We start from the raw sequence: 72,089 nt of genomic DNA, 5'->3' as shown, positions 1-72,089 counted from the left end.
TTAAAATTAAAGCTTACTAAAAAAAATCGACCATCTGGCATGAAAAATATCTAGTTTAGATATAATGTCATCAAGAAAGAATAAAATAATGATGTATTACATGATAGTCTCTTCTAGTTTTTTAACTTCAGTTTGCATTCATGGTTTGTTCTTGTGATCTGACATCAGGCATTAAAAAAAGTCTAGAACTGGGCCTGATAGATGAGAAAATCAATACTTGATTTGAGTCTTTTCCCCATACGAGATATACATTTCAGCTGTTTCATTTATAACATTAATAAGACAATTTCTGGATGACTACAGGAAAAGGGGATAATTTGCATTTTTATTTACTTGACAAATTACAGTCTTTGTCCTCTCCAAATAGGTTTCCCACTTGAGAATATCAACCCTTAATTAAACATACAGCTAATAGCCAAGATAGAATCACATTCACTAGATGTATGTCTTATTGAAGAGTGAGAAGCTTACCACCACTACCACGACCAGCAACACATACAGAGAAGTAAAAAAGCTTGAGATATAGGGTATGTTTGACAGCTTATTTATTAAAACACTTCACAAAACTTCTATGTAAAAATGTTATTAGAACACCTCAAAAAAATTTTGTTACTTCTTGATCGTCTTATTCAATATCAGTAACTATAAGCAAGTTAACCACTGTACTACTAATGATGCAAGAGCTGAGGCAGATTTAGATATATTAAATGCACATGTTCACCTTTAGAAATTATGTCATATATCTTCATTGCTTTGATAATTTCTTCCAAATATTGCAAAATATTTTTTTCATATATAGCTGTAAAGAAAATATTCTAATCTGACTAAGCTTTAATTCAGAAAGGAATTTTAAAAAAACCCTTAAAAATAAACCAATTAAATGAATATTCATATACTGGGGTCAACTGTGAACTGTAAGATAGTATTTTAAAGTGAGTTAATTAGTAGCTTAAATGGAAAGCTTTTTAATATAAAACCAGCAAAAATTGTCTATGTAAGTACACTGCAGTTTCTCATGTTAATTCTTGAGACAATTATACTTTGATACTTCACTAGTATTCTTTTAAGACACATATTTTTGCTTTTAAATTACTCTGGCCTTTTTTTTTGTTTTTAGGAGTAAATGAACTAGATATTTAGTTAAGGAGTCTGAACAAATACAGACTACTGTGGTATGTGGGTATTTGGAGGCTGTCTTCATTAGGTAGTCTGGATTGTAGTGTATCTCAACTGTAATTGGATTTGACTGCTTTTGTCTTCAGGTCTTAGAACACAAGGATAAACTGTGGTATGTTCCCTCTGTTTTTATCTGGTGAGGCCCCACCTGCAGTATTGCACTGAACTCTGGAGTTCTCAACATAAGAAGAATATGGACATTGTCACAGACATGCTACAGTCCAGAAGCATTTCTGTATCTAAAATCTGGAAAAAAAACCCTTGAATCTCTCTCTGGTCACATAGGTATATAAGTCTTATCCTACACATGTCCTTGAGCATAATCTTTTCCAAAATTAGAAAAAGTCAATGTCCTACCACATAATCCGCCTATAGTTTCTCATCTATAACTGACCATTCGTTTTTTCTTGGACTATGTATTAAATTTCCGCAAGAAGCTAAAAAAACCTTTAAATGTTTTACATAAGCAAAAGTTCTCTTGTCAAAATTGGATATAGATATCTGTACGGATAACTGAATTTTAATGATACCTTTGGAACTGGACTGTTAAAATAGGGCTTAGAGGGGTATTGTTAGATCTGCCATCAAACATTGTATTTTTAAATGTAAATGGGACAATTGTACATAATAACATAATTAGGTATCGAATGTAAAATTACTCATTCTTCTGTCATATGGAGAAAGACTACTTCAGAGTACAATCAGATACCAACTTTCCTGGAAAAAAAAAAGTTGCATTCTTTTTAGAGATAATTAAACAAGTGACTGAAAACTGCGATAAATGATACTTTAAAAATATGGTTAAGCCATATGTTAAGCAAAATATTCCAGAGGAACTTAGGTGCAACATAATTTACATAGTGGTATAAGCCTGGACATGCGTTTTTACAGGAACTTTTTTTCCCCCCCTAAAAATAGTATTTGCCTCTGCTGTTTAAAAACACAGTTCTGCCCCTTCTTGAAATGGAAAAGTAGTGATGGCTGGCTGCAGTCATTACTGTACATTAGCAGAAATTTATGACGCAAGCATTGCTCAAGTCCAGTAACTGCATAAAGAGACACATAAAAAACAATATAGAACTCAGAATAGGGGAAAATCAGACATAGATATTTAGATTTAGAGACAACTGACACTCTTGCCTAGAGCTCAGTAAATCATTCTAGCTAGCTATAAGCTTGAAAGGAGTATGCAAACTTTGGTGTATGTGTAATTTCCAATAGAATCTGGATTTGTTTTGTTTTCTTCATTTTTCCCCAGGGGAATAATTCTTACGAATCTATGGGCAATTATAAACCCCTTCTTTTTATTTTATTCAACTAGTTTTCCCTGGATAAACGTCTTTGTAAACATGTATCTAAGGTTTTTAGGCTTTCAGGCAAGACCGTCTGAAAAATAATTATTGATTTTGAGTATGTGACAAGTAGTGTTACAATAATTTCTCATAATCTGATTTTTTACATCTATTGCAAAAGCTTATGGAATATGAGATGAGAACAGGTCTTGAGCTGAGTCTCTCATGTAGAAGTAAATTTTGTTTGCAGCTGGAAAACAAGAACTTCCTTCACTCTAGTCTGCTTACGTTGATGGATAGTCTTAATACTTTTTACGACCCTTGCAAACATGATGCTTTCTATCTTCACCCAGATACATTCATGACTAACAGCACAAACGAGATCATGCTCTGGATCTTCACTATCTGTCATGCTTCTATAGTTCTATAGATGTATTAAATATGTAAGGAAAATATTATTATGGCACTAAAAACACTAGTTATTCTTTTTCTTAGGAAATAAGACAATGAGTGTCTAAAAGAACAGGAATATACTCATGTAAATGCAAACATAGATAATATATAAAAAATAGTAAAAAAAAAGATGTTAATCAGCTCCAATGTGTATATATGAGAGAAAGAAAGACTAGTGAGCTGTAATAAAATACTTTAAGCTTTGTTTAGCAATAAGGCTTGTTATCACAAACAGTTGGAAAAAAGTGTTTTTCCTGCAATGTACAGATATTTATAAAATGAGTTGGATTTAGTCAATAATCTACACAGATTATTGAAGTGGTGATTGAAAGACATGTTGGTCTTTTGTGGATAGGAGTACCTTAAATATAGTGAAATTCATATTTCAGAATAAATCAATGTCAAAATGTACACCAAAATTTATTTCAAAAATTTAAAGCAGGATATTACGGCAAGCAGTTTTGAATAATCATTTCACTTAAAAAAAGGTATCTAAATTTGTACTTTTTTACCATAAATTTCACATATGGTGCAGCAAAATGATACCTCAAGAAAAGTTGCAGCTACCCCTTTCCTGCCTGTTCAAATCAATATAGAAATGCTTGTTGTAGTTGCTGAATTTCAAGAGGAACCTGGGAAATTAACTGTACTCTTGTTTGCTCATTTAAGGGCAGCAGCACAGATGTGGTCTAGGAATTCAGTGCTGCTGGTTACCACAGCTAACCTCAGCTCTTTCATGCTTAAGTGGAAACTATTGTGCCATGATGCTTCCCTATGATTTGTACTACAGTTATAAGAGGATAGCAGTTTCTCTTCATTGTAGCTAGAAACTGGGAATTTGCTTTGAGTTGGACTAAAATTGAAAGATGATAACCTCTCACACTGTACAAAAACAAACATGTAAAGTTAAAAGGATTAATTAAATTCCATCTTAATTAAGATTAAGTCATGATTTCATCTAAAAATAGTTTCATTTAAACCAATATAGAAAAATTATCTTCTCACTTTCACACAAAAATCAAAAGTGATATAAAAGTGGTCAAGAGAAAAAGGAGAGATATTCTTAATCTATCTCTGTTTTTAGTTTTTAAATTAGGAACACCAAAATAATAGAGGTACAAAGGAAGAGTTGCTGCTTACTTCAGTAAAGGTTTCCACATGTTTCCATAGGTTAATTGAACCTCATGATGATTTCTTAGGCAGGGAAGGTAGGCATGGGAAGTGTCCTGTACTCATCCTCATCAAAAAACCTAGAGGGTTAATCAATATTGTTAAAAAAATTGTAAACATTCTCTCAGACTCTCATAAAGATAGAAATTCACTGTTCAATGAGCTTTCTATATAATGAACAGAAACAACAGAGATCCATTCCTTCCGGGGGAACTAGTGTCTGTCTGCCAATACACATATGACCACTGACGCAGTGTGTATTTTACACAATAGGCAGCAGATAACCTCTTCATTTGTTTCACTTGGACAGTTCCTGTCCATTTTAACAAAACAGTGACTGATCTTTTCAGAGGAAAATGGTTTTCAGTTTAAGATCAAGTGCAAGAGAAGTTGTCAAATCTTTTCATATAGTAAGAATAATGAATACAAAAAAAGAAGAAAATATGATAAAACTGAATATAATCTGCTAAGCAAAGATATCACTGAATTGGAATAATTTAGAATTCTTTTTATTTGGAGTCTTTTTCACCAACAGAATTTCACATTTCTCCCCAAATCTTATCTTCCATCCTTTCATAGAATGTCGGATCATCGATTTTCTGAGTTATATATATTTAACGTTTCCTCAGGGCCATTACTTCTGCAATTTTTTTCCCCTTGCTTTTAGGATCCTTCCTAGGGTATGAAACATTTATGGAAATAAAAAATAAATCATTATAATTAAAATACTGTTGATATTAAATATTCTCTATAATTCACTAAAAAATCTCAATGATAAAATGCAGAGGTTTATATTCTAAAAAATCCTAGCAGAGGGCCACAGGCTATCTAAAGGTATAGCAGTTAATCCTGTTAACTACCCTGAGTTAGACAGGAGAGTTGCCTCTTTTGCAGTCTTGGGTGGGTATCAGAACAGGTATTTACTACTCTGCTTTCTTATAAATGATTACTGTTGAGTGAAAATTCCTTAATGTTTTAAGCACTGCAAAAGGAGTAGGGTAAAGAAGTCCAAGGCCAATCTAATCATTCACCTAACCATATCAAAAAGCAAGACTTGATTGCTGAAAAGAAGTAATGCAGTCTGGTTTCCAAGGCTCAGAAAGCTACCTTTAAGTGTACTGTCTGAGGTATGAAGTAATAAAAAATAAGTGTTAATGTTTCTGGTTTCATCAGGATTTCTTGAGTGAATGTTTTACTTTTTTTAATGGGATTTTTTTTGTTTGGGTTTTTTTCTTCCACAGAAAGGAAAGAATGTCTCATTTTAATCTAAAAATATTATCTAGAGAGTGTAATGTGTTTTCCTGTTGTTCAAATATTCAAGTACTTTTCACATTATGCATAGATGTTTCTGTGCTGTTTTCTGCAGTTATAATTGTGAAATAATAAATGGATACTTTCTGTGTTGAATCTCTTTAAGTAAATTCTTTTTAACATTAAACTATACTGATGTTAAAAACATGATGTGCACTCCCACTTTTCTCACCCATACAGCCAAATTAAAACGTGATTTCAAAGCCTGAGACTTAAACAAATGATAAAGAAATTCACTTGCAAGACAATATACTCATTAATTGAAAAGTAAATGTAATAAATTAACTATTTCTTCAAAGATAATTAAAAAAGGTTAATTGATAGTAAGGTTATTTACTCTGACACAAGGTTCCCTGTTCTGATTCACTTCAAAAATCCAACAACCATTTTGACTTTCATAAGTTGAAAGTGTTTCCATCTTTGTTTCTGCTTTATCTATTTGTGAACAATAACTTTTCTAATTTTAGTTAATATCCTGTCTTCAATCCTTGCAGATTCTTTATTATGATCAATTTCAACCCTCAGTTTACTTCTTAGTCTCCTTCTGTCTCTAAGGTGATCAGTACTGATTTCTCTAAAAAGAAAAATTGACAAAATATAGTATTAAGTCTTTACCCATCAATATCTGAAGACACTTCCTTGTATTCTCACTTTTTTCAGCTGTTATCACACTTGTCTTTTAACATCAATGAAATATTTCTCATTTATGCTTTAAATTTTAAATTTACATCTAATCTTTTGAGAATAGTTTTATTAGTGATTTAGATTAAATATTATGAAATAGCATCTTTTTTTTTTCCAGATAAAGAGCTAAAACAATAGCTTCTTGACATGTTCTATACACCTTTACATCTGTTGAAGCCTGACTCATAAACAGAATAGAAACAGAAACGTAATAACTTTATGTCCTTTTCTCTAAAATGCTCCAAAAGTCTGTTTTGATGTAACATACTCTCTGTTAGCTCCATAATATGATTTGCTGTTTACCATTGCTGGGTAGTTAAAAACATCATTTGACAGTCTCATCATGCCTGTATATATTCTGTGCATTGATATCATTGTTGTAGTGTTTTGGCCCAGCTAGCACAGAAGTACCACAACAGTCTCTTACTTGGTGCCTCCTATCTACCCCCACCCTCGTTAGGATGACAGAGGCCTCACTGAAATGGGAGAAAAAAGACAAGCAAGATTGTTGTGGATTAAGACAAGGGCAGGGAGGACTTGCTGCCAAATACAGTTCCAAGTAAAACAGACTCCACTATTCAACTTAGAGAAGAAAGTACGAAAGTTTATTCTACTACCTACTAAAAACAGAACAGAACAAAAAGCAAAATGGGAGAAGGATGATGAGAAAATTATAACTAGCCCTTTAAGATATCCCTCCCCCATCGCTCTTTTCTTTCTAGGCTCAGCTCACTGTTCCCGATATCTCTACCCCCTCCTCCCTGCAATGGCTTGGGGGATAGGGAATGGAGGATGTGGTCAGTCTTTCACAGACATTGTCTGCTGTTTCTCTCTTCTCAGATGAGAATGACTCCTGGCATTTTTCCCCTGCTCCAATACAGGGTACCTCCCATGGCACACAGCCTCTTCTGGGCATAAGTTTAATGAGCTTCTTTGTTGTGGTTTCTTCCCCACAGTTACAGCTTCTGTGAATATGGAGTCCCTCCCATGGGACACAACCTCCTCCAGCCATAGTTGCTGCCCCTGGCTCATGGCCTTTAATGGAGTCACTGCCCTTGGCATACGGTTTTCTTTACCAAAATGAATCTCTGTTCTTGATGTGGCATCTTTAACAAAATGCAAACAAGTGTTAGCTTTGCCAGTCCTCTCCATAGAATGCTGGGGAGTCTCTGCTCCAGCACATCTCCTCTCTTTCCTTACTGACCTTGGAGTCCACATGGTTGTTTGTCTTACTCTTCCCACTCCTTGCACCATCACCAATTGGAGAAGAAGAAGGGACAGAAAAAGGAAGAAACAGGAAGAACTCTCCTCTACCAGCTTCTTAAAAAGTGATTGTGGAGGTATGTAATTGATTCAGCCGCAGCAGTGTGTCTGGCTCAGAGCTGGGGAGAGTTTCTAGCAATGACTTACAGAAGCCATCTTTACAGCCCCTTCCTCCTTACTAGAAAAGGCTGTCATGTCAAACCATGACAATTATCTGTCCTTTTCCACTTTCTGAAGTACTACAAAGTAATTTCTTCTAAATGTCCCTTTCAATCCCTACCATTCTATGATTCTGTGAAGTCATTCTGTCACTCCCCCTCCTAAACTGAACAGGGGAGAGAGAAATATAATGAGAAGTTTGTGAGTCAAGATAAGGGCAGAGAGACTACTCAGCAATTAACTTCAGAGGAAAAACAGACTCAACTTAGGGAGAAATGGTTTGATTTATTAATGAACAACTAAAAAAAACCAGGGAGAATGAGAAATAAAATCTGAATCTTAAAACATCTTCCTCACTCTTCCTTTTTCAAGGGACTCTCCCTCTTTCCCCTGCAGCAGTGCAGGGGATGGGGACGGGGGTTACAGGCAGTTTATTACAGATGGACTTGCTGCTGCTTCTTCTCAGGGGGAAGCCTCATCATACTTTCCACTGCTACAGTGTGGGGTCCGTCCCATTGGAGATAGTCCTTCATGAACCTCTTCAATGTGAGTCTTTTCCGTGGGCTACAGTTCTTCATGAACTGCTCCAGCATGGGGCCTCTCATGGGGGCAGCTCCTCACATCCTGCCAGGACGTGAGTCATCCATGGGGAGAACAGTCCTTCAGGTACCGACTGCTCCAACATGCATGCCTTACAGGATCACAAGTTCTGACAGAAAAACTGCTCTACTGTGGGCTCCTCTGTCCACAGACTTCCAGATATGACTGGAACTTGCTCCAGTGGGCCTCCCATGGAGTCACAGCCTCCCTTGAGCATCCACCCACTCCAGCATGAGGTCCTTCATGGGCTGCAAGTGGATCTCTGCTCCCCCGTGGACCTGCCTGAACTGCAGGGGTACAGCCTGTCTCACCATTGTCTTCAGTAGAGATCACAGAGGAGTCTTTCTTCCCTTACTTAGGCACCTCCTGCCCCTTCTTCTCCACAGACCTTGGTGTCTGCAGAGATGTTGTTCTCAGATTCTCACTCTTTTCTGCTGCTGCTGCACTTCTTCGCCTTCTCAAATACATTATTCACAGAAGCAGACTTCAGTCATTAATTGTCCAGGCCTTGATCAGTGACAGGTCCATCTTAGAATTGACTGCCTTTGACCCTATCAGCTAAAGGGAAGTTTCTAGCAGCTGTTTATTTAAAGAAGCCACCCCTGTAGATCCTCTGCTACCAAAACCTTGGCAAGGCAAAACCACTAATAGAGTTCTTATGTAGCTATCAGGCTCTGTTACATTTTTAAGCCATAAGCTGCTAAACAGCAAAACATAAAACCAGCTTGAATGTTCCATCAGGAACATGAAGGTTTCTTGAAAGCTCTTGTAATGCTTTTTTTAACCCAATGCACTGAACTATGAATCATTGCACCTGTGACAGAGACCAAGTTCCAGTTTGCACAATCTGTTAAAGACTTGCAACCTCCAGGAAAAGAAGGACTGAATGATTAGTAATACTAAAATCTTGAGTTTCCAGAACCAGAGACAGCCCAGTAATCATCAGACTGTGAGTAATCACCAACCTACAGCTCAGGGTCCAGACTTGTAAGTCTGGGCACAGGCATGAGCTGGAGATGTGCATTTCTGAACTGTAGCTCAGGCAGGGTCTGAAGATGTGAGATGTGAGTTTCAGTGGTAATTCTGAGTTTCAATGGTAATCCTGGGCCCATGTGCTACTGGGTGGAGGTTTCAGATGTGGTCTACCAGTCCTGGCATAACTCAGGGTCCTAGCAAAGCTCATATCTCACAGCAATTAAGTTAGTTGCAAAAACCCCCAAGTTTTATGACATAGTTTGAAATAACAAGACTTAAAACCAAATTTTCTTTTGTGCTTTGATTGCACTTTAATACATTAACAGTAAGCAGTTTTCTAAGTAGCAAAATTGCAATACACTATGCCAATGTTTCTAGGAATCTCTCCTTTCAGTTCTTAGACTTGACTGTAGGACTGTGTCTTTCAGCTAGTGACAGCTTTACTTCTGTAAGTGCAATACAAATAAATACTACATCCAAGGAAAAAAAAATCTGCATTAATGACTAATATAGTTGTACCTTTGAAAACAAAAAAAGATGCAAGCCTTTTTTACAAATAAGTAAACCGTTTTCTTATTTGAGATACCTTGATGCAATTGCAGTGCCATGATGCAATTGGAAAACAACCTCCATCTGTTATAACACAGGTAGTTTATGTCAGAACCCCTGTCTCTGGATACAATAGATCCTAAGAAGTAGGTTTATGTTGCTTTTGTTTCACTTTCCTTTAGGAAGTTCATTTAGTCTTAAAAAATTCAGTGGGTCTGCTGAGTTGAAAAGGTTATGTAATTTATAATCTTAAAACTTCAGAAGTTCCTGAGATGTTATTTTTAACTTCCAAGCCTCTAAGTGTTCTTGTATCTCTTATGAAATCACATAAATACTACTTCACTCTGATTATTTTTTTTCTCATCTTTTTCACTTGTTTCGCATTCATATAAATGGCACTCTTCTGAACCTATCTTGAATGGTTTACAGGCAGATTTATACTCCTCATTTTTTATTTCCATATCACCGCAGATACAAAGTAACTTGCCAGAGGTAAAGAGAGGGGTATATAATACATTGTTCCTAATTATTACAGACAAAAGAAATGTATAAACACAGACTAAATGAAAATGATGAAAGCTGTAGGTGTGGCTAAAGATATATATAATGATTTTTGTACTATCTTTTTCATTATTTCAGCAGAAAGCTGTTGCATTGCAATATCATATTTTTATCTCTCTTTACCTATTAAGGATAATGTGTGGAGTAAAAAAACTCTTATTTATCAGCTTTATAATACTCTGTGGGCTCCTAAACATTTTAGGATTACTCTCCAGCCAAGGACCACTGCAAAATTATATATCACAGGCTATGTGAAATTTTCTAATTGTGCATTACATGCTCTGAACTTTGAATCCAGTTTGCACAATCACAGTGGCAGCATATGCACTATTTTAATGCATTTTAATATTAGAGCTGTCTGGAGAACCAGACATACTCTGTTGATGAAGTCAAGGTGGCAAGGAAAAAAAACTTCCATAGCCTCAATAGTGTCTGTAAAAAAAAGGTGTTAACTGGCTCCTCTGAAACCATATGATCCACGGTGAGATAACAAGTATAATGAAGGAAAAAAAAATTCACACCATCAATCAAACCAATGACCTCCTATTCAGAATCTCTTTCAAATCTCTGCTATGTTGTACATCTCCATAAAGCACAGATAAAAAAAAGAAATGTTGACCATACTTATTAAGATCACTTCAAATGTATGTGTAAGTTTAATGAATATAAAAGAGGCCTTTGCATACAGAATATTCCAGTGATTCAATTACTCATGAAATGTATATCGTATTGGGTTCACATGGCAAAGTTCTGGTAGCAGGTGAGGTTTGCAAGAGTGGAATCTGAAAGAAGTTGCTAGAAGCTTCCCCTATGTCTGATAGTGCCCATGTGAAATGGCTCAAAGTCAGACCTGCCACTGAACAAGGCTGAGCCCATAAGTGACAACAGTAGAAAAGGTATAAGAAAAGAAAAAAACCTGACACAACAGCAACTGTAACAAGAGACAGGAGTGAAAATATGAGAGAGCAACAATTCTGCAGATACCCAGGTCAGTGCAGAAGGAGAGGAGGAGATGATCCCAGCCAAGAGCAGAACAGAGATTCCCCTGCAGCCCATGGTGCAGCCTGTGGTGAGACAGGCCCTTCCCCTACAGTCATGGAGGCCACAGTGGAGCAAAAATCCTGCAGCCTGGGGAGGATCCCACCCTGGCATGAGTGGGTGCCCAAAGGAGGCTGTAATGCTGTCCCTGGGATCTGTTAACTGTTGGACAGAGATGCTAGCGCAGGTTTGGGGGAGGACTTATGACCCCTTGGAGGACCCAAGATAAATCAGTTCATGGAGGACTGTCTTCTGTGAGAGGAACCCCATACTGAAGCAGGGAAGTGTAAGGACTCCTGACCCTGAAAGAAAGCAGAGGCAGAGACTGTATATAATGAACTGACCAAAACCACATTCTCTGTCCCCTTCTGCTGCTAGGCAGGAAGGAGGTAGACAAAGTCAGGAATGAAAGTAACCTGGGAAAAAGGAGGGCAAAGGGAAGGTGTTTTAAGATGTTTTTTGATTGTTTTTATCTTGCTATGATTTGATTGGTAATCAACTAAACTAATTTCCCCAAGTCAAGTCTGTTTGTCTGTGATGTTAGATGGTGAGTGATCTCCCTGTCCCTATCACAACCCCTGATACTTTTGTTGTATTTTCTCTGTGCTGTCCAGAAGATGAGGAGTGATACAACGGCTTTGCTAGACATCTAGCATCCAGAGTGTCAAACCACCACAGTGTGGAATACTCTAGGAACAAAAATAGGTTACACTTATTCCTAATTATCAGGTTTCTTCATCTCATTAAAATAAATATATATTGATTTACTCATGTCTACATTAAATATACTGCATTTTGGCCAGTTATATATGTGAAATAGAATAATAAATATGAAGAATTAAAAGGTTATGTATTTCCATATTCCTTTAAGTTAAAGCTTAATGTTTTTGTATTGACATGGCAGTATGACTACCTATTTTATCTAAGGGCTTATCTGATATATAATGATATTTTCTCCTTTCAGATGAAGAGTGCTACTGAATCTCTGAAGAACCAGGTGTTATGAACTTAAAATAAAACTACTGTTAGAGAAAAGCTGGTATGAAGAGTCTGAAAGTGAAAAGTTCATTGCTTCTCATGACAGAAAGATTTAGCTTGCTTACTTTGTAATTTTATTCTTAATTAGACCAGAGGTTGAAGAGCCCAATAGATCTTTTAACCTTTTAGACATTAAAACATATCTGTAGTAGATTTGAAGACTTAAACTTTTTGTAGAGTAAGTCTTCATTTTTTTTTTCCGGGCTATAAAAAAAGTAGCCCAAGAATAAGTGTTTGCTGTTGAACCATACAGAGCAAACGAAACTTCTCCTCACCTATAAACATACCTCCTAGGCATTTATACACACAGAACAACACCACTTCAAATGTTATACTCTGTTACCTTGACTTTCTGGAGGAATTGTCTTGTGACTTTTGTACTGGGGGAACAGGCTTGTACTTCTTGAAGTGAGGAGTCCCTTCAGAATAAGAAACAGCATTGACTTAGATGTAAGAAGGAGTTTTGGGGAGGAGAGTAAGTCTATACAAATACTTGAACAGCAGAAATCATAATCCTGAATAAAACCAGAATAGCTCAAGATGACTGGCACTGGAGGAGACTTCAGATCTTTTTGTGGGTTAAAATATGTGCCTTGCATGAGAGACTTTGTGGGAGTTTTAGGCAAATATTTAAATACATAAGAGAGACTGTGGGAGTTTCTCAGGCAAATATTTAAAATCCAATCAAAGAAAATAAATTATCTAACTATTACTAGAAAGAGTCATTAACAATATAGTTAAGTTTTTTTGTAAGCAAATTTCATAGCATCTATCTCAGTTTCCACTGTGTGGTGCTTATACTTCTAGAGTTCCTCTGGGCCCTGGAGTGAAAAGTTTCAATCTTCTTCAAGAAAATGTAGGGGTGGTGAAGTGATGATGAATTACCAGGGTCTTTACCAGGAAGAGTGTGAAGTCTGTATGTCTGTCTGTATGTGTGTGTGTGTGTCAACATAGGTAGGTATGTGTGTTTCCAGGTAAAGTCTGAAAGTGGCTCAGTATGGATCCCAAATCTCGCTTACTATAAAGACGTTTTGTTAAGAATTACTTATCAAAGTTTGCCTTATGTAGCATTCAAAAACCCTAAGCTAAACCAAGTTAGGTGATAAAGAATCTTCCTGTAATTGAGTGACACAGAGCCTAAAGCAGCTCAGGCCAAGGCAAGTCTTGAGACTCAGCCTGTATCTTCTGTAATGGTATAAACTTTTAATGTAGTCCAAATAACTTATTTGACTTATTCAAATAACAGTTTCAAATATTTCTATTGACTAAGTGATGGAAGTGTATTGATTCTTTAAAAGACATCAGTTCATCTGGTACTTTGCAATTTAAAGCCCATGTATTTATGATACTGTGATCTTCTATGCAAAGAAGCAATAATTTATTCAAAGGTCTTCAAAACATCAATGGGACAGAACTCAGTATTTTGTTGGGATCTTCCCTTTCCTTCTACTCATCTATGACAATGTAGTAAGGTAGTGCTTGTGTTTTTATTAGGTGTTAACTTCTCTTTCCTGTTAAGAAATAAAAAAGATAAAATAATAGTTAGTTCTAATTTTCAGGTTTTTAGTTACTTTAACCAAGTTTGTTACACATTTTACATCTTACTGTCAGTGCTATTGATACAATAAAATTCAGGAGTATGCGTTTAGTAACATGATAGTTATGCATGAAATTCATAGCACAGTATATATGAAGCTTTTTCTGTGCTACAGAAAAATAAGAAAGCTTTCTGAAAAGAAGTTTCTGAAGAAATCCACTCTGAAGATGGAAAATATGCCTATGCCATTTCATGTCACAAGTGTCAATGAATGTGATATCAAACAATACTGTTTTGGTAGTGGCACAGTTCCAGTCTGGTTAAACACATGTTGGATGCTCTGTGGTGTCTGTACCATCGTTCTGCTCAATAAAATTAGGAAAGCACTAATTTTCTAAAAGGTAAATAATAATGATACTTATTCTGATATGATAATTTTACAAGTAAGGACAAAGTTAAGATTTAGATTTTTTAATAACTTGTGATGTAGTTGTTGTAATTTAGAACCTTTAATGCTGAGAATCATAGAATCGTAGAATGGTAGGGTTCATAGAATCATAGAATCATAGAATGGTAGAGATTGGAAGGGACTTTTAGACATCATCTAGTCCAACCCCGCTCCAGAAGCAAGTCAAGCTAGACCACGTTGCATAGGAACACATCCAGGCGGGTCTTGAAGATTTCCAAGGAAGCAGACTCCACAACCCCTCTGGTCAGCCTGTTCCCCTGCTCCCTCACCCTCACCGTGAAATAGTTTTTTCTTATATTTAAGTGGAACCTTTTGTGTTCTAGCTTCATCCCATTACTAGTTATAAATGTTAATAAGATCTCCCCTCAGTTTCCTCTTCTCCAGACTAAATAGACCCAGTTCCTGCAGTCCTTCCTTGTATGAAAGATGTTCCAGTCCCCTGACCATCTTGGTGGCCCTGAGCTGGACTCTCTCCAGAAGTTCTCTGTCCCTCTTGAGCTGAGGAGCCCAGAACTGGACATATGGAGAATATGGGGAATATGGAAAGCATGGAGCATATGCAGAACACTACATTGGAGTTAAGAGACCTCTGGTTTTTTGTCCTAGATGTGGCAAAGTGAGAAGAAGTGTTCTGCTGTGTTGTGTTGTGTAACAGTTTAGACATAGTTCTTGAATCTCCAGTTTTCAACTGCTGTGGTGAAAGGAGTCTATGAGACTTTGAGTCATCAATGATAAACAGGGTAAGAAAATTTCTTGTCTCTGTGTTATCATCTTGAACAAGGGCTAAGTAACATCAGACTTGAATACTACTTTTGATGTATGACTTAACCTTAATCATACCTCCTTCTGTCCTTAAATAAAAGGATCTCAGAAGATGTGGTAGATATTCTCCTTGTAATCAGCCAAGGCTTTCAGATTAAAAGAATATTTGCTGAGAGTCTTTTTGTACTTCAGAAGCTAAAGTATATATTTTTTTAAGATATGGACGTAAACACTTTCAGGTAGTGCTTATGATTTTGGTATCAGTTTAGCCTGCCATGTTCTCTCTCCAGACATTCAATGTCAAGATGACTCCTGAATGTATAAGTTTTTTCCCTTTTAATAGCACACTTTAGTAACAAAGCTGTATTTCTGCATTAGAGAAGGACACAGGCAATACATTTCATACATTGATCTAGTAGTCCTCTCTAAAAGGTTTCCCACCTGCCTATTTCCTTGTTAATGAAATATGCATTGATCGTTGGGCAAGACAACTACAAAAGCAAGGAAATTGCCCAAATTACTAAGATTTTTTTATCGCGATATTTCTCAAACATTTGGAACACCATTTCTGATATGTTAAAAATGCTGTAAGACAAAACCTGAAGGAAGAATAAAAATCAAATTGATGTATGCTCAAAACAGTTGTTTTATGTAACTTGGGCTTGAACAAAGGAGGTGCAGTTTTCTCATAACTACTTGCAATGTTAAACTAAAATTTATTTCAACCTAGCAGTATGCATCTTGGTGTGAGCAATCTTGTTGCTAAGTTAAGCTTTATATTAGTAGCCTTGGCACATTTAATAAAATCCTTCCATAAATTGAGAACAAAACTGTTGCTCTGGAGATGGCTCCAAATTAGTCCTGCCAGGTTGTAATGCTGCAGTATTAAGGAGACTGATACTTGGCACAAAGAAAGGTGAAATAAGAAATGTTAAGCTAGAGAAAGTTTGTTATATTGATGCAGTATGAGAGGACCATAAAGGAAAATCTTAATTCTTGCTCTATTGATCTTTTAAGGAACTTACAGAATACATTGATTTTTCTAGCATATATTTAGCTTAGTAGTCATAAGCTTCTGGTAACTTCTCACTTGTTCTACACTCATGGAGGAAAAAATGGAAGAAAGAATTCTGATCATCTGTAAAATTAAGTGGGATTCATCAAATCCAGATCAGTATGAAAGTTCAGACTTGTATCCATCATTAAAGATAAATTAAAAAAAAAAAAACCAAAACCACAGAATTCCATAAGTGTGCTCTCTCCCGAAACATTAGCCTTCACTGATCTCCAAAGTGAATATGCAACCCTTGCCATTGCAGATTCATGAGAAGGGCAGAAAGTGTTGCAAAAGGCAATATATGTGCTCACTGTATAGGAAAAGCCATTTTCACAGTGAAACATAAAATCTGCAGAATCCTGCCAATTGGTTTTGGCTTTGCATTTTATGGGAACTGATTTAAGTAGCTCATTTCTCTCCTTACAGTATCTCTTAATTTGCTACTGGAACTTTGCCAGTAAGTTCTTTCATGCTGTTTTAGTCTTACTTTTGCTAACTTTCCTTGTACAGTGATATGGGAGGGACTTTATTTTTCAGCCTTTGCAAAAGTTAAAACTTTGTCAAGTATATTGTACCTCTGCCTCAGGCAGCAAAAAGTCATTGAGGATTTGACTGTTAGGCTTCAGCCCACTGCCCCAGCTTTAACCATCTGGTCTGAGATATCTTTACAATCAACGAAAAGCTGTCAGACATTCATCTGGAGGTTAGTGCCCTAAATAAATGGGATAAATTGCTTTGGTGAGTGTTTGTATCATTTCTCCAGACTTTATGTGGAGTCATACATTTTTTTTTTTTAATTTTGTGGAAAATAGATTTTCAGACAGTGCAGTCCTGAATATATTTCTTTTGTGCAGAGCAAGTAAGAATAGGCAGCATGTTAAATGTAGAACTACATCTTCAAGGGTCTTACAGGATGAGTGCCCTAAATGCAGGATATATAAATGACATCTCTTCTGAGCTGAGACTCCTCTGAGACATACGTAACACAATTCATTAGAAAGAATGTTTACTATCCTGTTCTCTATTGAATCTGAAATTTGTTTTCCCAAAGATCTCATTAATATACGAAGTAGAAAGATCCCCATGGCCACTGGAATGCAATCTGTAGCTTCTAACTTCATAAATGATGCAAGCATAATTGAATTCTGAATTCTGAAAACATGGAAAAAATGGTATAGAAATTGCTTCAAAATACTAACTTTTCCTTTAACTGAATATAGACTAAAGACATATTTGAACACAAAACCAAAAGCAAAATTGCTTGCACAATATTGTTTTAGGTTATTAAATGAAGGTAAATCCTGTAAATATTTGAATATTCTTAATATATGTTTTTATTAAATAAAACTTAACAAATGTTAGAGACACTATGTATCTGGGTGAATGAAAAGGAAAAATATTGATTCTGCAAACTCATAGTACTATGACAAAGGTCAGATGCAGATCTCCTTTTGTTTGCTGCAGGCTAGCTCTTCTTAACTATTATGTTCTATCAGCAACTTTATAAAAATAGACTAAATCGAGTCATAATACTTAACAGAGGGATGCCGCTAATGTTTGCAGGGGCAGGTTCAATCTGCTTAGAGTTGATTTTAAGGCAATATAAAAGTGAAAACGTTCATTTATGTACTAGTATGCATCCCAAGTGTTACTAACCCTGAAATATTGTTTCAGCATTTGGACAAATGTGTTGCTAACCCTCCAACTGGTATTTTTGTGTGCAGTCCTGACTCTAAAGTGGTAGAATGAAAGACTGTTCCTCCTGATGTTGTATGAGGTTGCATCAATACAGACAGTGCCTGGTTTCTACTTCCTTATGACTTGCAGATGGTGTATTCCTTTTGCCAAGGTTTTTCTTAGCAACAGCTGTAGCATATTGAGAGACTGAAGTTCTGCCATTGAGTTGACTATTTCTTATCTGTGCATCATTCTTTAATAGAAGTAGGCTCTTAAATCTTTCTTTTTCACTAGTATTTTTCTTTTTTTTCCCCCCTCCCTCCTGGAAAATATTCTAGAAACCAATTCCATTGCTATGTCTCACTTCTGCAATGGGTTAGAACATCTGGAATACTGACAAAGGAAAAGACCTTTGCATTCCCCAGTTGTTTCTGCTGCATTTTTTGAGACATTACTGCTAGATCAAGATATATGGAACTTACGTCTACAGCTATAGCTGCATAGTGGTGCTGGAGCGTGTTTGGAGACTGGCAATGAAGCTGGTGAAGGATCTAGAGAACAAGTCAGATGAGGAGCAGCGGATGTTTAGCCAAGAAAACAAGAGGTTGAGAGGAGATATGATCACTCTCTACAACTACCAGAAGGGGAGCTGTAGTGAGGTGGGTTTTGATCTTTCCTCTCTCATAATGAATGATAGGATACAAAAAAATGATCTAGAGTTGTGCCAGGGGAGGTTTAGATTGAAGATTAGGAAGAACTTTTTGACTGAGAGGGTTATTAAGCATTGGAACAGGCTGCCTGGGGAAGTGATGGAGTTACCATCCCTAGAGATATTCAAAAGATGCGTAGATGAGTTGCTGAGGGGCCTGGCAGTGTGAGGTGAGTGGTTTGACTCAATGATCTTAAAAGTCTTTTCCAATTGTTATAATTCTATGAACTTAGCCCTGAAATCAATCATTTTGAGCCTTAGACTGAATTCTTGTACCAAGTTATCTGGGTTTTGTTGTTCAGATTCTCCTTCAGTTCCAGTTCATATTGCCTTTTACATCTGTCAGAAGGTAACTTCACCTGGAACTTTTCTGGCTGAAGATGTCTACTCTTGATTCTGTGTGATAAAGGTGTTCTGTTCCTGTTTGACTTAAGTGTTTGTTTTATTAAATATAGGTTTCAACAGTATTCTATGGTAAATCAAGGAATCAGATAACACCAATAATAAAGTTACCAATTATTCTTTGTGAAAGTAAGTTACACATAGGAAACCTTAGTATCAAAAGTTAACTCTGGGGTTGAGATATATTGGCACATTGGCTCTAATTTGCTATGGAAGATGAGGTTCACGTTTGTCCTATTTAAGTTTCCTTTAGCTATGTAACAGTATTTTTTTATGAATAAATGGACTAATAGAATTATAAAATTACAAATGTGACTGGATATAGTGTGCTGACTTCCATGTTCCCATTGACGGATGGTAGATTGGTCAGACTCAGATTTTTCTTCAATGATTTCCTATGAAACTCAGGATAAGAGCAGATTAGAAAATTTTGCTAATCCTTTCTTTTTCAGAGATACTTCTATAACTGCTAACTTTTCCCTGATTTTTGAACTTACATGACTGCACTTTTGTTTTTTGTGTTCATTTTAAAAAATATTTAACATGAGATTCAGTTTCTTTGCTTTAATTTTGAAATTAATAAAATAAATATAAACTCTTGTATAATTATTCTGCTGGTAACTTACTGCTGCGAAGATTTAACACCTGCTTGGTAAGAAAGTGCTAAACAAGAGTGAGAATTTTTCTAGCAATAAGATTTAACACTTTACTGACTCAAACATATAACTTCTTGAGGCAAATGAGACCATCACACATGTGTAATTGATTGTCTGTACATGAATTAGTATGGCTATTTCTTCAATAGAGGGAGGCTCAAGTAAAGGGTTGAAACCACTGCAGCACACATCTTCTGTTGAGATACACTAATTTGTAGCTTCATTAAAGAAATATAATTTGACTGCAGAGATTAAATTTTGATCTTCAATTTAGTAAAAAGTTCACTTTTCTGCAAAGTGTAATGCTAACTAGATTGTCTCAGAAATAATCTGGATTGCTATAAGAGAGAATTTTGTGTCATTTGAAGCAAGAAGGCAGCTATAGGCTTCACTCTTAGTCTAAGCTTTCAAACATGTATGGAAACTAGTGAATTATGCAATAAGTAAAATGATATAGATGCTTTGTTTTTCCTTCCTCTGAGTCTTTAGCTTGCATATGGAACCCAGTATTATCCCATTTATCTCTTTTTTTTCTGTCAAATATGTCAACTCTGTCCTTCAGTTTTAGTGACTGGCAAATATTTTGTGACATCTATAATCAGAGTTCCTCTTTTTCCGGCTTTCAGATTTTTGCATTTTATAGTGCAACTTGAAAGATTAATTTCTTTATATTTTTAGGGAAACGGGAAAAAAAGGTTTGTGGTTAGGTCCAACAAAGATCTTAACTTTAGAATGTAGGACAGAGACATATTTGAAATACTTTAACTGAAAATCACAAAAACCTGTTGCTGCTTATGTCAGTCTTCTAACTAGTTTGTGATCAACTTGTGTTTTCTAACCTTGGTCTGAAAGCTTTGCCCCACCTCCTCTGCCTTTGCACTACAAAGTAGAGAAGAAAAGGAGTTTTTAATTCTGTCTCTCCTACATCTAGATAAAATTGTACTCATGAAATAAGTTCTTCTTTCTGACAGAACTGGACGACTCTGTATAAAGATACAATTTTTCTGTTTGCTTGTTCCGTACACTATGAATGTTTTATGTGACTCCAGCCAAGTATTTAAGACCTGGCAGGTAAGAAAAGATTCAGAAGAATCTTTTATTCCCGGGACATTGTGATCTTTCTCCAGTGGTTTGTGAATAAAAACCAGAAAGTTAATAACATGGGGAGCAGGGACCCTGATATATGCCCTTGAGTATTTTTAATTAGCTAGTTATTTCCCTCTTGGCTGCATAGTAGTCCAGTTCCATGAGAAACTTACTGGCTACAGTTCAATGAGAATCCTATTCTGAAAGTGTAGTATGTAGGTCTGAATGCTTATAGGTTAACACAGACTCTCTGTTGGGTCCCTGGATCCTTGGGAAACAGCTCTGACAAAAGACTATTAAAAAAAGAAACCATTAAAAATTGCTATTTTTTTCTTATTAATGAAACTATCTGTAATTACTGTGGAAGATCAAGCACCTCAACACTTTTCCTGATAGATCTTGCTTTCAGGCTAGTAGAATTGAAGCCTATGGAAAACTATGTGTTTCATTCTTTAAGCTGGGACACATAGGTCCAGGCATTAGTTCCTCTTAGTCTTAGAGCTAGTTGAATATGACTTATAGAGGAATTCAGCTTCTCCTTAAACTTTGTTGCAGGTACTGTTTTAGTGGATTTGTCTCTGTGCAACCTGTACTGTTTTTATATACAGGTTCATTTGCTTTCCTTTTATACTTTGGATGGTAATACATCAGTAGTAGATAAAATCATTCAACCACTGAACTTCTTGGGCTTATGTTATTTCTAAACACTTTCAGAATTCTCTGATAACGCATTCTTACCAGAAAGTTTCTCTTTCCTGTGGAATGCTTACAAAACTAATTCAGTCTTCAGATAATATCACATTCTTCCACATATTAAACATTTAGTTATCTGAACATTTTTTTTCTATCTCTATGTTGAAGGCTTGGTCTCTGTGAAGTCTGTACTTTTCCAGTCATCTACAATTAAGGTTGCAGACGAGACAGATGAAGCATTAAAAATAACACTTAAAACTCTCTATGGAGTCAACCTGTGTAGAGCATAGTGTAGCACTGTTGCGAACCCCTGTTGGGTTGAATAATTTGGCAGAGGTTAAACCTCCTTGTTTTCCAACCAACATCAGATAATTCTGGGTGGCTGAGGGTGGCTGGGCTTAACTCCCAAGTGATGTTTAATTAAACAGGTTATTGAGATGAAGTTTTATACATTCTTCGGAATAGTATTAAGACTCAAAACAGACTCAAGTGCCAAGTCACTTTATTTGGCTGACAAGTATTGAAACAAAAAGAAGGCAGAGAAAGAGAGAAAAGTATGAGAAAGAAGGAGAGAAAGTTGCAATAGCTACTATCATGGATCTGCAGCATCCTCTTAGTCAGATATTTCCTTATGTGCAGTGAGGGAATATTACGTCCCATCCTGTCCTGATGCAGCTAGTCCTGCCTTTTTTTAGCATTACATCATTGCATAGTCAGTAAGTTCTCTGAACTGTTTTGCATACCCACACCTCCCATTTGATGGTGGGGTACATGCCCAGTACTTATTAGGGGGGGTCTTTAAAAGTTCCGGAGGATCTGAGCCTGCTCCTCCCCTCCCCCATGTTCTGTCCTGCAGAACCTTGTACTCAGCCTTCAGTTGACACAGGGCCTGGGCACATGCACAGAGGACTTGGGTCTTGTGCTGTGAGATAACAGGAAAGTTATATGTTCCTGATGAGTAAAACTTCCTGGTTCCTATAGTGGTGAGGCTGTGGTGGTTAAACTGTTCTGCCAGCAATGTTGAGGCATATTTCTAGTCCCTTACAAACATAGATGATCCTGTTTTAATATTCCTAAAGATACCTATTTCTATCAGTATAGATGATACATCTTACATCATTAATTTGATTCTGAAACTCCTTTAAAGTCCATATGAGATAGTTCTATACTGGCTCAAGTAATTCCAAAACTGACAAATCATTAAATATTTTATTATTTCTAGGAAGACTGAGGACACTGTTGTTATTAATACTTCTTTAGAGATAAAATTCCTTGTAACTGATGAAAATTTAAATATTTCTCTTGCAAGAGTAAAATATTAATCTATAAAATCATATTCCAAAATTAATTAAAACCAGAAAGTTAGAAATGAAGAGCAGTCTTATCTGAATATCTCTATCTTTTCTTCAATAGGAAACTGACTTCATTGAGGTCCTAAAGCACGTTGACATAATTGGCATAGTTTTTATAGTGTTGTTGAGCATATGTTTGTAAATGCATATTGCACCTAACTGTAACTCTGAGAATACTATAAGTTACCATACTAGCTTCTGCAGTATGAGTGTCTTTCCATTTGCCTAATGCAGACTATGAAAAGAAATTCAGAGCATGTGACTAATATTTTAATATACTTCAACATCTGTAGTCTTTAATAACTTATATATACATATAAGTAATGTAAGTTCAGATTGGTGTTAGCTCTACAGCCTACTTATGTTATCTTAATCACTTTAAATAATTATATAAACCAATGTTTTCAATTATTTAATAGGACATAATCTGTTATTTTGTAATGAAAGAAATTTTCAAATGTCATTGGAACTTACAATGTGGCTTACAGAAAGGATTTTGTCAAGAGCTCTAGTCAGATAAGTTTGAGAGTTTTAATGGAAAAGTTTTAAAACAATGATATTTTGTCAGAAACAGAGTAATACTGCTGCAATTTGGAAACGAAATGTAAAATTTTGCTAAGCTTGTAATTGTCATTGTTTAAATCCAGATGATAACTAAGCTTCTTGCTCACTAGCCCCTGGTGGAATGGGGGAGAGAATCAGAAAAGCAAAAGTATGAAGACTCATGGGTTGAGATAAAGACAGTTTAATAGGGAAAGCCAAAGCCACTCAGTGAAGCAAAGTGAAACACAAAACCAATACAACTCCCACCTCCTTGCTGGTGGAATGGAGTGAGAAACAGGAAAGACCTTGATGTTGTCTAAGCAATAACAAAAAAAAAACCAAACTTGTGTTGTCAGCAGCTTCATACTAGTTATAATGAAGAAAATTTATTCTAGTCAGAACCATATAGTAATATAGAACAATTTTAGTATGCTAATTTTAATGATGTCAGCTTTACTGCATGGAACAGTAAGAAAAACTATTACCTGTTGACTTATTCCACTTCTGTTGGCTGATATTTCTAAACTGTATCCAAGTGAAAAAGGGAGGGACTGCTGTTTCTAAACTAGTGCATGAGTTCCTGGAATCACTTTTGTGAAATGTTCTTCACAGCTTGTTTAATTAATCACCAAGGCCAGATTTTGTTACTGTTAATTATATCACTACTGCTCATGAAACATACCTGTAAATAATTTCATCATAGTTTCAAGTACTAGCAGTCTCCTTGAAGATCAATATTCTGTTTATATATCTGATTTCTTTTTGCTGCTGGCTATGCATGATTAATTAACCTTTGTATCACGTAATTTAATTTAATAAATTTAAAACATCACAATTTTGGGTCATGGGGAATAGACAGCAGTTTCATGGTTCAAAGAATGCCATTAATCGAATTCAATTAATACATTAAAATTTGTAAGTAATACTGAAGTCTGCCCTGGTTAAGAAACTTGCCTGCTCTTAACGGTTGAAACATGAGGCTCCTGAAAATGCTAAATGATCATTTCAAGATAACCTCAAACCTGCATCTCTGTGTGTATACACAATAAGGGCTACAGGATATCAAACAGACCTGAGGGATTTTGCCTCCTACCTCAACAGTTAGAAGCAACACTGCATCTACAGGTGACCAAGCTGGCTTTTATTTGAATGAGTATCTTTACATTAAAACAATTCTGCTAAGTGAGCAAGTACTAGTATTGGTTTTAGTGTTTGGGGGTTTTTTTTCATGTTTTAACATTTGAGAAATTATTATGCTTCCACAGCAAAGGTGTTGGAGAGGTTCTTTGCTATAAATACAACTGGATATGACTTCCGGTAAGTTTACTGTTGTGACTGCTTAGCTGTATAGCAGTTGCTTTGTGGTTAATTAATGCCTGACACTGCAGCCATCTAGAAGCATTTGTATGTTTCAGGTGAATGTGCTTCAAGAAATTTCTGACAGTTTAAAGTGGTAATCTGGAAGAGTCAAAGTAAATTCAGCTGCTTAAAATTCTACTTGGATGAGAATGGGAGGGATCCCAATTCCACAAGGGAAGCATCTCAAAAGAAGAATAGTTCTATGCATCCATGAAAACATTGCGTCTTGTGAAGACATAAATTTGTACAAGGATGAAGGTATATAAAAGAGAAACTTTTTTTTTTTCTGGAAAAAGAATTTCTTCTGTTATTGTACTTGTATTGAAACTTTCTTAGTCACAGCTATAGCTAAATATTTAGATATTCTGTATTATCTCCATACAGATTTGTTAAAAGGTATTTTTTCAAAAGCCTAAATACAGAAACAATTCAGGGCTAATCTGTTTTACAGGTTCTGATTGATCAGACAGTTGGTGTCATTTGCTGTTCTGTACAGAACTATTACCATAATAAACAGGAGGAAAATATTTTTTTTCTTTTTTTTTTTGTCCTCATTAAATTGTTGTGCGTAAGTGATACTTTGTTCAGACACTTAATGCAATGAATAAGCTTTGGATGTGAAATCTGCTGGCTATATCTGAGTATACTCAATTTTGTTTTGAGTATATTCTGTTGAGCACACTCAGATTTAAGCATACTTATAAAATTTACTAACAAGAATACAACTGGGTATTATAGACTTTGGTACTTTTTTATCTTTTTGTTTGTTTGTTTGACATTGGTTAAGTTGAAATCTCTTCCCCTCTACACTTATACCACCCTTTCATTTTAGGGTGAAAGAAGAAAGTAATTCTCAAAGTTGTGTATTAATGCTTCTGATTTGGGACTTTTTAAAAGCTAATTTAAGTAGTTATTTTGCTTGTCAAATGTGAAAATTTTAGTAGCTGGACAGTGTACCAAGATATTAAACCAAATGAAACATTTCTATATTCTGGTACTATTTATGATTATTTTATTTAGATCCTGCACTCTTGTATAGCTTTTTCATAACCCTTCCATTGTGGACTGATTCTTAGTGAATTAATTTTAAGGAAAGTTGGATGAAGCTTTCCTCTTTCTCCACTCCACTCCCATCTGCATGTTAGATTCCAAAGAAGAAGTCTCCTCACCATAGTTAAGACATTCGGAAATCCATTTCACAGAGTTAAAGTAGTATTAAAGCAGTCTAAGATGTGGTCAGAAGTAGTACTAGTGTCAAATGAGTCTTTTCCCACAAACAAAAGTCAATTTAGTGCTTGATTATTTAGTCTGCTATGGAGCCTGTAAATGGCTGTGAATCAAGAATAGACTTTTCTCTGTCAACCATCACTTGTAAAATTCCAGACATCGCCATGGACTTGTCCTATGGGTTTTAAAGAATAGTTTCCAAAAACCTAGAGTCCAAGAGAAGTATTATCTTGTCTTCCTTTATGGCTTACTATCACTCCAAAGTCTTCAAAATCTTGGATAAACTGTGTTAAGCATACATAACGCTTCATTGCATTTTACATAGTCTTATGACCTGAAAAACTCCATGAATTAGAAAATTCTTACTGTAGTCACAGTGAGGGGTTTTTTTTTTTTAATGCATTAGCTTCTTTTCATGATCTTCAAAAGGTAGTAAGTGTTCTGTGCTTTTACTTTGCTTTCTAATTTTGCAGTCCATTTTGAGATTTCTGAAAGAAAAGTAATTAAGAGAAGAAAATCAAAATTAATTAAAAAATCACTGTTCACAGGATTTCTGACAGAGTAGATTTATTCAATATCAATTTAGAGGTGTGTAATCATTATCTGGAAGGATGAGTTTACAGTTGAATCTGCACTAGAAACAAAATAAGATTTCTTTGCTTTTGTAAAACTCAAATTATTTAAAACCTTTTGAAATGTATCTATTTGTTAGCTTAAAAATATATTTGGATTATGGGACTGATTGACAGGTCGAAAAACTTGGGAGACTGACAGAAAATTGAAAATACAAAAGGGAAAGTTGATTAGATTATTGAAAGCTCCAAAAAGCTCCTTTAGGTCAGCATGAATTAAGATCTCTTGAGCACTCTGAATCAATGTAGTAAGGGTTGTAAACAGAAATATAAAATTAAAATGTTTAAATATAGTAAGTCCTCTGAAGTCAACTAAAACCAACACTTAAAATCAACATAATTTTAAAAACAGGAATGGAAGAGGATAGGGAGGGAAATATCAAAACTTTTTCTTTGAAGTTTTGTTCTGATTTAATAAAAGTGCTGTAAAGATCAACTTAATATCAATTTATATATGATTCTTTCACATGATGGAGTTCCACACTGCAGAAAATATTGGAGACTGCAGTAGATGTCATGGCTGTGTCATCGGGATCTCTTCATCTGCAATACAGTTACTTGAAACTACTGCTACTGAAGAATGTGTGATAACACACAACCTTATCCTGGCTCAGATGAGAGAATATCAGTTAAAAGTTACTGCTTTAACTTCTTTTTAGAACAACTTATAGTAATGCTGCAAAGTGGTATACTCATAGCAAAATTTTTCACAGATTAAGCAATGAAACTCACTGCCAACATCAATGAAAGATTTTCTGTCCATAGTATTTAACCCAAAGCCTCACAGTTAGCTCAGCTGTCATCAGAAACGGTCATGAAAGTGTGTGAATTGCCTCTAAGCAAATAAATCAACAACTCATCCCATCTTACAGATGTCATGCTGCAGTGATGATGGCTGCAGCCTGTGGTCAAATCTTGGTCTTTACTGTAATCCCCAGAAACTTCGCTTCGTCTCAATAGGAGACTGTTTAATGAAATTCATAAAACAAAATATGTGGAAGAAAGATGACTGTTTGGTTACAACCAAAAGTAGTAGTCAAGAGATCTGTGGTCTGCTCATTCTGCTTTTACAATTTTCTTGTCCTCCATGACATTTTAAGGAAGGGAAAGCCTGCAGGCTAAAGAGAGAAAGATAAAATATTACTTGTCTCAGTTTTGCCACAAAATGAATTTAATCCTGAGAGTGCAGTGGTACCTTTCAACTATTTGCTATAATTAGATTATATTTTTAAAATAGGGATTTCTTAAAACTACCAAAGTAGTGAGGCTTCTTCCATTGTCTTTCTGTGCTTTGTCTTCAGCTTTGTAAACTAATTTGAGTTTAATGTTTATAGTATAAAGCTAAAGGCAGAATTGTTTCAAATGCTGCTCTTCTGAATCTGCAATGCTTCTCTTACATTGTTGATGTGACACAAACCTCTCCAGTAACTGAAACTCAGCATTGTAATTCAGTGGAGCAAGTCTTCTCCCTCATTTGCAGGTAGAAAGTTGGAAACTGAGTCACAGGAAAAAGATTAGTTTAATCCAATGACTGTGATACTAAGTTAATTTAGGCCACTGTTTTGTGACTAGATTTAAATAAAACAACTTAGTTTAACTGTTACTAGCTACATAACTAATTAGGAGATGATACAGTACATTCTGTGTAAAATAGCTCAACATAGTTGCAGGATGGTTTTAAAAAGGTTTGGTTTCATCCTGATATTAAGTTTCTGGAAAACCTGAGTTTTATAATTATATACCTCTATTTACCCTAAGGAAGATAATGCTTCCTCCACTGTTCAGTAGTTTCATTTTATAAAAATGGGGGTTTTAATTTAATATCGTCCCCAGTATTGATTAATATTTCAAATAAAAGTATGACTGTGTGTAATGTGGGAATCTCTGTGGTGAAAAAGACACACAAAAGCATCAGAAACAGCCCAAGATTTGACTGCACAATGAGTAGATGCTGTTATTCTCCTAATTTGTTTATAGCATTGTGTAGCTTTGATTTAATATGTTTTGGACAGTTTCATGAATCTCTTTGAGTCTCTGAAAATTAATTGTTAGGTGGCAAGAGTTTGGAGTTTAATACAAAAGGAGAGGTATCAAAAGATAAAATGAGAAGTATACAGTAAAACCAAACTGATCAAAAGACCTAATGTTTGAGACCAGGAAAAAGAATAAATAGTCATGTAATGATTGACATTGGAAAGGACCTTTAAGATCATTGAATCTAACTTAACATTGTCATGTCCTCTACTAAACTATGTCCCTACACGTCTTTTAAATACTTGCTGGGATGATTACTCAGCCTATTCCAATGCTTGATAGTCCCCTTGGTGAAGACATTTTTCCTAATATCCAATGTAAACCTCCCCTAGAGCAGCTTGAGACCATTTCCTCACTTCTTATCTGGGAGAAGAGACCAACTCCCACCTCACATAGCTTCCTGTCAGGCAGATGTAGAGAGGTGTTCCCTCAGCCTTCTTTTCTCCAGACTGAACACCCCCAGTTCTCTCAACTGCTCCCTCTAAGACTTGAATCTCTATCAGTCGCAAGGACTTCATCAGTGCAGGACCAGGCATTTGGTCTTGTTAAACCTCATACAACTGGCCTCAGACCATTGCTTCAGCCTATCCAAGTCCCTCTGAAGAACCTTCCTACCTTCAAGCTGGTCTGTACAATAACTATAAAGGCCTCAATGCTGAGCCCTGGGAACTTCACTGATGATTGGTCACTGACTGGATTTCATTCCACCACTCTCTGGGCCCAGACAGCCTCGTAGTTTTTTACCCAGGGAAGAGTATGTGCATCCAAGTCATTAGCAGACAGTTTTTTCAATGAGACATGATGCCAAATGTTTTACTGAAGTCCGTATAAACCTGATCCCCAATCTTCCTCTCATGCACTAAGCAGGTCATCTTGTCATACAAGGAAGTCAGGTTAGTCAAGCAGGATCTGCCTTTCATAAGCCCATCCTGACTGTCATTTGTCTGCCCCATACGTGCCACATTATGACAAGATGATCTGCACAAATATCAGGTTGACAGGCCTGTAGTTCCCTGGATCCTCCTTTCACATCTTCTTGTAGATGAGCATTAGGTTTATTATCTTCAGTCAACTGAGATCTCTCAGTGAGGATTACTGAAAAGAAATAGTGGTTTACTGAACACTTTTACTCTCAGGTGAATCCCATCTGGCCTAATAGACCTGTGTATGTCTAAGTAGTATAGCAGGTTGCACACCACTTCCCCATGGACTGAGGAGACTTCATTTTGCTTTCTGTCCTTGTCTTCCAGCTCAGGGGGAAGATCCTCCCCTGTCTTACTACTAAAGACTAAGACATTCAGTACCTCAGCCTTTTCCTCATCCTTTGTCACTATTTACCCCCATATCCAATAAGAGATAGAGACTGTCCTTAGCCCTCCTTTAGCTGCTGATGAATTTACAGAAATATTTTTCGTTACCTTTTACAGCAGTAGCCAGATTAATTTCTTGTTAGTCTTTGTCCCATTTAACTTTCTCACTAAATAAATTTATGACCTTGTAGTCCTCCAGAATGGTCTATCACTTCTTCCAAATATCATGACCACTCTATTTTTTTACTGAATTCTAGCCATAGCTAGTTTTCTTCCATGCTGGCTCATCTTTCTGCATATGAGGAGAGTGTGTCTTTAAGATTTCCTTCTTGAAGAATGTCCAGCCTTCCTAGACACCTTTGCCCTTTGGACCTACTTCTCAAGGGACTCTGTAATTGTCTCCTAAACAGGTCACAGTCTGCCCTCCTGAAGTCGACGGTAGTAGTTCTACTGACTCCCCATACTTCCTTCTCTAAGAATCTAAAACGCTTGTCATTTCATGACCACTATTTCATGACCTAGATGTCCTCCAGCCATGATGCCTCCCACAAGTCCTTCTCTATTCATAAATAACGGGTCCAGTGAGATGCCTTCCCTAGCTATCTCACTCACCAGCTATGTCAGGATGTTATCTTCCACACGCTCCATGAATCTCCTAGACTGTTTCCTCTCTGCTGTATTGTGTTTCCAGAAAATGTTTGGGAAGTTGAACTCCCCCATGAAAACAAGGGCTGGCAATTGTGAGACTTCTCCAACTGCTCATAGAGTATTTTCTCTGCCTCTTCACCTTGGTTAGGTGGTCTATAACAGACTTCCACCATGATACCTGCGTTATTGACCTTCCCCTGATTCTTGCCCATAAACAGTTGATGATATCCCCATCAAATTCTAGATCATCAAAATGCTCCCTAACACAGCACTCCTTTTTTGCCTGATCCTCCTGAAGAGTTTATAGCCATGCATTGCAGCACTCCAGTTGTGAGATATCCCACCATGTTTCCATGATTGCAAGTATATAATAGTTTTCCAGCTGTATAATGTCTTTCAGCTCCCCTGTTTGTTGCCCATTCTGTGTACATTGGTGTGGATGAATTTCATTTGGAGTATTCTTTTTTTAGGAAAAAACCCCTAATTCCTACGTGACTGTTCTCAGATGTTTATATAGTTTCTAAGAAATCAATAACCCTTGTCTTTGCTGCCATATGGATCTGCATCCCCCAATTCCATTGAGAACACAAGCTGAAGGACCTTGCTAGCATATTGTCCCTCAAATATTGGAATGCCACTTCCAGAGTTATCTCTAGAAAGCCTGGTTTTATTCCCTTCTTCTATCAAATCTAGTTTAAAGCTCTTTCAATGAGCTCTGTTAACTCCAGCACAAATATCCTTTTTTACCTTTGAGACGGGCATAATCTGTCACCAGCAGGCCTGTAAACTGTCCCCTGATAACAACCCTCAAAATTCTGCTAATAACATCGGTTTTTGAGCCAGGAATTGGTCTGCTGGCTCTTCCTGTTTCTTCCCTCATCATTCCCTGCAGCTGAATGAGGAAAGATGTGATGTGATGGAGATATGGTGTGAGGGAAAGAATTTTTTCCGTAAAAAAAATTCAAACAAGCTTTTATATGTTAATTCAATGTGGACATCATTCAGTGAACCCAAAAGGGAATATTTTCAAGAAATATTGTATTTACCTGAAAGGAAGATGAGGATTATTCCTAATCTTAAATAGTATAACTTAAATATCCAGAGGTTATCTGAAATTGAGGTTCATCCTCCTTTAGCGCTGATCTGGTACAACTAGATCTTAACTAAACATACTTGCGAACACATTGTGTGGTTTTGAGGTTTTCATTGGCACAGGTATACACATCAATGATATATACTGAAATAGCTTTTTATTGACAAAAACACAGTGCTTCACCTTGTTAATTTTTTGTTAATTAGAGATTAGTTTAAATCTGTTTCTTCAAGAACTCATTTGGAAAACTGTGTGACCTGCTTGTGTTTGTAATGACTACTTTTCAGCAAAGAGTTCAGATGAAAATCTTGAAGTCAGCAACTATTGTTACCTTACATGAAAACAAAAAAAATCAACTCCTCTAATATTTTTTACCAAGGAATCAGTCCCCGCTTATTGAAGTTTATGGAGACTGAAAGTGTCCAAAAATATGACTGCTTTTGGGAATCTCATTCAGAGCTATTTGTAAGAAATATTTACAGCTTGCAAATCAATTTTATTTTCCTAAAACACGGTTACAAAAATGTTGCATACCAGAAGTTCTCTTGAGAACCTAATGGCAGCTATTTACTTGATGCAATAGCATTAAATGCATCATATTGAAATCTGTAGCAAAAATTACATTTACTTCCTTTATCCATATTCACAAATTTATTTGATTGGTCAGTGGAGTACTTCCAGGTTAAACACAGCACATGTCTCAGGCATCTGCTCTATTTTCATCATTCTCTAAACTATATGCATATAGGACTGTGCAGTCCTGCTGTGTATCATGTACTCGGAGAGGTACTGTGGATCTCTAGAACCCATTTTGACTTTTATTCCTGTCATAAATATAGTTAGTATGACATTTTAAAGTTGCTTTTGAAGAGAGATTAGAATAAAGGTTAGAGAGTAGAGAAATTGGAATAACTAATAAACTGTATGAAAATTATAGAATCACAGGATCTTTTTGGTTGGAAAAGACCTTTAAGATCAAGTACAACCACTAACCTAACACTACAAAGCCCACTACTAAAAAAATTTGTTCAACACCTTATCTAAACAGCTTTTAAATATTTAGAGATAGTGACTCCACTACCTCTTTGCACAGCCTGTGATGGGGTTTAAAAACCATTTTAGTGGAAAAAAATCTTCCTAATCTCCATTCCAAACCTTCCCTTGTGCAATTTGAGGTAATTTCTACTTGTCCAATCACTTGCTAATTTGGACTGACCTCCACTTCATTACATCCTCCTTTCCAGGAGTTGCAGAGGCATTGTGACTCCCCTCAGCCTCTTCTTCTCCAGGCTTAACACCCACAGCTCCCTCAGCCGCTCCTCATCAAACTTGTGCTCCAGATCGTTCACCAACTTCATTGCCCATCTCTGGACACACTGCAGCACCTCAATGTCCCTCGAGGAGTAAGGGGCCCAACATTGATGCAGTATTCAAGATGCTTCCTCACCAACATCTAATACAAGGGCATAATCACTTCTTTGGTCTTGTTGGCCACACTATTTTTGATACAAGCCAGGATGCCACCTGGGCAAATTGCTGGCTCATGTTCAGGAGTGTCGTGTTTTGGCCCAGCTAGCAGAGAAGCACGAAGACAGTCTCTTGCTCGATGCTCCTATTCACCCCCACCCTCATTAGGATGGTGGAGGTCCCAGCAAAATGGGAGTAGACAGATAAACAAGGTTGTTGTGGGTTAAGACAAGGGAAGGGAGAGCTTGCTGCCAATTACAGTTCTGGGCAAAGCAGACTCCAGTACTCAATGTAGAGAGGAAGGTAGAAAAGCTCTATTCTACAAGAAACAGAATGGAAAAAAAGCAAAAAGGGAGTAGGATGATGAGAAAATTACAACCAGCACTTTAAGGTCTCCCTCCCTCATCCCTTCTTTCTTCCTGGGCCCAGCTCACTGCTCCCAATATCTCTACCTCCTCCCCCCACAACATCTCAGGGGTCAGGGAATGGAGGATGTGGTCACAGATGGTCTCTGCCGCTTCTGTCTTTTCAGATGAGGATGACTCCTTGCATTCTTCCCCTGCTCTAACACGGGGTCCCTCCCATGGATCACAGTCCTTAGTGAATACCTCTGGCATGGATTCTTCACCATGGTTGCAGTTTCTGCAGTTGCAGGGTCCCTCTCTTGGTACAAGGCCTCTTCTGGGCATAAGTTTAATGAGCTGCTTTGTCGTGGGTTCCTTCCCACAGTTACAGCTTCTGTGAATATTGAGTCCCTTCCACAGGACACAGTCTGCTCTGGCCATAGCTTTAATGAAGAAAATCACTGTCCCTGGTTCAGGGTCTGTAATGAAGTGATTGGCTCCCTCCCATGGGACATGGCCTCCTCCATCCATAGTTACTGCCCTTGGCTCAGAGTTCTTAGAAAAATGAGTCTCTGCCTCTGATATGGGGTCATTAACAAAATGAGTCTCTACTGCTGATGCAGGGCCTTTAAAGAAATGCAAACAAATTACTGCTTCACCAAACCTCTCCATAGAATGCAGGGGAGTCTCTGCTCCAGCACCACTCCTCCTCTCTTCCCTCAGTGACCTTGGAGTCCTCATGGTTGTTTTGATTCATAGGTAGACAGGTAAGTTTAGGTTACAGAAGCTTGCTTATTTAAACTTACAATATTAGTTAGAAAATCACACATATAGTTTTATAAAACTGCTAGTCTCGTAAGCCCACAAACAGAGCTATTAGAAAGACCCAGCTATTTCTTGTAACATAACTATTGCTTAGTGCTGATAGTTTCCAGACTGGTATGTACCTAAACAAAATTATTGTGGTGAAGCTCTTATGTTAGTTCTACACTTGAACATTTGGATATTGTACACCACTGGTAATTACAAGGCCTGCCTAGCCCTAAACAAAACTGTTATTGGGATGGCAGAGGTTTTAGGCCAGTTTTCATCCTATTCAAAGACCCAGGAGTAAAGATACATCGCAAGGAAAGTTTGTCTCTTAATCCAACAGCGATCCTTAATGACCACTGAACGAAGCAAGAGGATACGGAAAGAAACATGATGGAGATGTAACTTGGGTGGACCAAGACAGGACTGTGGGTATTCCCTTTCCTGGAAATGTGATTAATATTTATGTTTGTTGTAATTATAAGTTGAAAATCCAAAGGCTGGGGTGGGCATGTTTGGTGGAGAAATCCCCCATGTTCCCCAGCACTGCAATAAAGAATACCTGCTTAATAGTCACATTGGCTATTGAGTCCTGACTGGCTTCTTCACAGCATACATTTCTCTTCCTACTCCTTGCACCACCACCAGCCAGAGAAGAAGAAAGGACAGAAGAAGGAAGAAATAGGAAGAACCCTCCTTTTCCGGCTTCCAATAAAAGTGATGGTGGAGACGTCTAATTAGTTCAGCCCCAGAAGTGGATCAGGCTCAGAGCTGGGGAGAGTTTCGAGCAACTGTTTACAGAAGCCATCTTTACAGCCCCTTTTGCCTTACCAGAAATGGCTGTCATGTCAAACCACAACAAGGAGACTCTGAATTAATGCTACCAGTTACTTTCCTTCCAGGCAGCTTTCCAGCTGTTCATCTCCAAGCCTGTAGTGTTGCACAGGGTTATTGTGGCCCAAACGCAGAGTCTAGCATTTGATCTTTTTAAACCTCATAGAATTGGCCTTGGCTCATTGAGTCAACTTGTCCAGGTTCCTCTAAAGAACCTTCCTGCACTCAGGCCTAAATATATTGCACAAAATCCTCTATATCTAAATGATAAATGATATTAACTTTTGAAAATTATTGTGAATTGAGGTTGGATCACAGCACTTCTTCAACTGGTAGATAAACATGCATATTTTTGCTAACTACTTTAGATATATTTAAAACTATAACTCTGTATACATGTCTATTTCCATGGAAATTAAATGCTGTAGTTGTATTTGCAGATTAAATTACATAGTTTATTAGCATAGGATAATTAATTCCAGTTTAAAAACCTATTAATGACCACCAATCTAATATTTATTTTTAATCTCCAAAGGCCTTTAGGTAGCTTGTGCCAATACTGGTAAAATCCTTCTTAGGCAAATACATGTGGAAGTGGAAGGCTGGTAAAAGTTTTTAGGACAAAATGTTGAACTATTATTAAAAATGAGTATTTTAAAATAAACCATATATGGATTATAGTGTACTGGAACTTGTAAACATCTGGAAATACGACCAGTGGTGTTAGAGATCAGAATTTCCACAAAACATTAGGTCTGTTCTTTGCTTTTTATAACTGAAAGTGCATTTTATCTCCAAAAATAAAGAAAATAGCTTTTTATAGTCTATCTGGGGCTATATAGTCTAAATGTATGTGCATCCATTACACTATGAGTTCGCATATAGAAATGCTCATTTGTGCAGTTTCATAAAAGAAGTTCATAATTGAAAAGAAAATTCACGTTAGTGTAAGTTGTATGAAGATGTGATTATTTTTATCTGTTGTTATGGTTTGGTATAGGACATAGAATAATTCAATGAGAAAAGCTTGAAGATTGAGGATTTAGACTTTTATTCTACAAACATGTTGTTCCATGTCTACCCAGTAAATGTGATAGTGATGAGGGCATATTTATTGGAACCATAGAATCAAAGAATGGTAGGGGTTGGAAGGGACATTTAGAGATCATCTACTCCAACATCCCCTCTAAAGCAGGTCCATCTAGATCAGGTCACACAGGAATGTGTCCAGGTAGGTTTGGAAGACCTCCAGAGAAGGAGACTCCTCACTCTCCCTGGGTAGCCTGTGCCAGGGCTCCTCACCCTCACAGTAAAATATTTTTTCCTTACATTTAAATGGAACTTTTTGTGTTCCAGCTTCTTTCCATTACCCTTTGTCCTGCCACTTGAGACAACAGAGAAAAGCTCTGACCCATCTTCTTGACAAACACGTTTTAAATACTCTTGTTAGTGAAATCACCCCTCAGTCTCCTCTCCTCCAGACTAAACAGACCCAGTTCCCACAGCTTTTCCTTACAACAAAGATGTTTCAGTCCCCTGATCATCTTGATGGCCCTGCGCTGGACTGCCTCCAGAAGTTCCTTGTCCCTCGTGAGCTGGGGAGCCCAGAACTGGACACAGGACTTTAGATGAGACCTCATCAGGGCAGAGGAGAGGGGGAGAAGAACCTCCCTTGACCTGCTGGCCACACTCTTCTTCATGTATCCCAGGACGCCATTGGCCTTCTTGACAACAAGGGCACATTGCTGGCTCACGGTTAGTTTACTCTCTACCAGAATTCCTACATCTTTCTCCACAGAGCTGCTTTCCAGAAGGTCAGTCCCCAGCCTGTACTGATGCATAGGGTTATTCCTCCCAGATGCAGGATTCTGTGCTTGCCCTTGTTGAACCTCATGAGGTTCCTCTCTGCCCAACTTTCAAGTAGGTCGAGGTCCCGCTGAATGGCAGCACAGCTGTCTGGGGAATCAGCCAGTCCTCCCAGTTTGGTGTCATCAGGGAACTTGCTGAGGGTACACTCTGTCCCCTCATCCAGGTGGTTGATGAAGGTGTTGAACAAGACTGGCCTCAGAATCAATCCTTATGGAATGCCACTGGTCACAGGCCTCCAACTTGATTCTGTACTGTTGTTCACCACCCTCTTGGTTCTGTCATTCAGCCAATTCTCGATCCACTTCACTCTCAATCAACCCACAATGCCTGAAGTTTCCCATGAGGATGTAATGGGAGATAGTGTCAAAAGCCTTGCTAAAGTTCACTTAAAAGACATCTACTTCTCTCTCCTCATCTAGCCAGCTAATTATGCTCTCATAGAAGGCTATCAGGTTGGTCAAACAGGATTTCCCTTTGGTGAATCCATGTTCAGTCTTTCTCAGAACCTTCTTTTCTTTCATGTGTTTTGAGATGACATCGAGGATGAGCTGTTCCATCACCTTTCAAGAGATGGAGGTGAGGCTGACTGGCCTGTAGCTTCCTGGGTCCTCCTTCTTGCCTTTTTTGAATACTGAAGACCTTCATCCAGGCCTCAGACATCTCACCTGTGCTCCACTATCTTTCAAAAATGATGAAGACTAGCTTAGAGATCACACCAGCCAGCTCTCTCAGTATTCATGGGAGCATCCAATCCAGATCCATAGATTAGTAGGTGTCCAGCTTGACTAATAGATCTCTAACATAATCCTTGTCCACCAAGTTCTTCCATTCTCCAGGGTTTCTTACTGTCCCTCAGGGGCTTAACTTCCCAAGGGCCAGTGTCAGCTGTAAAGAATGAAGAATAGTAACTTTTAATATCCATATATCCAAAATTTCATTAACAAAGTTATAATACTGCTACAATTTGTAAGTAATCATCTTTGGCCATTTCCTCATCGCTAGCTCTTTGTTTACTTGTTATGAACAGCTTCCTTTTCCATCTGTCCAATGTCTTAGAAAGCTATTAGAGCAAAGCGTATTTCATGCTGTCTAACAACAGCTGACACAGTAGGACTTCTAAGCATGCTGTGAACATAAGGTTTTGTAGGGTTTGGAGGTTTCAGTAGGATAGAGGTTTCAGTAATTTATTATGAAAAATTCGCCAAAGAGGTGTGATAGTTTTTACTAGTAGATCTAAATACCTGTGTCCACGTTTAACTTTTATTCCAAATGTAAGCTGTCGAAAATGCAATAAGCCTGCAGGCCTACATGCATGTGGTATGAGACTTATGTGAAAAGATATCTAGTTTACAGTGTCAAACACAGATGTTTTCCTTCTTATTCTTTCTCTATCTTTAGAAAGACTTCATAGAGTTCAAGAATGATGTAGACTCCAAATTCAGGAGATTGCTTTTATTAAAAATACATGATGAGAGGGAGAAATTACATTTTGCTCTTGACATGAGCCATTCAGACTATTGCAAGTGTTTTCATATATAATTTGTCTAAAAAAAAGAGACAAGAAAAATTTTTACTGATTTCTTACATTTCTAACCATTATGGTCAAAGAGAGTAAATTTGAAGATCAATTTTAGTTAGATGGTTTAAATATTTGAATTATATAAATGGATTAATCAGGATAAGGATATTTTTTGAACAATTTAAAGTGACTTGAAAAGGATAGTTTCTCTAGGGATCTGTGCCAGACAAAGGCCACATCACATTGTTTAGAAAGTAACTGAACACTTAAACTTTGAAATCCTTTATTTAGATCTTTTAAAGATATTATTACATACTAAGGTGGTCACACAGTAAATTGTAACATTTACATTAATTTTGTCCTGGAAAATTAAGACTGATGACAATGAGGTAGGAATAGATTAATAGTTCCTTTTGCATATTTGAAGAGAAAGGAAGTATAACTACTTCTACAGAAACTGAAAGCGCTAGATCCTAAAAACATGAGTAGGAGACATTCTGCAGTTATTGCATATAATCTATCTTTCATCAGATAAAATATTACTGAAAAAAGTAATTTAGTAAATATTGTGAGGAAAGCTACACAACACAGATAATTATAGGGAAAGGATGCCTGTGCTGAAAATATAGACACTATCTGTAGACAACAATTTCAATTAATATTTGCTGAGCCTGAAAATGTGGAGAAAAAGTGCACAGGTATGAGTAGAATTCTGTGTTATAAAGGAATATGTATAAGATATTTTAGTCTGAGAAGGATTCTTACATTGTGTCAAGGATCGTGTTGGCCATAAGAGTGTGATGAAATTATCCTGCCTTTCTAGCAGGCCAGAGGCATGGATGAGAGCAGAAGTCATCATTCATATGGATGCATTAAATTGTACTAACCATGTTGAAGGTCAACATTGCACCAAAGTTCACACAGATCAGTTAAGTTAATAAAGTGCAGTGAATCAATAATGTAATGCTGTGGCTATTAAGAAAAATTATATGGAACTTTATGAGCAGGATGATAGAGTTAATGAATTACATGTGCTGCTGTTGCATTAATTTTGGTTTATTAATTTTTGTGCTCAAAACAGACTAAAGTCTAACGGAATAGTAAAATAGTTATTTTTAGTTCAAACTCTGTATTTCTTCTTTTTCTCTGAAGCATTGGAAATTTATTTCATGAATAATTTATATCTATAGGTTTATGTTAAGGAATTAAGAGATATAGTCTATAGTAGGATACTTATGATGCTCTTGCTATAAAAGATAAATTAAAATATCTTATGAATCCTGTCAGGAAGTTCAGGGCTAAAATCATGTCTGTATTCTGAATTGTATATCAGTCAAATCATTGGGTGCATGGGAGGAATACATGAGGAAGTCTTGAAGTTTCTTCTGAACTAAATGTTTGTTAGAGTTTACCAAAATGGAAGGGCCAGATTAGTACCACATTTTCATGAAAAGAAGGAAAATTCCTCTTTGATTGTTTTTTTTTCTGTTCCATTTAAATATAAGAAAAAACTATTTTACTGTGAGAGTGAGGGAGCAGTGGAACAGGCTGCCCAGAGGGTTTGTGGAGTCTCCTTCCTTGGAGGTCTTCAAGACCTGCCTGGACATGTTCCTATGCGACCTGATCTAGGTGAACCTGTTTCTGCGGGGGGGGTTGGACTAGATGATCTCTGAAGGTCTCTTCCAACCCCTACCATTCTATGATTCTATGGTCCTGAGAAAATGTATTTATTTTAAAAATTAGGCAATTAAGTTTTTTTCCAAGGTGAATTGTAAGAAAAATCAGTATCAGAATAATTAGGAAAATTATCATTTGATAACCGTCATTAAGTACTTTCATAGTAACTGAGATAGCTTTAAGGTGTAATTAAATCAGTAATGCCACAAAGCCAATGTAGGAAGTAAATAGCCCTAAGAGCGTTCTTTCCAGTTGATCAAGACTGTTTTTATGATTGCATGACTTTAAAGGTTTTTAGCTTTGTTGCTTCCCTGAATAACTGTTTCATAATTTTTACTTCAGTTTATTAGTATCATTCCCCAAGGTAGGATAAAGTAAGAAAAAAAGTAGGTAAGCTGAAATACACATGTATGTCTCTGACTTCAGTTGAAAGGAAACACACAATTAATTAACATGTAACCATTTGGAAAAAAAGATATAAAAATCTTGGGATTTATTAACTTTATGTAGGAAGTTTGTGACTTCATTTTTTATCTTTTATTTCTAAACAGAAAATATGTCTTTTCTAGGAAAAAAAAAAGAAGAAAGGAAAGAGGAGAGGGTGAGGGGGAGGGGGAGGGGGAGAGGAGAGGAGAGGAGAGGGGAGGGGAGGGGAGGGGAGGGGAGGGGAGGGGAGGGGAGGGGAGGGGAGGGGAGGGGAGGGGAGGGGAGGGGAGGGGAGAGGAGGGGAGAAATTCTTATTTGCTTTAGAAATCCAACATTTTTTTTTCTAAATTTGTCCTCAGAATAATACTTTATTAGTCTGCTTTGGGGTAAAGATAGCTTCATCTTCTTTTTGTCAGTTCTGGGAGAAGTCTTTTCCTGCAAATATTTTCTTGAATACTTCTCTTGATTACTTTATGGAAAATAACTTCTGCCATGTACATATACATGTTGTGGTTTACTAACGAAAAGGAGATAAAATGATGCTAGGAAATGAGTGAACAATTATGAGATCTTTTTCATGATAGCCTCTGTGTGTATCCAGTTGCAAAAAATTCCAAATGTTTTTCTTCAGTTTTGCTACTATCAGATGCAAATGTATGAATACACATGCATACTTATCCTTAAGTAGGTTTTCGTAGACATCTCTGTGTTCAATAACTACTGAAACATTACCTAGTTCATATTCATTTTAACACCTTATGTTTATTTAGATTCTCTTGAACATTTTCTCAATGTTTCTCTTATATGTGAATTTTCTTGTAGAAGAGTTTAATGTTTAGTTATGTTCTTTAGTGTATACATTAGTATATATTTTAATGTAAAAGAAATGGGAAAATTCTTGATCAGTTAAGCAAAAAAATTTAAATTAAACATGGTTCTATTTATGAAGAATATCTATGGATATTTGAGAATATTTTGCTAAATTCACAGCACAGTGATTGGAAGTGGGAAATTTTCAGAACCACATGAGAAAAAAGTAGTCAGACAATATTCTTGACAGTTTCTTGTCAAGAATAATCTATCTTATAAAATTCAACAGAATCTGAAACTCTAGTCCATCTGAAAGACAGACTACATGTATATACTGAAGCTAAGATATCAGGGAACTACCACAGTTCTGTAAATAATTTTGTGTTTTGTCAATTCAAACATTTTCTCTTTAAGTATTCAGGATTAAATGATGCTAAAATGGATGTGGCATCTGCAAACTTTGACTATTAGTCATTTAATAAGTTTATAGTTATTAGGAGGGAAAAAAAGGAGATAATACTTAATTACTTTTTTCCCTGTCCTCTTAGCAGTCTTCATGAAAATAAATTAGGTCTTTAAAGACCATGTTATCAACAAGCTCTGTGGCTCTCCGATTACAAGCAGGGCATATAAAGCTCTAATTAAAAAAGCCAAACAGTGGAAGTCGTAACAGCTTAAAAATCTTAAAGCTTTTTCTTAGTTTAAACTTTTTATCAAGTTTCTTTAGGGTTGGAATTCTCCATTATTCTTACTTTAAATGCTCTAATTTCTTCAAATGTTATTTCTATATGGGGATATCAATACTTAAGATTGTGTAGGCATCTATTTAAACTAGATTTTGATTTTACTGCATATTTTGATGGGAAGTTTTACATGTTTACGTTGATCAGCTATGTAAGAAAAGTGTCTTTTCACCATGAGGATAGTGAAGCATTGGAACAAGTAGATCATATCATCTCCATGCTGAGAGACTTACAAGACTTGATAGAATAAAACCTTGTTGTGGTTTAGGCCCATCCAGGGACAAAAGACCACAATTAGACTTAAGTACCCCAGACTTTGGAACCCTGGAAGGACAGGGAGGGCTTAATTGCCACATATGTCCAGGACAAAACAGAGAAGTCTACTCAACTTGGGGAAGAAAACAAAACTTATTTTGTCTTGAACTAAAACATAGTAAACAGAAATATCCAATGGGTTAAAAAAAAAAAAAAAACAACAAAACAGAGTAGGGAAGTGCAACCATCTCTTTAAGATCACCTTTCCCCACCCCTTCTCTCTTCCTGGGGTCAGAGCCCTGAGCCCAGTATCATCACCTCCTTGCCCCATAAGCAGTCCCGGGGACAGGGAATGGGGGTGTGTGTGTGTGTAGTAAGTCGCTTTCTGATGTCTCTTGCCACTTACTGCACTCCTGAGGAGAAGTGGTCCTCACCAGTCCTCTTTTGCTCCAAACTGGGGTCTCCCACACAGCAGGCAGCCCTGCGCGAGTTGCCTTGACTGGCCGCTGCAACCTCAGTTCATCTTCCCTGAATTGGGGTCTAAAGTGCTTGCTCCCTCTGACCCAGTCTCCAGCTCTCACCTACTCTGTCATGGGGTCTCTACTTCTAGTCATGAGCTGTAAGGATGTCTCTGGTCCAAAATCCCTCCTTCTGTCTTTTCCTGGCTGCAGGGTCCACATAGTTGTCTCTAACTTTCCCTTCCCTTCCATCTCCTCCTATGCAATTCAAATTCTCATTCTTAAATTATGCTGGCAGAAGCATCAGATTGGTCTGGCCTGGCTGGAGATGGATCCAAACCTCAGAGGTGGGGGAAAGTCCGAGAACTCTTTACTGAGCCTGCACTGTAGCTCCCTGCCCCTGTTTACCAAGCAAAAGAAGCTCCTTGAAAAACCATGACAAGCCCTAAACAACTTGTTCTGATCTCAGGTTGGTTCCTGCTCTGAGCAAGATGTTAGACTAGCAACTTTCTGAAATTTCTTCCTGTCTGCATTATCTGATTTATAGGGCAAAATCTTCTGAAATCACGGTGAAAGTTGGGCAACAGTAGATTTCTAACACCAACCAACTGCTACAGCCCTTCTGAAGACCTTGTTGTCCTGTTTGTGTCCCACTGTTCATTACTTTCTGAGGTGCTCCTGGGTCCAGGGTGGGTCATCTAACATTCTGATCCTGAAAAGCAGATGATTTTTTGTAGTCTAACACTACTATACTTTCTGTTGAAACTCTCTGTAAATTTTAAATTTTGGAATGTCTATGTGCAAAGTGCTTTGAGGAAGCATTGCTGATCTATTGAGATAAATAACTGTTACCCTTATCAAAAGCACTCTACTTAAACATGACGAAAAGATAATAAAATGTATTTAAAAGTAGTTTCAGAAAATATTTTGATTTCTATTAGTGCTAGTGTAAGCAGTCCTTGTCTGTCTTTGGGAATGCTTGTAAGATTTGCATAGTACTTTTCTTCAGAAGAATCATCACTTTAAAAGCAAGATATGTAGCATATAATGACGGAGATCAAGAAAATGGAAGGACTAACTTTCTGGTAGAAAGGGTGTTTTGTGATGCAACTACTCCCTAAAAAATGATAGTTGTACTTGTAAAGCTGTTAGCTATCATTAGTTTAGGATTTTATGCATCACAAATGAAATAAAGCTCAGTTAACAGAGCAGAGGTTACGGATCTTTTGTATGTTGCTACAGCTCAATTTATGATCAAATATGATTTCATATTAGCTATACTAGGACATTGTATTTGTTAAATATCAATAAATTTATTGAATAAGTAGAGATAAGCTTAAAATGGAGCAATGTTGAATCTAATAGACTTTAATTAACTCCAAAATTTTAAACAAAAACATTTATAATAGCTTCCTATTAAGAGAATAAATATTTATGAGAGTATTTTAAATACAAACACTTGAGATAATTCAGATACAAAGCACACAGTTTTTAAAAGATACTAAGTTCTATATATTAACTGGATGCTAGCACAGATTATAGAGTAACAAAACCTGTTTTGAGGGATTTGACTGAATTAAGAAAGAATTTAAGGTATGATGTCAACTGCCAGTTGAACTAAGCTGTATGGCAAATGGTCATAGCCTTAATTAACTACCATTTTAAGTGTGTCCATTTCTGGTATATTCCAATCTTTTCCTCCTTTTTTCTTAATTTAGAGCAGAATCCTTTGGGTAATGTAGTGGTTTAGGCCCATCGGGGACTAGAATTAGATTCAAGTACCAAAGACTCGAGAATTGCCAAAGGGCAGGGAGGACTTAATTGCCACTTATGGTACAGAACAAAACAGACCAGGCTACTCAGCTTGGGGAAGAAAACAGAAAATAATTTAATCCAACATCAAGTAAAGCATAACCATAAAACCCCAAAACATAACAAACACAAACCAACACAGAATGGTACAATTATGAAGAGCACAAGAAGCCCTTTAAGACCACCTTCTCCCCATCCTTCCCCTCTTCCTGGCCTCAGAGCCCTGATCCAGGTGTCTTTATCTCCTCCCCTGCTGAACAGCTCAGGGAGACAGGGAACAGGGGTTTCAGACAGTCTATTCTTGATAGCTTCTGGCATTTGCCTCTCCTCAGGGCAGGTGGGCTCCTCACCAGTCCTTCCTGCTACTCCATGGGGTACCTAACACACATGGCAGCCCTGTACAGGCTGCTCTGACATGTGTTCATCCCAAAGGCTGCAGCTACTCTCTGCCTCTCATGTGGGTCTACTCTGCAGTCCGCAGACTCTCCAGCACAGCCTGTGCCATGGCCGCTTCCTCACACAGTCCCTCACCCGTCTGAGCACACTCACCTGAAGCTGCTGGTGGCTCTCAGTCCTGCCATTGCTCTCCATGGGTTGCAGGGGTACAGCCTGCATTCTCACCACAGGTTGCAGAGGGGTCTCTGGTCTAGTGCTCCTTCTTCCTTCCTCCTCTGACTGTGGGGTCCACATGGTTGCCTCCATCTTGTACCACTCTTACACCTCCTCCCAAGCACTTCAAATTCACCACCTTAAATAGTGATGGCAGAGATGCCAGACTGACCCAGCTGGGCTGAAGGTGGATCTGAACCCAAGAGCCAGGAGAAAGTCTGAGAATTCTTTACTGGGTCTTCACTGCAGCCCCGTCCCCCTGTTACCAAGCAAAAGCTGCTCCTTGCTAAACCAGGACAGGTGAGAACAAAAGTGAGGAGAATCTGACTATTTCAAGTAGGAAGAAAAGAGTAACTATCAACTATTGAAATTATTGCAAGGTTATTCCCCATGCCTAAGACTGAAAAAGGATATACAGTGGTAAAAAAAGGAAATTCTCATGCTTCATGTTCACTTAATTATACAAAGGAAAACAAAACAAAAAGTAAATCAGAACTTCTATGTGCTGTTTTTAGCACAACATAGCGAAAGAAAATTGAAATTTGTAAGTGTGGTCATCTTTCATGCTAAAAAAATTATTAACAGTAAGAATTAATGAAAACAGATTTCCTCTAGATTTATCTTAGGATTTATTTTAGGAACCGAAAAAATAAAGGCTGTGATCACAGCTTTTTCCAAGATTCACTCACCAGTAAGAATTTCCTGCCTTTTGTATCCCAGTACAAGATGGATGAAAGAACCACAGAATGGTTTATGTTGGAGGAATCTTTGAAAATACCTTAATCCAACTCCTGTGTCACGGAAAGTGACAGCTTTCACTAGAACAAGTTGTTCAAAGATCCATCTGACTTGACCATGAATGCTGCCAGTGATGGGGCATCCACAACTTCTCTGGGCAATTTGTTTCAATGTCTCACACCTCACATCATGTCTTCCTTATGTCTAATCTAAATCCACTCTTGTTCAGTTTAAAACCATTGTCATTTGTCCTGTCACTACAGGCCACAAAAAGAATAAGTCTCTCTCCCACCTGGACATGTTCCTATGCCACCTGATCTAGGTGAACCTACTTCTGCAGGGGGGTCAGACTAGATGATTTCTAAAGGTCCCTTCCAACCCCTACCATTCTATGATTCTATGATTCTATCTTCTTTATAAACTCCTTTTAAGTATGGAAAGACCACATTAAAGTCTAGCCAGAGCCTTCTCCAGGTTTAATGTCTCCAGCTCTCTCAGGCTTTTCTCACAAGAACAGAGTAGAAGGAGGAAATGACCTCCTTTGATCTCCTGGCCATGTTTCTTTTTATTCATGCAAGGATATAACTGACTTCATGGGCTGCAATGACCCATTACCATCTCATGTTCAGTATTTTGTCCTCCAGTATCTTCAAGTCCCTCTCCATAGGGCTGCTGACAAAGGAATGATCCACCATCTTCGGGATTGTCCTAAGAAAGGTTCAAGACCTTGCATTTGGCCTTGTTGAACTTCATGAATTTCACACTGGCCCATTCCTCAAGCCTGATATTGCTTTCCTCAAGCAAAACACCATTCAGCTTGATGTCATCTGCAAACGTGCTGAGGATACACTCAGTCCCACTGTCTATGTCATTGATAAAGATATTAAATAGTACTAGTCCTAATATGGACCCTTGAGGGATGCCTCAAGTTACAACTTTTCATTCCAACATTGAGCCAGACTGTGATGATTTAGATAAAGTAATCCAACCAACTCTCTATCTGTCTAACAGTCCACTCATCAAACATATATCTCTTCAATTTAATAGCAAGAATGTTGTGGGATATTGTATCAAAGAACTTGCAGAAAACCATGTAGATGAAGTCTGAAGTTCTTCATTTGTTGGCTGATGCAGTCTTTCAATTGTTGGGCACTTGATTAATCAGAAATGATTTGCCCTTGATGAAGTCCTGTTGATTGTCTGTCAATGCCTTTCTGTCTTCCTTACATTTTAAAAAATATTCCAGGACATTCTCTTTTATTTTAATCTTTCCTATTAGAAAGTGAGGCTGACCAGTTAGCAGGTTCCAAGGTCCTGGTTTTTCACCCACTTTTAAAAATGAATGTGATATTTTTTTCTTTCCAGTCACTGGTGGCTTTGCCTGATTGCCATGACTTTTCAGATAAAATGGAGAGTGTCTTTGCAACTAAATGAATCAATTTCCACGGGACATTCTGATGCATTTTATTCTCATAGACTTGTTTATATTCAGTTTCCCTAGATACACTTTAACCTGATCTTCATTTACAATGGAAAGGATATTGTGGTGCTGTATTATTTAAGTTTATGCTGCTGTGAGCACGATATTTAAATTGTCTTTGTGTTCTACCTGTCTAGAGTAATTGGTCATTTTTCATATATTTTCCCTGAGGATTTCAAATTTATTGAAGAGTGGAAAATAACAAAATTGTCAAGACTTGCTTCACCTAGGCATTTAACTATACTTGGTCTGTCATGAAGAAGTCCTCAAGAATAGAGATATTGGTTAATCACAAAAGTTGAAAGAGGTAGATGCTCTTTATCTTACAGATTGTCAGATTTATTTCTTTTTTTCTTTTTTTTTTTTTTTTAAAGTTCTATTCATTGGGGAAAAAAAACCAAAACAAACAAACTGTAGCAGGATTAAATGTAATTATGATCTTTTAGGCTTTACTTGGGACAGAAATGGAATTACAGTGACGGTGTCTGTAAGGCTGAATTGAGTCCAGTTGTCTTGGTGAAAGCTAAGTCATATAGACAAAAAATATTCTCAAGAGTACTTTGAGAAAATTTTGATCCTGTCAAGTAGATTCAAGGTGTTCCTAGCCTACTATCTTTAATTAACTATGATGCAGGAAAAGAATAATGTCTCATTTTGAAAGTGTATTGTTCATTCAGATTTCTAGGTGAGGAAACACAATGTATCCTTTAGAAAACTTTCAGGTACTTAGGGAAATTTAAGAGACACAGAAGTAACTTTGTGTTTAAACTGAGTGAAGCTTCCATGACTGCTTCTGGACTTGAGGAAAAACAGTCACCTACATTTCTCAGACCTTTTAAAAATTTAAAGGTGTGTGATGTGGAGAGAAATAAATAGCTTAAATGGTAAAGGGAAAGTCGTGCCTGAAGGTGGATGTGTGTCAGTCTGACTTCACATTTTTATTTATAATTTTATATCCTTTAATTTTGTAATTCTATATTCACTCTTCTACATATTGTTCTTTTTTTAGTCTTATACATCAAATTTTAAACAACACAGCAATCAAGACTCTTTTAAACTTTATTCAGGACTGACATCCAGGACTTATTTAGGACTGAATTAACATTTATTTTATTGTTATTAACCTATCTACCAGAGATTATACTAAATCAGATTGGATGAGTTAACAATGGGGTGGTTTAAGAGCTGGCTGAATGGCAGACCCCAGAGATTGGTGATCAGTGGCACAGAATCAAGTTGGAGGGCTATGGCCAGTGGAGTTCCACATGGATTGGTTCTGGGGCCAGTCTTGTTCAACATCTTCATCAACGACCCGGACGAGGGGACTGAGTGTACCTTCAGCAAGTTCACTGATGATACCAAATTGAGAGGACTGGCTGAGAGTTGGGCAGAGAGGAACCTCATGAGGTTCAACAAGGACAACTGCAGAGTCTTGCACCTAGGAAGGAACAACCTCATGAACCAGTACAGGCTGGGAGTTGAACTACTGGAGAGCAGCTCTGCAGAGAGAGATCTGGGAGTCCTGGTTGGCAATAAGCTAACCATGAGCCATCAATGTGCCCTCGTGGCCAAGAAGGCCAATGGAATCCGGGGATGCATCAAGAAGAATGTGGTCAGCAGGTCAAAGGAAGTTCTCCTCCTCTCCTCTGCCCTGGTGAGGCCTCAACTGGAGTCCTGTGTCCACTTCGGGGCTCCCCTGCTCAAGAGGGACAGAGAACTTCTGGAGAGACTCCAGCGAAGAGCCACGAAGATGATCAGGGGACTGGAACATCTTTCTTAAGAAGAAAGGCTGCGGGAACTGGGGCTGTTTAGTCTAGAAAACAGGAGACTGAGGGGAGATCTTATTAACATTTAGAAATATCTAAATGGTGGGTGTCAGGAGGTTGGAACATCCCATTTTTCTATTGTAGCTAGCAACAGGACAAGGGGTAATGGGATGAAGCTGGAACACAAAAAGCTCCATTTAAATATACGGAAATACTATTTTAGTGTGAGAGTGATGGAGCACGGGCACAGGCTGCTCAGGGAGGGTGTGGAATCTACTTCCTTGGAGGTCTTAAAGACCCACTTGGATATGTTCCTATGAGACCTGATCTAGGTGAATCTACTTCTGCAGGGGGTTGGACTAGATGATCTCTAAAGGTCCCTTCCAACCCCCACCATTCTATGATTCTATGATTCTAAGGTGCTTTCATTCCCTCCTCTTAATACTCTGGTACACTATGTACAGAAAAAGTCATACCAAAAGGTCTTGCCAGAGCAGAGATTTATCAGATTAGATTAAACTCTTTAATCATGTTGACTGATATTTTGTGTGCAGTAGAATAGCTTCTGTGATAATTAATTCAGAATACCTTACAACTTCTTTAGATAGTAAAGGAATAGGTGAGAACTTGGTTCAAGTCTCTTTCTTGAAATTGACAGAGTAAAGCTGAAACTGCTGTTTCCTTAGTGACTCTACTACACTGAGCTATGACTGAAAGCTGATGATGTTAATGTTATTAACTTGTGCACATACTTTTCTTATTTTGTGTTTTGTTTCGTCTTACCTCCTTTATTTTGTTGGGGTTTTTTTTGTTGGTTTGTTTTGTTTCAAAGCCCTAAAAACATTTCAGATCGGATAGAATTTTTATATAGAATAAAGTCTCTTTTTTTTTTGGCAAGGAAAACACAAAATCACTCTTTCAATGTATTCTTTCTTTCCATGTTTTCAAGATAGCATTTTTAGATAAGATACTTCTAGTATTTGTATTCTAAGGTAGTATTTTTCACTTTCATGAAGAAGTCATTTGCACAATCTAGAAATCTTAGGGTTTTCATGAGACAAAAAAAATTCTAATAACATTTAATTAGAACTGAAGTTACATTCTGAAATTACCTTGTACCTTTCAGAGAAAACTTCCACCTAGTAGAGGAAAATGTTTGGTTAGAGAAAGATGTGACTGCTGAAAAAAACTTGGAAACCTGACCTCTTTCAGCAAGGTGAGATTATCCTCAAGCTCTGTGCCAATTTCAGTCTGGACCTGCAAATTGTACAGTGGCCATCAGACAGGTCAGTGTCTGAGAATAACATTAAATTTATCAGTGATCAGTTGGAAAAAGCTTCCTCTCACTTGCCTTTTGGCATGTTTGGCAACTTCTTGCAGGATACAACACAGACTATTATATTGGGAGTGCAAGGATGCAAAACAATGTCTTTTTATGTATTGTAATATCTCTTTATTTAGCTTTCATATATATAATCTACTTAAATGGTCATGAATGGACTCCAGGTTGCCAGTGCTCAAAAAGAATTTAAGTTACAATTTAATAAATCCAGCCTTCTGCCCGATAAAGGAAAGATTAATATAAAAAAAAAGATACATGGCTTTTAAGGATACAAATTTGTATTTTAAGCTGACTGCTCATTTAAATTTAAACTTCTGCTGTCTGTTGTAGACACAGTGAACTAACCAGCCTGAAAGCTATTTTTCCTGTCCTTACAAGAAAGATAAAGGAAAACCTCTCCATAGATCTGTCTTTTTTGAGATATACTATTAAAATAACAGCACTTGACTCAGTACGCCAGATCATTCTTCCTTGCTTGAGGGTGACTTATGTAAAATTTAATATTATGAAGAGATACTTGTCCTAATTGGAAATGAGCTAGCTAGGGAGACAGAAGCAGTACAGTTCTGTATCTGTAGCTCTGCATGTACACTAATTATCTATCCTGACACAAGTAGCATTAGCTCAAGCATAATGCCATGCTAAAGCAACTGCACTATCAACAGGATATAAGACAATATTCCCGTGCTGTGCTGTGTAGCTTTATTGCCATTTATTGCCTCTTTTTTTTTTTTTTTTTTTTTTTTTTTTTTTATGAACTGCCTTGTACTACAAGAAAAGAGTAAGGTTTTGGTTTTTTTTTGTTTTTTTCCTTACTCTAATCTTTTTCAGGTTTCTAACTAACATAGTAGTGGCTTCAGGCAGAATTTTAGTGAAGCTAGAATTTGAAAGATAAAATTTGAGTTTTAAAATATTGAAATGTTGAAAGTTTAAATCTGAACTTTTTGTTCTTCACTAAAGCAATAGATAACTGAAATAAAGACAAAGTGTTGTTTGGGGATTTACATCCATCATCCATTTTAATTTTTATTAAAAATTGAATTCATGTTTGTCCCTTACTTTCAAATGTTAGCTGATCAGATTCCATTAGCTTTCTCATTTGAATTCTTTGTTGCAAAAGGAGTTTTCGTCCACCTTGATACATAGTTGTCTATATTAGAGATGTTTAGCATTAAGAAGTACTACGGATAAGTGGCTAAAGCACAGTACATCAGTTAGTGATTGGTAGATATCTGTAGACTTTTTAAGTGTGTTGGAAAAGGGCTTTTATGAATATTTTACTGAAGAGAACAGAATGCCAGTAGTGACTTAGCAGAGGTTGCCTAATAAGTTCTCTGTAATTCACATCTCTGGAACTTCTTTGCAAGATGTTGCTTAGGTTGAATTACTTGTCCTGGCAGGAAGATTAGAGTGAGCTCCTGTGAATGTACTCGCTCTGTCCAGCTCAAGTGGGACATGGTTCCTTTCAATTGTCCTAGGTTAGCTTGTCAGAAGGGAGTTACTTGGATTATCAGAGAGATGAAGGTACTCTCAGAACACAAGTTCTTTTGGTATATGAACTTCTTATATGAAATGAGTTCTGATCTACACAAAAACCATGACCACCTATATTGATAGGAATAATTATGTGAGTCTTCATATTTATATTAATAACATTATTACCACTAAACCAAAACTATCTGTTCATCTGAAATATCTTCAGTTTCAAGTTTTTTGAACAAATTAAGTTCTGGAACTTGGCTGACTGATGGTAATCTGATATGTCTTCAAAAGCAATGAGAATGTAGAATGCCAAAAAGGATTTTACTATTCTTAGATACAATATGGAGATAATGTAGTCTTGAATGTAGTAGTTTATTTTAATATTCAGCTTTATTAAGGTACTAAATGGCTTGAAAATGCTAGGTTACTGGTAGTAGGAACGGGTAAAACTGATTATTTATAAAAAGATAAAAAGTTGATTCCATTTAAATTAAGTTTAAAGTTAAAAAACAGTCTAAATCTCTTCCTTACAGAATGGCAAAACTGGGTAAAATATGAGAAACACTGTCATGTTAAGTGTGACTGAGAAGTTCAAGCAGATGCTTAGAAATTTTCTCCTGAAGCAGAGTCTGTAACAACATTTATAACTTTAGGGATATTCATCTCAATTAATGAAAGAACTTATCTATGAAGATAACTACCTATCTTTACCACCTATGACAGAAACATTTGAAGTACAAATTTTTAAAAGTAATGTTGATAGTTGACAGATGAACCATCTTGTTAAGATAAAAATACAGTAAAATTTATTATGATTAGAAAAGTAAACCTTTAAATAGAAAACAGAGTTATAATTTATTTTAAAAGTCTCAGTTTTCTGGTTGTCAGCATTGAAATATATAAGGTGAGTATTAATTATATTTTTCTTTTAGATTTTTTACTTAGGGCAGAGATTGAATCTTTCTTTTTCCCAGATTGTAGAGCTTGCATAAAGCATATGTAGTCATTTTCCATTGCCTATCAAAAGTCTGTACAGAATTCTCCTCTTATTGTAATTTTATTTGAAGTCATACTTCATTTCACTGTTCATTCGTTTATTTTACTAAAAATTTTCCAAAAGTTTTAGTTACATAGCAGGCTTTTTAAGGACAAATATGTTCTGCTAAAATGAGACACTGAAAGTGTCACTGGGTTGGGTTGGTTGGTATATTTTTGGGTTTTTTTTGCTGCTTCAACATATTAATATCTGACTAGTTAAGTCTGGAAGCTTGCTGAACTTAGAGAGACCATGTTATAGCATCTCAAAAAATACTCAATTTAAGGAATTACCTGCTATTTTTTTCCTTTTTTCCTCCATCTAGTGAGTGACAGAACACTTCATAGCAGCTGCAATTACAAAATGCTAATAATTAATTAAATAGCTTAAGCATGAACTGTAATTAAATGTGAAGTTAAAATTGTAAAATTAAAAGATTTAATTGAAGAGATTGCCCTTAAAAAAAAAAAAAAACAAAACCAAAACCAACAGGCATACTGTCATGGTTTGACATGATAGCCTTCTCTGGTAAGGGGGAAGGATCTGTAGAGATGGCTTCTGTAAGCAGTTGCTCACAACTCTCCCCAGCTCTGAGACAGACCCACTTCATGGGCTGAGCCAATTAGACACCTCCACGATCACTTTTTAAGAAGAAACTGGAAGAGGAGGCTTCTTCCTCCATTTTCTTCCTTTTTCTTCTTTCTTCTGCCCCTTCTTCTGGCTGGTGGTGGTGCAAGGAGTAGGAACAGTGAGAGAAACAACCATGCAGACTCCAAGGTCAATGATAAAAGAGAGGAGGAGGTGTGCTGGAGCAGAGACTCCCTGCATTCTACGAAGAGGACTGATGAAGCTGAGATTTCTTTTCATTTCTTTAAAGACCCCGCATCAGTGGTAGAGACTCATTTTGATAATGAGCCCATATCAGGAGCAGAGACTCATTTTGCTACATCTGGCCCTGGACTGGGGGCAGCCATTCGCTTCATTAAAGGCCCCAAGCCAGGGACAGTGACTATAGTCAGAGGAGGCTATGTCCCATGGGAGGGACCCAATAATTGCACTACAGACCCTTAGCCAGGGGCAGTGATTTTCTTCTTTAAAGCTATGGCCAGAAGAGGCCGTTTCCCGAAGGAGGGACCCTTTATCACTATGGCCAGAGCAGGCCATGTCCTGAGGAAGGGACCCGATATCCACAGCTGTAACTGTGGGGAGGAACCCACGACAAAGTAGCCCATTAAACTTATGCCCAGAAGAGGCCTTGTCCCGAGAGAGGGACCCTGTAACTGCAGAAACTGCAACCGTGGTGAAGAATCCATGCTAGAGATATTCACCAAGGACTGCGTCCCGTGTGAGGGACCCTGTATCTGCAGAAGCCACAGTTGTTGGGAGCAACCCACACCAGAGAAGTTTCTTAAGGACTGTGCCCCAGGGGAGGAACCCCGTGTTGGACCAGGGAAAGAATGCCAGGAGTCTTCCTCATCTGAGAAGACAGAAGCGACAGAGCCCATCTGCGAGAGACTGACCACATCCCCCATTGCCTGCCCCTCTGAGCTTTTGAGTGGGGAAGAGGCAGAGATATCGGGAGCAGTGAACTGGGCCCGAGAAGAAAGGAGGGATGGGGGAGGGAGATCTTAAAGTGCTGGTTGTAATTTTCTCATCATCCTACTCCCTTTTTGCTTTTATTATGTTCTGTTTCTTGTAGAATAAACTTTCCTACTTTCCTCTCTAAGTTGAGTACTGAAGTCTGTTTTGCACAGAACCATAACTGGCAGCAAGCCCTCCCTGCTCTTGTCTCAATCCACAACAACCTTGCTTATCTTTTTACTCCCATTTCACTGGGTCCTCCACCATCTTAACGAAGGTGGGGGTGAATGGGGGCCCCGAGCAAGAGACTGTCGTGGTGCTTCTCTGCTAGCTGGGCCAAACCACAACATGGACTTAAAGAATTTTGTGGTTTTGTTTTATTTTGAATGAGTGTGATATTAGCCTACATTGCTAATGTAAGCTAGCTTACATTAATGTGTCCACAGTTTTGTGGCAGGAACTGCTGTATTTATTTGTTTATCTACAAATCTTACTTTCTAGATATGTATATATAAGTGTATATGTACATATATGTTTATATACTTACAAATATATGAGGGGAGATCTTATTAACATTTACAAATATCTAAATGGTGAGTGTCAGGTGGCTGGGACATCCCATTTTTCTATAGTAGCTAGAAACAGGACAAGGAGTAATGAGATTCAGTTGGAACACAACAAGTTCCACTTAAATATAAGAAAAAATTATTTTACTATGAGGGTGATGGAGCAGTGCTGCCCAAAGGGGTTGTGGAGTCTTCTTCCTTGGAGGTCTTCAAGACCCACTTGGACATGTTCCTATGCGACCTGATCTAAGTTGACCTGCTTCTCCAGAGGGGTTGGACTAGATGATCTCTAAAGGTCCCTTCCAACCCTACCATTCTATGATTCTATGATTCACATATGCATATACCTATATGTACATGTTTAATCACTGGTATGGAATCAAGTTGGAGTTCTGTGACCAGTGGAGTTCCGTTCTGCTACCAATCTTGTTCAACATCTACATAAACGACCTGTATGAGAGGACAGAGTGTACCCTCAGCAAGTTCACTGCTGACATCAAAATGGGAGGACTGGCTAATTCCCCAGAAGGCTGTGCTGCCGTTCAGCGGGATCTCAACTGACTTGAGAATTGGGCAGAGAGGAACCTCATGAGGTTCAAGAAGGACAAGTGCAGAGTCTGGGAAGGAACAACTCCATGCACCAGTACAGACTGGAGAATGACCTACTGAGAACAGCTCTGCAGAGAGCGACCTGAGAGACTTGTTTGACAATTAACTAACTATGAGCCAGCAATGTACTCTCTTGGCCAAGAAAGCCAATGGCATCCTGGGATGCATCAAGAAGAGTGTGGCCAACAGGTCAAGGGAGGTTCTTCCCCCCCTCTCCTCTGCCTTGGTGAGGCCTCATCTGGAGTCCTGTGTCCAATTCTGGGCTCCTGAGCTCCAGAGGGACAGGGAACTGCTGGAGAGAGTCGAGCACAGGGCCATCAAAATGATCAGGGGACTGGAGCATCTTCCTTACGAGGAAAGGCTGTGGGAAGTGGGGCTGTTTAGTCTAGGAAAGAGGAGACTGGGAGGGATCTTATTAATATTTACAAGTATACAAATGGTGGATGTCAGGAGGTCGAGGCATTCTTTTTTTCTGTTGTATCTAGCAACAGGACAAGGGGTAATGGAATGAAGCTGGAAGACAAAAAGTTCCATTTAAACATAAGAAAAAACTTATTGTGAGGGTGACAGAACATTAGAACAGGCTGCCCAGAGAGGTTGTGAAGTGTCCTTGCCTGGATGTCTTCAAAGCACACCTAGACATATTCCTATGTGACCTGATCTAGGTTGACCTGCTTCTGCAGGGGGTTGGACTGGATAATTTCTAAAGGTCCCTTCCATCCCCTGTGATTCTATGATTCTATGTATGTTCTTAGCTCAAAAAAAAAAAAAATCCTGAAATGAACTAATATCCCTGAAACTGAAAAAAACCCATAAATACTACCAATTTATCTATTTGCTGTGAATCGTCTTGTTATGGTAGCAATTCACTGATTGTTATTCAAATACTGTTATCACAATGTTTATCCATTTTGAATATTGATAAGGAGAGTTATCTTTTACAATACTGATCATGACTGAGCCAAGGAAATACCCCAAACTTTACAATCCTCGTAGAATTTCTCCATTTTGTATCAGAAGAAAATTGCTATTATGATTCTTCATATCATGAAATATGTTATCCTTTGAAAAAACACACATGCTGTTCTTAACAAATTTAATTGGATTGTTTGATTATGAGATAAGAAACGTAGTGTGTCAGTATGAAGAAAATAAAACCTGACTAATACATTTACAAACTGGAAACACAGATTTTCCCTTATTTATAGGGAGATCATCTTCCAAGGCAGTAGAAAAGACCATTTGCAATGGAAAAACTTCTTCTATTTGGAAGACAACTGAATTAATCTAGCTGAATTGGATCAGACACAGGTTCATCTAGTGCCATTAGCTAAGTTTGTAAAAAAAGGATGTCAGTGCTTTGCTGATTATCATGCTTGAACTCCATTTTTTCACTACTTACATTCTAATACTTTGATTGCTTTTGATTTTTAAATTGGCTCGAAAGTGAGATGAGCCTGTGGGGGTATATCCAGTCTTCATTGAAGCTGCTTTTCTTACTACACAAATCACACTTTGGTTTGGTTAGCAGGCTGCTTCCCTATAACTGTAACAGAAAGAAATACCGATTAAGAGACCCTAGGAAACAATCAGCTTTAGTTGTTGTTAATTTGTTCACCTCTGTGTTGCTTTCATTAATTGCCTCTCCCTGTGTTTGCAAATAATAGATAAGAAGGCTAATAGAAATGTGCATATATTAGATACTAACGTTATTCTCTTGAGATTAGTGACTCCTTTTTCTAGGAGACAACAGAATGTGTACCTGAAACATTTCATTTTAGAGCTTTAGACAAAGCTGTTCATGGAAAAAAAATACTGTAACTCATTAAATGTGTCTATATTTAGTTCTTTAAAAAAAGTTAAAGGCCTATAATTAAATCTGCAGGTTTATACCCTCAGGAGATGTATGTTTACTTATAGTTACAGAATTTAAGATGAAAATATTCTTTAAAGTAGCATATTTACATACTATATGAATTGAGAAATATGGCATGAAACAATGTGAATTAGGCGTCTACTCTGACAAACTTTTACAAGTAAAATTTATCTAAGCTATCTTACAAGTATTATTGCTAAATTTCACAGAGTTGCTTGAATTTGTTGGAAAAAAAGAAATGTCTTGAATAAAGTCAAGAGTTTCCTGTGAAGATTATAAATAGATTAACAAGCTAATTAAATAAGTATCTTTATTCCAGTTACAATGATGGTGATGCTACAGACTATGTATATTTAGGATTATTATACTCATGTTTACTACCATGTTTATCTACCCATTCTAGTTGTTTTAATTCTCAGTTTTCCTTGCCCCTCTAAGGTCATTGACATCAGATGAAGTAGTTTGGGGGGTATAGTAGACTATCATCATCCTGAGGTTGATCCCAGAAGGGCTTGATGATGCTTCTTACCTTCTCACTGTAGGATCTGCTTTAGTTAATTTTTGTATATTTGCTACTGGAGGCTACACCTTGCTCTTCACAGGTTTGTAGTGAAGATTTAATCCAAATTTACTATACTTGGTGTGTTTTATGTTTGCTTATTACTTGTTTTCCATAAAAATTGTTTCACCCAGCTTCTAAGGTTGCTTTTCTCTGAGCAGCATTTAACCACAGGAGAGTTGTTTATAGATCTTGTCCTCCCACATCTGTCCTGCCTATACTTTTTAGGCTGTTAACATCATCCTATACCTGTACTGCACTAGATTTTTAATGAACTTACTACTTACAAATACATATTGTGCTATGCTACACCACTGTAGATAGTTAAACAGAAGCTAAAATAAAGATACAATAGTGTGGATAGTTACTTTTGCTAACTAAAGCAAGTCTCTAGAGAGATAAGATTTGTCTCGCTAAGGCCTGACACACCTTGAGGTCTATGTTAATGCCAAGCCTGTGGCCTGTGACAAGCAATGACAAGACTCTATATATTGGACCATGAAGCTTTGGATGGTCACTTAATATATGTACATATCTGTATATATTCTCATGTCATTTTTTTTGTGTTAAATGGGGAACCTGCAGATTTACCTCTACTAAAGGAGTCATTCATGAATGTGCATGTATGTACTTCTCAAATAATGGATGCTAAACACTGTATTCATTTAATTTAGAAATATTTTTGCAAAGGGGTATCATACTTACACGAACAAAATTTGCATCAGGATTTATAACATTACCAACCAACAAAAAAATTAATCAAATATTTAAAGTTTTCTTTTCATATAGTACCTGCATAAGCAGTTTCTGAAAACATTGGGATATTGCAAGTTTTATTCCTCTAGTTTCTGCACAAAAATGAGGATAACAACTGAGAAGATTGTGTAGATTTCTCAAAGAAATTAATCTTGATGACAAGGTACAGTGTATAGACATGCACCATAGTCAATCTCTGTTATTATTTTATTTGTCAATAACTTGGAGCTTGTGAGAATCTCAAGTATTCTTGAGGTAATGATCCCTTACTACAAAAAACTTGGATGTGTTCTTTCATTTTTTTTTCCTACTAGACTATTAGATCAATTCATGTGACAATATAAATAAATTTTTATAGTGCTCCATGCTACTGATAGAAGATACCATAGAAATTGTTTGTCTTGATTCTTTCAGTAATTCTGCAGCTGCTTTAGTTTGAAATGTCATGTGCAATCAACAAAGCATATGCTTATCTATGAACTCAAGTTCATCTAATTATCTACCAGCTCATTTTGAACAGTAAAAAGGAAGTTATTTCTGTGCTTGAAAAGAATTGATTTATGCCTTTAATTAAAAATAATTATTTGAAACCAGTTATGATTTTGCAGACTCTGTATGTATGCAAGTGCATGTGTGTGTGACTAGGACAAATGAACGGATCTTTAAATATTGCATCTTGGCAGTTGGAAATTCCTTTTTCGACTACAAACCAAACCTGTTCCAGTAACTAAAATAACACTGGGGTTTAAAATGTGCAGTTTTTCTTGCCGAAATGGTAATAACATATAAAGAGTTATTTCAGTGAGAGTTTATTATAGCAAAATTTTGACTAAAGGCAAATGTCTATGTCTCCAGTAGTGCTTTTAAAGTAGAAGATTTGTAAAGTTATTGAAAACATTAGTGATTCAGTGTACAGTACATTTGTCTACCTCTTATTTCTCTGATATTCCTTGAGTTCCAGTTTGTGATTTTTTTTTAAATCTCTTTTCTGTTTCTAGGGAAAACTTGTTATGATACAAATATGGATTTCCTTATAGCAAAATTCTGTCAAATACAAATAATGACAGACTCTATTTTGCTATAGATAATATATAGAAGTAATTGAGTCACTATAGACTTTATTTCTGGCCTTCCACATTTCCAGTGTTTCCTAGGAATCTAGTATAATTGAGGAAAGAGAAGGTGCTGATGACAGCAATTATGGGGTTTTTTTGATACGTGTGGTTTAGAGCGGGAGTGGTGTTGATTGTGATTGGATTATTTATTTGAAGGGTTTTTTTGAAAAAGTTGGAACTGTTTTCCAGCTTGTCAAGACTCTTGGTTATAAACATTTTTAGTACCTTTCAAGATGCCTAAGACTGCGATTACTTCTCAAGGACATTTATTTTAAATGACACTAATCACTTTGTACTTGTAACTGAGAAATTTAGAATAACTCATGTTATTCTCTTTAACATGCCTTTCTTTTTGTCCTCATTTTGTCCCATATATGCTTAGTCGATATTGATTCATCAGAGTATGGCAATTCTTTATGTCATCTGATCTCCTCTACTGTAGGTATCACAGCATTTGGCCGATCAGAAACTAAATACGAGTTAACAGCTAACTAGCAACCTACTTTGTTATAATACTTATTGTAATACAAAATGTGAACTGTGTGTATTGATAATCATATTGTGTAGGCCTTCATAGTTGAATAAACTATGAAGTTGAATTAAACTGAAATAGCAGCAGTTTAGTAACAATCTGACCTGGGTGATGACAAAAGACTCTGATCTATAATCCCTTTAAAGTTCAAAGTTGAATACATGGCACTGTTCAGTCAAAGAGCATATAGAGATGACTACAACAATAAAGCTGTTCCTGTGACACCCAAAAAGCAGCATAATCAATCTCTATAGTACAGCAGCTACTGAAATCTGTGTCGACACACTGTGTTAGTACCCATGTCCTACTATTACTATCACTATCATATCAATTTAAGACCTAGAAGTCCATATCAACCTTTTATGATAATTTAGGTTATACATAAATTTTCTGCTAAATAAAGTGTTAACAACTTCCTTATTCATTGTTGGTCAGATTAGTCTTTTTCATTAGACTATCAGATATTGAATTTATGGTGCCTCAACAAGGCAATGTAATAATGCATGATACAAACATGCTGCTTGTTGCTAAGTTTTTGAACTGTAGGACTTGATTTCATAACATTAAAACAACAAACAGGTTTTTGCCCTGACACAAATCAACAAGGCTGAGGGCCAGTGGAATGGAATAGTAGAAAAGATTTAAAAATTTCAACTGTCACATTTCTTCACTAGAAATATTAAATTTAATATGATTTTGTGAAAGGTGTAGGACAATGTCTTTTTCTCTACAGAGATACAGATTTTTACGGTAGATAAATTAGGATCATCCAAAATCTGTCCTGATTGTTTTCAAGACCTTTTCTAAAAATATATATAAATTGTTAAAGAGAAATTAATGTGTCTCCTGGCTTATTTTAATAAATCAGAGTTTTTTCAATCAATAGTGAATTTTTGAGAGGAATTCTGTTTCCATGTGGTACTCTTCATGGTTTCCAAAGCAGATTGGATTGACAAATTAATTCATCTCAATTCAATTTTGTTCCTTTATTAACAACTTCAGAGATTCTGAGTAGAACAATGGTTATAGCTACTACCAGGCAAACCTATTTGAAGTGATCATCAACTGGAATGTTCCATTTTTTCCTGTGTCTATATTTAACATTTCACACCAGCTTTCATGAATTACATTTATTTGCTCTTTATAAGCAGTGAACCTTTTCGAATGACAAAACTGAGATTATAATACTTATATTATAATACTTCATACTTCTTGTTTAGAAGCTGCATTTCCATTATTTTCACATCTCTAATTAAAGGTTGAGAGCAGCCTGCTCATTACCAGCAAAACTAGACTATAGGTTTGTATGGAAGAACAGAAAACATGAACAAACTTTGTTTTTCCTTTTGAAAGACAGAGAAGAAAGCAACTTTCATCTGTAGAAAATAGAAAAGTATGATGTATGTCTATTCTTTGTCTTGGTTTACAAAACAGGATTTACTTTTCTACAAGAAGTCCTGAAGTATGTGACAAATTTCTATCAGCAAGTGAGCAGTAACATTACAGATAGAAATAGAGCAGGATATAGTCAAGTATCCAGGCTGATAGAGAGGTTTAGCAGACAGAGTACCTAATTCAACAGCTGTGGGAAATGGTTTAAGCAGTGTTAAACCCTTTGCTCTGTTATGTCTGAAAAGACATTACTACTTCTTTGTGGTCTCATGCTTTGAAGAGAAAGATATGATGCTTTTATCCTCTTCTTCCCTCTAGGATTATTAGACTGAAATGAACGGAAAGAACACCAGAAACTATTCTCTAGTAGTTTTTTATAGACCTGAGAGACTGAGACAGTCACTCTACTTTTTGTTACTCATGAAGGTTTATCTGTATAATCTTAAGATATTTTTCTTCAGTCAGTTCCAGAAAGCGTAATTATGGTAGAAAATCAAAGCCAGCATTGCAGTTAGACACAAAATCCCTCAAAATTATCTCATAGGTGAAGTATTTAGTTACTCTATTTAAGTTTCAAAGCTTTGATTGAACTTTGTTACACACCTCAGATATAAAACTGAAAGTATAATTGTCATGATTTAGATAAATTTTCATTAGAAATACTATCTAACCTTTGTTTAAACAAATACACTACTTATGAAAAGTCTGCAGACTGTTAGTAAGATGTTGCTCTATTGAAAGTTCAAGGATTTTAAAGAGATTATTTTTTCAGACAGAAACCTCCCACCTTTCCATGTCATTGCTGGCTTGGAAATTGTGACTAAACTCAGCAATGGAATGTGGTTGACTGATAAATCAGAGTCAAGGAAATGGGCAAATGCAATGTACCTGTGAAGAGCAAACAATAATGTAGGGTGTGACTGAGCACAGCTGATGTAACAAAGCTGAGTTTATCTCAACACAAGGGGACAAGAAGGTGGCCAGACCAACATCAGAGGAGTAGACGTGGGGCTCAATGCAACATAGAGTATAAAAGCTAGGCAATTGGCAAAAGAAATCTCATGTAGCATCAACTATCTTCAGATGAGAAATTCTGATATAAACGTTACACCCTGCACACATAGAATATCTGAAGGAACCCAGTCAGAGAGTACTGGACTTGGAGAGAGGTTTGTTTTGTTGTTTTTTTTTTTTTTTCACTGTCACATTTTCCATTTCCCCTATAGATATTTGAAGATTAAATAGTGTCTTCACTCAAGTATGTCATAGTTATGTTTATTGAGTGCCCTGAATATTTTCTTTGAAGTGTAATTGTGACAGTGAGGTAGTTCTTCATACTAATTCATCCAATTACTTACTATTTCCTAATGAGGTGAAAGAATATGTTTGATTTATTACTATGTCAACAGGTGAATAGTAGGTTCTAATGCAGTCAACTCTTTATTCAGTTAAACGTTTTGCTTGCTTTTTGATAGTCTAGAAGTAATAATCTTCAAGGCATGAAAATAAACTTCCTATACAACAAATAAAGTTTTAATTAGGTAGGAAATACTGTTTATGAGCTTTAACCTCTTGGTTATCGCCCTTTTAATAGATTTTAGAATATATTGTTTGCCTGGTATTTGAAAATATGACTTCCTTTGTGCTGTCAAACATTAATGTTATTGATATATTTTCTTTCCTGCTTTTTATTGTATTAATACTGACACCCTTTATGCCATCTATCAATTTTTAAATGTATACATTACTACAGCTGTCATTCTTAAAGACAGTCATGTGTTCCTTCTAATGTTTTCCTTGAGATAAACAGTACTGTTTAAGAAATGATAACCTTTTCACACTAAACTATGACTTGTTTGAATTAATTCCAGTTTCAAGGCTAAGTAGAAAATACTAGTATTTGCCACAAGTTAGGTTTGTGTGTTTTTTTGGTTTTGAGAAGTGAGGGAGGGATGGAAGGAAGGAAGGAAGGAAGGTCAGTCATTAATCTTAAGGCTGAAAGTCTCTTGGAATTGACAGGAAGAGTCAAAAAGAAGAGTTGTAAAATGCTGACCCAAAAGAACAAACCGAAGAACTTTAAATGAAATAGTCTTATAATCCTTTTTTTTTTTAAGCAGAAACAGCCTGAAGATATATAAATCTAAGATTTCTATGAATTTTAATATCCCTTTGAAAATGCTGTTGTAGAGTGTTTGTGGACATACAAGGAATTTCACATTCAAGATAATTTTAAAACAATTCCAATACCTGCCCAAGAAAATGTACGTTGTTCCTGAAAGGGACTACTATTTGTTTCTGATTTTGATGGTGATTCAAGACTGTCTCAAAATTCAGATGGTGATTTAGTTTTGAGTTATTATTTGTGTGAAAGATTAACACTGCACTGAAGAGTTCTGCAGTCACTTGTTATAAAAAGCCTTGGCTCAGCAGAAAACAAATTGGAACCTAGTGCTCTGAATTTTCCAGTCCTCTTATAAACGTTCTAAATTTATAGACTGTGAATGTATAAATGCTAAGGTTTGAATTTACGGAAAATATTAAGCCGACTCCAAATGAGTTGAGATGTAGGTAGCAGAAATGGTACTTTTATACACAGATATGTGCACACAACTCACATGCACTTTTAACTCATAACATTTCTGATAAGCTGAACAAATCTGGGTGATCTGGGTAGACACTAAGGATATTGCAGTCCCTATCAATATTGATTTCTTGGCTATAGTGTTTTTTTCTTCTGTATGTAGTGGATATCAGTAGAAATGCTGAGGAATGAAGATGCAGAAGCAAGAGCAAATTATGTTAAGCTGGTCCATTCTGTCCCATAGATGTTAATTGTCTCAATTTTATTCTCATGAATGTAATTTTGTTAAATGAGACTTATCCTCAAACACACACAAAAAAATCTTTATTAATTTGTTAATTTTTCTTTGAAATATCACCATGATAAAATACTATAAACCTCTTCACATTTCTTCAGACAAATGCCACTGGATCTGGGTTGTAGGACAGTTGATTGATTACTGCTCTTTCTGTCATTTTCCCCTTAGTGGATAGAATTTAGAAAAACTTTTACTTCCTGATATCTCCATTGCTTATCTGACTATTAAATCTAAACAGACCAGGAGAGACTTTCAATTTTACTAGACTTTTTTTCTGTGAACTTCTTAAAGAGGTTAAAATTTAAAGTCCTCAACCCATCCAAAGAATGTCTAGATTATGTTTTGTAACATGAATTTGCTCCAATTCTTTTTTTAATAACAAACTTGAACTGTAAACTGAAATTCTTTTTCAACATAAACCAATATGGTTAACAAAGAACTTCTTGTTACACACATTTATTGTTTAGTTACAATCATACAATGATTCAATCATTCAGCGATATTATTTTATTTTTGTTGTTAGATTATTTGTCAGGCTTTTTTTTTTAATCATGAAAATATAAATATGCAGACAATTCAATTTTAACTGTATTATTTCTACACTGCCTATAGGAGAGGAAAGCCATAAACTCTTAGGTTTATCAGAAAGCTCAGTAAATATAAGTGAATGTGTTGACAGTGCACTTCAAAGAAGAAAGGTGCTCCTATATTTCCAAAGGCTAGTCAACCTCAGCTCCATCCCTGGAAAGGTGATTGAGCAACTCATCCTCAGTGTAATCACTAAACATGAGGGAAAAGGTGGTTACAGGGGGAGTCAACACGGATTCATGAAGGGGAAATCTGATTTGACCAACCTGATAGCCTTCTGTGAGTGCATAACCAGCTGGCTAGATGAGGGGAGAGCAGCAGATATCATCCACCTTGACTTCAGGAAAACTTTTGACACTGTCTCCCATACCATCCTTATCAGAAATCTCAGATAGTGTGGCTTGAATGAGTGGACAGTGAGGTGGATCAAGAGCTAACTGAGTGACAAAGTCCAGAAGGTAGAGGGTAGTGATCAATGTCACAGAATCAAGTTGGAGGCCTCTGGTCAGTGGAGTTCCACAGTGATCGGTTCTAGGGCCAGTCTTGTTCAACATCTTCATCAATGACCTGGATGAGGGGACAGAGGGTATCCTCAGCGAGTTCACTGATGACACCAAACTAGGAGGACTGGCTGATTCCCCAGATGCTCTGCTACCATTCAGCAGGATCTCAGCTGGCTTGTAACCCCATGCACCAGTATAGGCCTGCTGGAAAGCAGCTCTACAGAGAGATAATTCTAATTGATAATAAATTAACCATAAGCCAGCAATGTGCCCTCGTCGCCAAGACCAATGGCATCCTGGGATGCATCAAGAAGAATGTGGCCAGCAGGTCAAGGGAAGTTCTTTTCCCCCTCTCCTCTGCCCTGGTGAGGCCTCATCTGGAGTTCTGTGTCCAGTTCTGTGCTCACCAGCTCGAGAGGGACAGAGAACTTCTGGAGAGAGTCCAGCACAGGGCTATCAAGATGACCAGGGGACTGGAACATCTTTCATATGAGGAAAGACTGTGGGAAGTGGGGCTGTTTAGTCTAGAAAAGAGGAGATTGAAGGGAGATCTTATTAACATTTACAAATATTTAAATGGTGGATGTCAGGAGGCTGAGGCAGCCCTTTTTTTTTGATGGTATCTAGCAATGGGACAAGGAGTAGTGAGATAAAGCTGCAACACAACAACTTCCATTTAAACATAAGAAAAAACTATTTTACTGTGAGGGTGAGGGAGCAGTGGCACAGGCTGCCCAGAGGGTTTGTGGAGTCTCCATCCTTGGAGGTCTTCAAGACTCACCTGGACATGTTCCTATAAGACCTGACCTAGGTGAACCTGCTTCTGCAGGGCAGTTGGACTAGATCTCTAAAGGTTCCTTCCAACTCTACCATTTTATGATCCTATGATTCTATGAAAAGACTGAAGCTCACTGCACAGTGAAATCAATAGTTTTGATTTTAACATTGGGAAAATTTTCTTTGAGTAGGTGCTGCATTATGACCTGATGAACTTTTGGATTTCAGAAAGTAAGATTGCTTTGCTTCTCATTTCTATGTTTTTAAACTAAAAATCAGTCTCACTGGATTAAACAGAGGAATGTGAGAATTATTCATGTAAGTATCTAAAGCTTTCCTAAAATATGTGTTTTTCCTATAACTCAAGAAGAAAATTTTCTAGCAGTCTGTAATGAAATATAAAATTAGATAAAAACAAATATACGTGAAAACTGTTTAACAATCTATTTTTCTGATTCTGTTGAATGTATTCTTTTTGCATTGGGTCTTCAAGGGAGCCAACCTGACAACTGAAGTAAAACTAGGAAAGTTTTTCACTAAAGAAAGGGTGCATGTGATATTTTAGCTTCAGATACAGCTCTAATAATGGATGAGTCTAATTTTTTACCACTCCTAGGATATAGCTTACATCTTCATAGCATGTGTTTGACCTTTCAGCTGCAGCAACCAGAACCTGCATAAACACTTGGGAAACAACATCTTCTGTGCAGATCATGTTCTGTGTTTGCAGTCTGCATCAGAGTGAGATCAACTGCTTCTTCTCTTGTCACAACCAGAGAAAGCAAAGAGGAGTAAATATACTTGTGTGGAGGAATGGGACCATGCACTAAGTCAGAGAGACCAGGAGAAAGACAATATTGCTGGCATGGTTGGGCATGAATATTAAGGACGTTTCTCCTCTTTAGGAAACTATTTGGATCCCTAATGGTAAAGTACAATGTAACTTAAAAGGGAACAATGTAATTTGCAAGCTGACTCCAAAGCTGCATTCGTTGTCTTATTAATTATTACCATTGTATCTGTCACTCTTTCAAAAGGCACAAGACTTTTTTTTTTTTTTTTCTTTATCCAAAGCCTATGTCCACTAGTGATGAATTCATGAAAGCTGCTGTATATTTTACTTCTTGGTGTCAAGCTACCCTACTGGCAAAGTGGAAAAGCATTTCTGTAGTTGCAGCCTTTTGCAACAAAATACATGTTTTGATTTTACATTTTTAATTAATATCCAGAATATTTGGTCTGCAAATTACTACTCCCTTTAGATGAACGATCTTTATGGACATCCTCAGACAAGGAACAAGAAAATATGGACTAAGCACAGCATAACCTCAACTACTATTGGTTATATGCAGTTTTCAATTTGAATACAAAAAGAAAACTCAGCTCAAGTGAAAAGACATGTTGCACTGACAGCTTCTATTAATCTTTGCTTCTGCTAATAAATCAGGACAAATAAAACCTGTGGATAGAAAATGGTGCAGAAAATTCCATATATTATTATGGGAAGATCTGGAATTCCAGTTACTTAAACTGTTTTTAAAAGTAGCCTGCAAATTCTCATTTGGTTCTTTGATCTGCAGATTTGTTTCTGTGCCTACCCACATGAAGTAGTTTGCTTATATCAGTTTCATTGCATAAGATGGATGTACATTATTTAAAAGTATATATTTAAAATTAAACTTTCCCCTTGATTTTTATCAGGTTTTATGATAGTGTGACAAAGAGCATTTGGTCAGGCTAAAAGGTACTTCCAAATTATTTTACCACTTCTATTTCTTGCCTGTGTCCCCAACAATTTGGATGACTTTTTCAGAAAGCATCAAACAATAATTTAATGTTGTATTTTGACCTCTCTTGCTGTATCTGGAATATATCTAGCACTTGAGAGAACACTGTAATGTGACTCTGTGAGAATATGAATACCAATTGCTACCCATATTGTGAACCAAATTCTACCATCTGGTGCAACTATACTACTTTCCTGAGCTGAATAGAGGAGAGGATGTGTGTATGTCAGACAAAAGAAGGAGAACTAATTAATATTCATTAACATTTATTTCTTCTTCTTCTGCATGTTGTTTGTAAATGGATTGTAAAATTCACTACTAAGAGTTATTCACAGACATTCATTAATTTCTATGTGTAATTTTCTCTTCCATATTTAGTGGACAAAGAAGTTCCTATAAATATTTATAATTTGGAATGTGTTGACTGGTTGCATAAGTCATATGATGTTACTTCTGCTTTTGGCTGTTTAATTTATGTAAATAACAAGTACAAAAAGAATGACAAATTTTGAATGTTAAAACTAAATGTGGAACTCAGAATTAGCATGTGAGAAATTAGCTTTTTGCAAACACATACTCAGAAAGACAGAGTTTTCAAGAGCATATATGTATTTTAGAATATTATTCCAGGAAAGTCAATGGACTATGACTTAAATTTCTTTTGGAATTTTGAAAACTGATTTGAATACTTATGGGAGAGAATATATGATATTTGAAAACACACTTCTGATTTTTCCAAAAAATACCTCTCAGATTGCTAGTGTCACAATTGAATGTTTACTCCTTAAAAAAGAAATGTTTTAAGATTTTAGTAGCAATGTGTGGCTAGAAGAAGAATGTCATAAGAGTTGCCATATAATTATAATGAAATAAAATCTTCACAAATGAATCTCTCCTTATAACTGCTGATTCTTCAATACTCTGATAAAATAATTATAAAACAATCTGTTCAATAAATGTGGAAAATATCAGAATAGTGAGACACTAAAGTACTTTGTGTGCTTACTCTAAATGTTATAACTAGAGTATTTTACTCTCAAATAAAACAGAGTAGTCCAGTAGATAAAAGTCTAATCTCCTACACTGTATTGGAGCAAAAAGCATGCAATAGAACTGACCATCTCTTTCTCTTGCCATTCTTTATTCTTACATATCCCCCATAAAAATTAAGTACTACTTAATTTTTGTTAAAATTAACTCTACTTCCATCTACTTCCTCACTGTGCAATTGTTGCTAGACCTCTTATTTCAGGGAAGGTGATGATGTGTGTCATCCCTCTGAACATACTGCACTAATGTGCAAGAAACACTGTGAAACTACTCAGAAATACCAGTCCTTACTTCTGTGCTACATAGAATACTGCCAGGTTGAAATATTCTAAGCTGAGCACTTACAACATTTGTCAGGAAAAAAAAAAGAAAATAATATTGGCAAATGCTTACAAAGAAACACAGGTCATGTTTTCCCCATTTTAGATAAGGATACTAAACTGTAGACTACTAGATAATAGAACGGTGTATAATTCACATTCTTTTTAATGTGTTAGAGGTAACTTTTATTTTAAGACAGCAAGATAGCAAGACACTTAACTTCAGATTTCATTTTAATATTTTTAAACAACAGGTTTTTTGGGATTTTTGTTTTCCAGTTTAAGTGCCAAGTTAAAAACAACCATCTGCATAGCTGTTTTTAAATCTATTCTTCAGGATATTGGCTTGTGCAGTTGCTGTATTGAGTGAAAATTGACAAAAATTGTAGATCAAAGTAATTTCTCTTAGAGGATTTTTAGCACTTTAAAAAAACAGCACAAACATTTCCTCATAATTCTCATATAATAGTACAGAATTGGAAGTTCAGATACCTTTTGTTCTTGTGTTCAGCTGTCAGGATTTGGTTTTACTTTTTACTCCTGTTAATATTATCATTAGGAATGTTATGTCTTCTTAATTTGATCTGACAGCTGTCTGTACTCTGTACCCAGTGGAGCTGGGTAGGCCTCTTTTCATGAAAGAGGTTGTATCTGCATTTTCTAAAAGATATATGTAGAAGAACAGAATAAGAACAGGCATACATTGCTGATCACTGTAATAGACATGCATATTTATATTATTTATATTATTTATGATATTTCACAGGGGAACACTTTGACTTGCAAAGCATCGTTTAAATAGAAATATGTCTATTTATATTGCCATGCTGGTCTATGGAGATCACAGAATTACAGAATCACAAAATGGTAGAGGTTGAAAGGGGCCTTTAGGTATCACCTAGGCCAACCTCCTGCAGAAACAGATTCATGTAGATAAGTTCACACAGGAGCATATCCAGGCAGCTCTTGAAATTCTCCAGAGAAGGAGAATCCCCAGCTCTTATGGGCAGCCTGTGCCAGGGCTCCCTCAGCCTCACAGTGAAATAGTTTTTTCTTATATTTAAGCGGAACTTTTTGTGTTCCAGCACCATCTCACTACCCCTTGTCTTGTTGTCAGATACAATAGAAAAAAGGGATGCTTCAACCTCGTGACACCCACCATTTAGATACTTGTAAGTATTAATGAATTCCCCTCTCAGTCTCCTCTAGACTAAACAGCCCCAGTTCCCACAGTCCCCTGGCCATCTTGGTGCTCCGGCACTGGACTCTCTCCAGAATTTCTATGTCTCTCTTGAGCTGGGGAGCCCAGAACTGGATAGAGTACTCCAGATGGGTTTCACCAGGGCAGAGTAGCGGGGGAAGAGAAGCTCCCTTGACCTGCTGGACACACTCTTCTTGATGGATTCCAGAATGCCATTGACCTTCTTGACCACGAGGGCACATTGCTGGCTCATGTTTAGTTTTCTGTCAACCAGAACTCCTAGGTCTCTCTGTGCAACTGGGTTAATGCCATTATGGCAGAAGGTCACTTTCTTGTGACGGCTTCTCTCTCCAGAGCTGGCAGCTACCACATCTGTGGGATGGACAACCTCAGATGTGGTCCTACTGACTGTGGAGTTGCTGGTGCAAAGGTAACATGACTGCATAGCCTTATTCTGCTGTGTACATGTACCAGCTTGATATTAGCCAAGAGACCACCATAGCATGGTATCAATGTGTGTTGCTGTCATATCTTGAATGTTAATGATGCTGAAACAACAATCTATGAGTTTTTCACACCTACTGAAATGAAAGGTGATACCATTAAACTCTGAACTGATACAGGCAATACACTACTACAGTTTTTTAACTAATAAACAGCGTAACCAAAGTACCTGCTCCTTCTTTTAACACAATGTCAATAGTAAGAGGAAAAAAACCTCAGAAAAATAAATAGACTATGCTACGAGATGTGGTTGCTAAAATAATAACCTTAAGGTTATATTTGGACAACAGTTAGTTTAGGCATTGCATTTTCCTAACACTTAATTACGCTACCTGTCCATAGTGATCTGTTAACATATTTTCATTTAAATTAAAATATTTTAACTGGGCCACTTTAGGCAACCTTTTTGGTAGTATCTGATTCTTGGAAAGTGTGATGTGTCCTGGTCCAAGAAAGATGATTTAAATAACCAAAAAAGGATGTAGCCATTGAAATAATTACT

This window comes from Colius striatus, chromosome Z, assembly GCF_028858725.1.
Source record: "Colius striatus isolate bColStr4 chromosome Z, bColStr4.1.hap1, whole genome shotgun sequence".
Classification (NCBI taxonomy): Eukaryota; Metazoa; Chordata; class Aves; order Coliiformes; family Coliidae; genus Colius; species Colius striatus.
Note: the sequence above shows the minus strand (reverse complement) of the source record.